The sequence below is a fragment of the Eriocheir sinensis genome, unplaced genomic scaffold (assembly GCF_024679095.1).
Source record: "Eriocheir sinensis breed Jianghai 21 unplaced genomic scaffold, ASM2467909v1 Scaffold376, whole genome shotgun sequence".
NCBI classification, from domain to species: domain Eukaryota; kingdom Metazoa; phylum Arthropoda; class Malacostraca; order Decapoda; family Varunidae; genus Eriocheir; species Eriocheir sinensis.
Window position 1 is genome coordinate 23,411 of NW_026111694.1, and position 72,089 is coordinate 95,499.

Genomic DNA, 72,089 nt, shown 5'->3' on the forward strand with positions numbered 1-72,089 from the left:
AGGTTCCTCGAGGCTGGGCGTTCTGTACCGTCTCCGCCAGTTCTTCTCCCCTGCACAGTTGCTGTCCATATACAGGGGCCTTGTCCGCCCTCGTATGGAGTATGCATCTCATGTGTGGGGGGGCTCCACTCACACAGCTCTTCTGGACAGAGTGGAGGCTAAGGCTCTTCGTCTCATCAGCTCCCCTCCTCATACTGATAGTCTTCTACCTCTTAAATTCCGCCGCAATGTTGCCTCTCTTTCTATCTTCTATCGATATTTCCACGCTGACTGCTCTTCTGAACTTTCTAACTGCATGCCTCCCCCCTTCCCGCGGCCCCGCTGCACTCGACTTTCTACTCATGCTCATCCCTATACTATCCAAACCACTTATGCAAGAGTTAACCAGCATCTTCACTCTTTCATCCCTCACGCTGGTAAACTCTGGAACAATCTTCCTTCATTTGTATTTCCTCCTGCCTACGACTTGAACTCTTTCAAGAGGAGGGTATCAGGACACCTCTCCTCCCGTATTTGATCTTCCTTTCGGCCACCTCTTTTGTTTCTTTTTTAGGAGCAGCGAGTAGCGGGCTTTTTTCTTATTATTGTTTGATTTTTTTGTGCCCTCTACATGTCTCCTTTGATTTAAAAAAAAAAATATATATATATATATATATATATATATATATATATATATATATATATATATATTATATATATATATATATATATATATATATATATATATATATATATATATATATATATATATATATATATATATATATATATATATATATATATATATATATATATATATATATATACATATATATATATATAAATATATATATAAAGACATATATATATATATATATATATATATATATATATATATATATCTATATATAGGTAGGAGACACCTACCGAACGGGCGCAAGCCCGAGGGCTGAAGCCCTCCAAAGACCCTTCCCATGTCCTCACTAACCGTTTCCCTATTGTCTCACCAAGACCGGAGAGTAGTTCAGCATGCTCTCTAAAGACAGATCCTCTCTTTATCCACACCACACTACATTCACACACCATATACACCTTTTCCCAAAATTAAAATTTCGAAATGGCGCACCTACTCCAAGCCTCGAAGTCCCCGCCTAGGCGGGGGGACCACAAATTCCCCCAGGGAGGACTCCCTTTCTGGCTGCCGACCCGAGAGGTGTCTTGATAACTCCTCGAACCTCTTTCTTCTCAATTTCTGCAACATTCGTGGTCTGTGCTCTAGTTTTCATTCTGTGGAACATCATATCTCCTCCTCTAAACCTCACCTTCTCTTCCTTACCGAAACACAGGTTTCTGAGGCCACTGACAGCAATTTACTCTGTTCCCTCCTAATATCTCTATCCTAAATTTCAATCCAAAGCTGGATGTTGCGCCTACGTGCGCAACGACATCACTTGCTCTCGTGCCCACGACCTTGACTCTTCTGAATTTTCCACCATCTGGCTAAGACTTCATTGTCATTCTATTACTAAATACATCTGTGCTGTTTATCTCTCACCTTACTCTACCAACTATGTAAAATTCTTTGACTATATGAACTCTAAAGTGGAGCACATCTTGACCCACTCTCCCTTCGCTGAAATCTCCATCCTAGGAGATTTCAATGTTCAACACCAGCTTTGGCTTTCATCCTCTTTCACTGACCGTCCTGGTGAACAAGCCTACAACTTTGCTATCCTCAACGACCTAGAGCAGTTGGTCCAGCACCCTACACGTATTCCCGACCGTATTGGAGACCGGCCCAACATTCTAGACCTCTTCCTTACCTCAAACCCTTCTGCTTATTCTGTCAAACTGTTCTCTCCGTTGGGCTCCTCCGATCACAATCTTATTTCTGCATCCTGTCCTATCGCTCCTGTACACCCTCTGGACCCACCGAAGAGGCGATGCTTCTGGCATTTTGCTTCACCTCGGTGGGACGACCTGAGGATGTACTTTTCCGATTTCCCGTGGAATGATTATTGCTTCCAGGATAGAGACCCCTCTGTGTGTGCTCAGCGCATCACAGAGGTGATTGTCTCTGGAATGGAGGCATACATTCCTCGTTCTTTCTCTACTCCTCACGCTAAAAAGCCTTGGTTTAATCACGCTTGTTCTCGTGCTGTCAATGATAGAGAGGTAGCTCACAAAAGGTACCAGAGCCTTCAAACTAATGCTACCTCTTTTGTTTCTTTTTTAGGAGCAGCGAGTAGCGGGCTTTTTTTTTATTATTGTTTTCTTTTTTTGTGTGCCCTTGAGCTGCCTCCTATGTTGTAAAAAAAATTAAAAAATATGTGCTTTCACCTGCTCTTCAATATAGATGTGCTTTCACCTGCTCCTCAATATAGATATGCTTTCACCTGCTCCCCAATATTGATGTGCTTTCACCTGCTCCTCAATATAGATGTGCTTTCACCTGTTCCTCAATATAGATGTGCTTTCACCTGCTCCTCAATATAGATGTGCTTTCACCTGTTCCTCAATATAGATATGCTTTCACCTGCTCCCCAATATCGATGTGCTTTCACCTGCTCCTCAACATCGAGGTGCTTTCATCTGCTCCTCAACATCAAGGGGCTTTCATCTGCTATTCAATATTTATGTGCTTTCACCTGCTCATCAATATCGAGGGATTTTCATCTGCTCTTCAATATCGAGGGGCTTTTACCTGCTTCTCAATATCGATATGCTTTCAACTGCTCATCAATATCGAGGTGCTCTCACCTGATCCTCAATATCGATGTGCTTTCATCTGCTCCTCAACATCGAGTTGCTATTATCTGCTCCTCAATATCGAAGGGCTTTCATCTGCTCCTCAATATCGATGTGCTTTCACATGCTCTTCAGTATCGAGGTGCTTTCATCTGCTCCTTAATATCGAGGTGTTTTTATCTGCTCCTCAATATCAAAGTGCTTTCACCCGCTCCCCAATATCGAGGTGCTTTCACCTGCTCCTCAATATCAAGGTGCTTGCACCCGCTCGCCAATATCGATGTGCTTTCACCTGCTCCTCAATATCAAGGTGCTTTCAACTGCTTATCAATATCAAGGTGCTTTCAACTGCTTATCAATATCAAGGTGCTTTCATCCGCTCCACAATATCGATGTGCTTTCACCTGCTCCTCAATTTCAAGTTGCTTTTATCTGCTCCTCCATATCAAGGTGCTTTCATCTGCTCATCAATATCAAGGTGCTTTCATCTGCTCCTCAATATCAAGGTGCTTTCTTCTGCTCCTCACTATCAAGGTGCTTTCATCTGCTCCTCAATATTGATGTGCTCTCATCTGCTCCGCAATATCGAGGTGTTTTCATCTGCTCGTCAATATCAAGGTGCTTTCATCTGCTCCACATTATCAAGGTGCTTTCTTCTGGTACTCAATATGAAAGTGCTTTCATCTGCTCTTCAATATGAATTTGCTTTCATCTGCTCCACATTATCAAGGTGCTTTCTTCTGGTACTCAATATGAAAGTGCTTTCATCTGCTCTTCAATATGAATTTGCTTTCATCTGCTTTTTTTTTTTTTTTTTACAACAAAGGTGGCAGCTCAAGGGCACACAAAAAAAGAAAACAATAATAAAAAAAAAGCCCGCTAATCGCTGCTCCTAAAAAAAAAAAAGAGGTGGCCGAAAACAAGATCATATACGGGAGGAGAGGTGTCCTGATACCCTCCTCTTGAAAGAGTTCAAGTCGTAGGCAGGAGGAAATACAGATGAAGAAAGATTGTTCCAGAGTTTACCAGCGTGAGGGATGAAAGAGTGAAGATGCTGGTTAACTCTTGCATAAGGGGTTTGGACAGTATAGGGATAAGCATGAGTAGAAAGTCGAGTGCCGCGGGGCCGCGGGAGGGGGGCAGGCATGCAGTTAGCAAGTTCAGAAGAGCAGTCACCGTGGAAATATCGATAGAAGATAGAAAGAGAGGCAACATTTCGGCGGAATTTAAGAGGAAGAAGACTATCAGTATGAGGAGGAGAGCTGATGAGACGAAGAGCCTTAGCCTCCACTCTGTCCAGAAGAGCTGTGTGAGTGGAGCCCCCCCACACATGAGATGCATACTCCATACGAGGGCGGACAAGGCCCCTGAATATGGACAGCAACTGTGCAGGGGAGAAGAACTGGCGGAGACGGTACAGAACGCCCAGCCTCGAGGAAGCTGATTTAGTAAGAGATGAGATATGAAGTTTCCAGTTGAGATTTTGAGTTAAGGATAGACCGAGGATGTTTAGTGTTGAGGAAGGTGATAGCTGGGTGTTGTCAAAGAATAGGGGATAGTTGTTTCGAAGATTGTGTCGAGTGGATAGGTGGAGAAACTGTGTTTTTGAGGCGTTGACGGACACCAGGTTCTTCTTGCCCCAATCGGAAATACTAGTAAGGTCTGAGGCTAGGCGTTCTGCAGCCTCCAGCCTTGAGTCGTTAAGTTCCTGTAGGGTGGGTCTTCTATTAAAAGAAGTTGAGTAATGCAGAGTGGAATCATCGGCGTAGGAATGGATAGGACAGTTCGTTTTGGAAAGAAGATCATCAATGAAAAACAGAAAAAGAGTGGGAGATAGGACAGAACCCTGTGGGACACCACTGTTAATAGAATTAGGGGAAGAACAGTGACCGTCTACCACGGCAGAAATAAAACGGTCAGAAAGGAAACTGGAGATAAAGGTACAGAGAGAAGGATAGAAACCGTAGGAGGGTAGTTTGGAAAGCAAAGATTTGTGCCAGACCCTATCAAAAGCTTTTGATATGTCCAGCGCAATAGCAAACGTTTCACCGAAACGGCTAAGAGAGGATGACCAAGAGTCAGTTAAGAAGGCTAGGAGATCACCAGTAGAACGCCCCTTGCGGAACCCATACTGGCGATCAGATAGAAGGTTAGAAGTGGAAAGGTGCTTTTGAATCTTCCGGTTAAGGATTGATTCAAAAGCTTTAGATAGACAAGAAAGTAAAGCTATAGGACGGTAGTTTGAGGGATTGGAGCGGTCACCCTTCTTAGGCACAGGCTGTATGAAGGCATACTTCCAGCAAGAAGGAAAGGTAGATGTTGACAGGCAGAGGCGAAAGAGTTTGACCAGGCAGGGTGACAGCACGGAGGCACAGTTTTTAAGGACAACAGGAGGCACTCCATCAGGTCCATAATCCTTCTGAGGATTGAGGCCAGAGAGGGCATAGAAAACATCATTTTGAAGAATCTTTATAACAGGCATAAAGGAGTCAGAGGGGGGATGAGTAGAAGGAATATGCCCAGAATCGTCCAGAGTGGAGTTTTTAGAAAAAGTTTGAGAGAAGAGTTCAGCCTTAGAGATAGATGAGACGGCAGTGTTGCCGTCAGGACTGAGGAGTGGAGGGAAAGATGAAGAAGTGAAGTAGGAGGAGATGTTTTTGGCTAGATGCCAGAAGTCACGGGAAGAGTTAGAGAAAGCAAGGTTTTGGCATTTTCTATTAATGAAAGAGTTTTTGGTTAGTCGAAGAATAGATTTGGCACGATTTCGGGCAGAAATGTAAAGTTCATAATTAGCATTAGTTTGAAGGCTCTGGTACCTTTTGTGAGCTACCTCTCTATCATTGACAGCACGAGAACAAGCGTGATTAAACCAAGGCTTTTTAGCGTGAGGAGTAGAGAAAGAACGAGGAATGTATGCCTCCATTCCAGAGACAATCACCTCTGTGATGCGCTGAGCACACACAGAGGGGTCTCTATCCTGGAAGCAATAATCATTCCACGGGAAATCGGAAAAGCACATCCTCAGGTCGTCCCACCGAGCTGAAGCAAAATGCCAGAAGCATCGCCTCTTCGGTGGGTCCAGAGGGTTTACAGGAGCGATAGGACAATATCGAGGTGCTTTCATTTGTTCCTCAATACCAAAGAGCTTTCACCTATTCCTCAATATAGATGTGCTTTCACCAGCTCCTCAATATCGATGTGCTTTCACCTGCTCCTCAATATCGATGTTATTTCACCAGTCCTCCAATATTTAGGTGCTTTCATCATCTCTTCAATATCGAGGTGCTTTCATCTGCTCTTCAACATCGAGGTGCTATTATCTGCTCCTTAATATCGAGGGGTTTCATCTGCTCCTTAATATCGATTTGCTTTCACCTGCTCCTCAATATCGATGTTATTTCACCAGTCCTCCAATATTTAGGTGCTTTCATCATCTCTTCAATATCGAGGTGCTTTCATCTGCTCTTCAACATCGAGGTGCTATTATCTGCTCCTCAACATCGAGGTGCTATTATCTGCTCCTCAATATCGAGGTGCTTTCATCTGCTCCTCAATATCGAGGTGCTTTCATCTGCTCCTCAATATCGAGGTGCAATCATTTGCTCCTCAATATCAAAATGCTTTCACCCGCTCCCCAATATCGAGGTGCTTTCACCTGATCCTCAATATCGATGTGCTTTCACCTGCTCCTCAATATCAAGGTGCTTTCAGCCGCTCGCAAATATCGATATGCTTTCACTTGCTCCTCAATATCAAGGTGCTTTCATCTGCTCCTCATTATCGAACTGCTTTCATTTGCTCCTTAATATCAAGGTGCTTTCATCTGCTCCTTAATATCAAGGTGCTTTCATTTGCTCCACAATATCAAGGTGCTTTCATTTGCTCCTTAATATCAAGGTGCTTTCATCTGCTCCTTAATATCAAGGTGCTTTCATTTGCTCCACAATATCAAGGTGCTTTCATTTGCTCCACAATATCAAGGTGCTTTCATTTGCTCCACAATATCAAGGTGCTTTCATTTGCTCCACAATATCAAGGTGCTTTCATTTGCTCAACAATATCAAGGTGCTTTCATTTGCTCCACAATATCAAGGTGCTTTCATTTGCTCCACAATATCAAGGTGCTTTCATTTGCTCCACAATATCAAGGTGCTTTCATTTGCTCCTCAATATCGAATTGCTTTCATCTCCTCAATATCGAGGTTCTTTCATCTGTTCTTCAATATCAAGGTTCTTTCATCTTCTCAATATCGATTTTCTTTCATTTGCTCCTCAATATCGAAGTGCTTTCGTCTGCTCCTCAATATCAAGGTTCTATTATCTGCTCCTCAATATCGAGGTGCTTTCATCTGCTCCTCAATATGGATGTGCTTTCATCTGCTTCACAATATTGAGGTGCTTTCATCTGCTCCTCATTATCGAGGTGCTTTCATCTGCTCCTCAATATCGAGGTGCTTTCATCTGCTCATCAATATCGAGGTGCTATCATCTGCTCCTCAATATCGATGTGCTTTCATCTACTCCTCAATATCAAGGTTCTTTCACTTGCTCCTCAATATCGAGGTGCTTTCATTTGACCTCAATATCAAGGTGCTTTCACCTGTTCCTCAATATAGATGTGCTTTCACCTGCTCCTCAATATAGATGTGCTTTCATCTGCTCCTCAATATAGATGTGCTTTCACCTGCTCCTCAATATAGATGTGCTTTCACCTGCTCCTCAATATAGATGTGCTTTCACCTGCTCCTCAGTATAGATGTGCTTTCACCTGCTCCCCAATATTGATGTGCTTTCACCTGCTCCTCAATATAGATGTGCTTTCACCTGCTCCTCAATATCTATGTGCTTTCACCTGCTCCTCAATATCTATGTGCTTTCACCTGATCCTCAATATCTATGTGCTTTCACCTGCTCCTCAATATCTATGTGCTTTCACCTGCTCCTCAATATCTATGTGCTTTCACCTGCTCCTCAATATAGATGTGCTTTCACCTGTTCCTCAATATAGATGTGCTTTCACCTGCTCCCCAATATAGATGTGCTTTCACCTGCTCCTCAATATAGATGTGCTTTCACCTGCTCCTCAATATAGATGTGCTTTCACCTGCTCCTCAATATAGATGTGCTTTCACCTGCTCCTCAATATAGATGTGCTTTCACCTGCTCCTCAATATAGATGTGCTTTCACCTGTTCCTCAATATAGATGTGCTTTCACCTGCTCCTCAATATAGATGTGCTTTCACCTGTTCCTCAATATAGATGTGCTTTCACCTGCTCCCCAATATCGATGTGCTTTCACCTGCTCCTCAACATCGAGCGGCTTTCATCTGCTATTCAATATTTATGTGCTTTCACCTGCTCATCAATATCGAGGGACTTTCATCTGCTCTTCAATATCGAGGGGCTTTTACCTGCTCCTCAATATCGAGGTGCTTTCACTTGCTCCTCAATATCGATGTGCTTTCATCTGCTCCTCAACATCGAGTTGCTATTATCTGCTCCTCAATATCGAAGGGCTTTCATCTGCTCCTCAATATCGATGTGCTTTCACATGCTCCTCAGTACCGAGGTGCTTTCATCTGCTCCTCAATATCGAGGTGCTTTTATCTGCTCCTCAATATCAAAGTGCTTTCACCCGCTCCCCAATATCGAGGTGCTTTCACCTGCTCCTCAATTTCGATGTGCTTTTACCTGCTCCTCATTATCAAGGTGCTTTCACCCGCTCGCCAATATCGATGTGCTTTCACCTGCTCCTTAATATCAAGGTGCTTTCAACTGCTTATCAATATCAAGGTGCTTTCATCTTCTTCAATATCGATGAGCTTTAATCTGCTCATCAATATCGATGTGGTATCATCTGCTCCTCAATATCGAGGTGCTTTCTTCTGCTCTTCAATATTGAGGTGCTTTCACCTGCTCCTCAATATCAAGGTGCTTTAATCTCCTCCTCAATAACAAGGTGCTTTCATCTGCTCCTCAATATCAAGGTGCTTTAATCTCCTCCTCAATAACAAGGTGCTTTCATCTGCTCCTCAATATCAAGGTGCTTTCACTTGCTCCTCAATATCGAAGTGCTTTCATTTGACCTCAATATGAAGGAGCTCTCACCTGTTCCTCAATATAGATATGCTTTCACCTGCTCCACAGTATCGATGTGCTTTCACCTGCTCCTCAATATCGATGTTCTTTCACCTGCTCCCCAATATTGATGTGCTTTCATCTGCTCCTCAACATCGAGGTGCTCTTATCTGCTCTTCAATATCGAATGGCTTTCATCTGCTCTTCAATATCGATGTGCTTTCACCTGCTCATCAATATCGAGATGCTTTCATCTGCTCCTCAATATCGAGGTGCTATCATTTGCTCTTCAATATCAAAGTGCTTTCACCCGATCTCCAATATCGAGGTGTTTTCACCTGCTCCTCAATATCGATGTGCTTTCACATTCTCCTCAATATCAAGGTGCTTTCACCCTCTCGCCAATATCGATGTGCTTTCATCTGCTCCTCAATATGAAGGTGCTTTCATCTGCTCCTCAATATCGAGTTGCTTTCATTTGCTCCTTAATATCAAGGTGCTTTTATTTGCTCCTCAATATCAAGATAGTTTCATCTGCTCCTCAATATCGATGTGCTTTCACCTGCTCCTCAATACCGAGCTGCTTTCATCTGCTCCTCTATATCAAGGTGCTTTCATCTGCTCCTCAATATGAAGGTGCTTTCATCTGCTCCTCAATATCGAGTTGCTTTTATCTGCTCCTCTATATCAAGGTGCTTTCATTTGCTCCTCAATATCAAGGTGCTTTCATCTGCTCCTCAATATCGAATTGTTCTCATCTGCTCCTCAATATCAAGGTGCTTTCATCCGCTCCACAATATCGATGTGCTTTCACCTGATTCTCAATTTCAGGGTGCTTTTATCTGCTCCTCCATATCAAGGTGCTTTCATCTGCTCATCAATATCAAGGTGCTTTCATCTGCTCCTCAATAACAAGGTGCTTTCACCTGCTCCTCAATATAGATGTGCTTTCACCTGCTCCTCAATATAGATGTGCTTTCACTTGCTCCTCAATATCGAGGTTCTTTCATTTGTTCCTCAATATCAAGGAGCTTTCACCTGTTCCTCAATATAGATGTGCTTTCACCTGCTCCTCAATATCGATGTGCTTTCACCTGCTCGTCAAAATCGATGTTATTTCACCTGCTCTCCAATATTTAGGTGCTTTCATCTTCTCTTCAATATCGATGTGCTTTCACCTGCTCGTCAATATCGATGTTATTTCACCTGCTCTCCAATATTTAGGTGCTTTCATCTTCTCTTCAATATCGATGTGCTTTCACCTGCTCGTCAATATCGATGTTATTTCACCTGCTCTCTAATATTTAGGTGCTTTCATCTTCTTTTCAATATCGATGTGCTTTCACCTGCTCGTCAAAATCGATGTTATTTCACCTGCTCTCTAATATTTAGGTGCTTTCATCTTCTTTTCAATATCGATGTGCTTTCACCTGCTCGTCAATATCGATGTTATTTCACCTGCTCTCCAATATTTAGGTGCTTTCATCTGCTCCTCAATATCGAAGAGCTTTCATCTGCTCCTCAATATCGAGGTGCTTTCATCTGCTCCTTAATATCAAGGTGCTTTCATTTGCTCCTTAATATCAAGGTGCTTTCATTTGCTCCTTAATATCAAGGTGCTTTCATTTGCTCCTTAATATCAAGGTGCTTTCATTTGCTCCTTATATTCAAGGTGCTTTCATCTGCTCCTTAATATCAAGGTGCTTTCATTTGCTCCTCAATATCAAGGTGCTTTCATTTGCTCCTCAATATCAAGGTGCTTTCATTTGCTCCTCAATATCAAGGTGCTTTCATTTGCTCCTCAATATCAAGGTGCTTTCATTTGCTCCACAATATCAAGGTGCTTTCATTTGCTCCTCAATATCAAGGTGCTTTCATTTGCTCCACAATATCAAGGTGCTTTCATTTGCTCCACAATATCAAGGTGCTTTCATTTGCTCCTCAATATCAAGGTGCTTTCATTTGCTCCACAATATCAAGGTGCTTTCATTTGCTCCACAATATCAAGGTGCTTTCATTTGCTCCACAATATCAAGGTGCTTTCATTTGCTCCACAATATCAAGGTGCTTTCATTTGCTCCACAATATCAAGGTGCTTGCATTTGCTCCACAATATCAAGGTGCTTTCATTTGCTCCTTAATATCGAATTGCTTTCATCTCCTCAATATCGAGGTTCTTTCATCTGTTCTTCAATATCAAGGTTCTTTCATCTTCTCCTCAATATCGATGTTCTTTCATTTGCTCCTCAATATCGAAGTCCTTTCGTCTGCTCCTCAATATCGAGGTCCTATTATCTGCTCCTCATTATCGAGGTGCTTTCATCTGCTCCTCAATATCGAGGTGCTTTCATCTGCTCATCAATATCGAGGTGCTATCATCTGCTCCTCAATATCGGTGTGCTTTCATCTGCTCCTCAATATAAAGGTGCTTTCATCTGCTCATCAATATCGAGGTGCTTTCATCTGCTCCTCAATATAATGGTGCTTTCATCTGCTCATCAATATCGATGTTCTTTCATTTGCTCCTCAATATCGAAGTCCTTTCGTCTGCTCCTCAATATCGAGGTCCTATTATCTGCTCCTCATTATCGAGGTGCTTTCATCTGCTCCTCAATATCAAGGTGCTTTCATCTGCTCATCAATATCGAGGTGCTATCATCTGCTCCTCAATATCGATGTGCTTTCATCTGCTCCTCAATATCGAGGTAATATCATCTGCTCCTCAATATCGAGGTGCTTTCATCTGTTCTCCAATATTGAGGTGCCTTCATCTGCTTCTCAATATCGAGGTGCTATCATGTGTTCCTCAATATCAAGGTGCTTTCATCTCCTCCTCAATAGAGAGGTGCTTTCATCTGCTCCTCAATATCAAGGTGCTTTCACTTGCTTATTAATATCAAGGTGCTTTCATCTGCTTCTCAATATCAAGGTGCTTTCATCAGCTCAACAATTTTGATATGGTTTCACCTGATCCTTAATTTGAAGGTGCTTTCATCTGCTCATGAATATCACTGTGCTTTCATCTGTTCTTCAATATGAAATTGCTTTCACCTGCTCCTCAATGTAGATGTGCTTTCACCTGCTCCTCATTATCGATGTGCTTTCACCTGCTCCTCAATATCGATGTGCTTTCATCTGCTCCTCAATATCGAGGTGCTTTTATCTGCTCCTGAATATCGAGGTGCTTTCATCTGCTCCTGAATATCGAGGTGCTTTTATCTGCTCCTGAATATCGAGGTGCTTTCATCTGCTCCTGAATATCGAGGTGCTTTCATCTGCTCCTGAATATCGAGGTGCTTTTATCTGCTCCTGAATATCGAGGTGCTTTCATCTGCTCCTCAATATCGAGGTGCTTTCATCTGCTCCTGAATATCGAGGTGCTTTTATCTGCTCCTGAATATCGAGGTGCTTTCATCTGCTCCTCAATATCGAGGTGCTTTCATCTGCTCCTCAATATCGAGGTGCTTTCATCTGCTCCCCAATATCGAGGTGCTTTCATCTGCTCCTCAATATCGAGGTGCTTTCATCTGCTCCTCAATATCGAGGTGCTTTTATCTGCTCCTGAATATCGAGGTGCTTTTATCTGCTCCCCAATATCGAGGTGCTTTCATCTGCTCCTCAATATCGAGGTGCTTTCATCTGCTCCTCAATATCGAGGTGCTTTCATCTGCTCCTCAATATCGAGGTGCTTTCATCTGCTCCTCAATATCAAGGTGCTTTCATCTGCTCATCATTATCGAGGTGCTATCATCTGCTCCCCAATATCGGTAAGCTTTCACCTGATTCCTCAATATCAAGGTGCTCTAATCTGCTCCTCAATATCGAGGTGCTTTTATCTGCTCCTCAATATCGAGGTGCTTTCATCTGCTCATCATTATCGAGGTGCTATCATCTGCTCCCCAATATCGATAAGCTTTCACCTGATTCCTCAATATCAAGGTGCTCTAATCTGCTCCTCAATATCGAGGTGCTTTCATCTGCTCCTCTATATGGAGCTGTTTACATCTTCTCTTTAATATCAAGGTGGTCTCACCTGCTCCTCTATATCGGGGTGCTATCATCTGCTTCTCAATATCTAGGTGCTTCCATCTGCTCCTCAATATAGAGTATTAGTGATGTAAGATACGTAAGCTAACCGCTAATCAGTGGACCCTGTCCTATGACCCTTAGTTCACCATCAGAACCTCTAAACAATAATTACCTCAGGTAACATTCTTAAAGTCGCGTTACCTATATTACTTGGGCAGGTGATGATCCTGTGTGCGATAATGGTGCCTTATAAGACTGGGTGAGTAAACTACTAATTTTACTCTGTGGTTTAAATGATCAACAATGAATTCTACTTTGAGGTATAATGAACCTACATAATTAATTAAAAGAGTGCCCATGAAAGTAGTAGTAGTAGTAGTAGTAGTAGTAGTAGTAGTAGTAGTAGCGTAGGGAGAGTACGTGCTGTGATTAGCTCCTTTGTTTTGTGTCATAAGTTAGGTCCTATAGCCGATACCGCCCTGTAATGTATACCTTCGTACGCGTGAACGTGCAGTGAACGTAACGAAATATAGTGCAATCTGGTGCCATTGACGATGCAGGTGTTAATTACGAATTACTGCTTTTTTGAGAGAGGCCGTGTGCTGGCCGGCAGTGTGAAAAACACTGGTGTAACGATAAATATTGGGTCAGTGGTTACGGAAGAAGGCCCACGTCCCCTCGGTGCTTGTGAGCGACGCTCGACTCTGTGGCGGACGGCCGGAAGGTGGGAGGGAAAGAGGGAGCGAGGGGGAAGGAGGGAAAGAGAGTGGAGAAGAGGGGGAGAGAGTGGTAGAGGAGGAGGGGAAGGGGGAGTGAGAGTAGAGAGGGGAGAGAGAGAGGGAGAGATAAGAGAGAGCAAGTTATAGTTTTTCCATGTACATCATCCAATAAATTTTCTCAGTATGTCAAATAGATTAAATGTCATTGATTTATAGGGGAATGGTGAGTTCTGGCAGGCGTGTCGGGATGGGCGGAGGTGGGTCAGTTTTCAAGACCGAGGGCAAACAGTAAACAGCCCCTAGCCCCCTCCATCCCCCTAAAGCTACCCACGCACATCCCCTCACTTCCCGGGTCCCTGGTAACCCCGCCCCGCTGCCCAGTAACTTCCCACCCCCGCCTGAGGGCCATAAAACACAGAGTATCTGACTCGGCGAACTGCTGGTAATATCACTACTACTACTACTACTCAACTTTAATGTGTAGGGTCAGGGGCATTAGTAAGATTGTAAAGTGTTGGCGAGGAGCAATGGTAGTGGAAAAATAAACAATCATTCTAATATTACCGTAAAGGCAGAGTAAGCATATGTAAGTGTATGTCTGTGTGTAGGTATATGGGGGGAGACAAGAGTCAAAGTGGGGTCTACTACTATTGATCTATTCATCACCATAAATAACATCTAAGATACACTAGCATGCATAATGGCACCGAAATGGAGCCCCCTCAATGTTGCATTTGTTCGTCTCGAAATCAAAACTGTGTTCAATGCTCGTGCGTAAGACGAGGCCAGCCCTGTGTGAACTGTAAGAGAGGTGGAGATTGTCGAAACCCAAACCCTCAACGGCAGGATGTGGAAAATGGTGAGCAACCAGAAGGGGTGCTGGGTGGACAGGCCAATGAAGGCGCTGGAGATGATCAGGTGGAGGGGGGTGCAGGTGGCGAGAGACATGGGCAAGGTGACCAGGGTGAGGACGCCTCGCGCGAGCTCCGCTTCTGGCAGAGTGGGTGCGAGACGCTTACAATCATGTGGTAACGTTTACTCCCAATAACGCATTTGAGGCCCCGAGATGTAACGCCACCAAAACCTTGATAGAGGAGAAAACCTACCTCATTAGAGCGTACAACAACTCCACGCAAATCGCCCCCTACGCTTTAAAGATTCTGGTCATACTACCGCACCTCATATGCCAACGGACTCACAAAAAGTCGAAACAATCTGAGGACGTGAAGGCGGTACAAAGAAGAATGGAGCTGTGGAGGAAAGGGGACGTCCGGAAGCTACTTGGCGAGGCTAAAACACTGCAGGAGAGACTAGGCAGACGTAACATTCGCAAGGAGGACAGTAACGACAGGGCTAGAAACTTTGCTGACAAGATGAGACAAGGCAAAGTGGCCATGGCAACTAGATCACTGTCAATAGAAGATGAGGCAGCGGGAGTCCTTCCCATGACGGAAGAGACACGCCAGATCCTTAAGGACAAGCATCCAGATGCTAGACCTGCACACCCAGAAATGAAGTTCCTTGGGGACTACACCCCGCCGCATCGAGTTGTCTTCGACCATATCAGCGGTGACGTGATCTGGAAGCACGCCCTTCACGCGCAGGGAGCGGCTGGACCATCAGACTTGGATGCCAAGGGGTGGAAACACCTTCTCAGTAAGAACATCTTTGGTAATCCAGCTGTGGATCTTCGCGACGCAATAGCCGACCTAGCAAGAAAATTGGCGTCAGAGAATTGCCAACACCTCGAGCCTTTGATGGCCTGCCGGCTCATTCCGCTGGATAAAAAACCAGGCTGTCGCCCCATCGTGATGGGGGAGGTGCTCAGGAGGATCATAGGCAAGGCTGTCATGGAGGTGGTGAAGGACGACGTGAGGAAGGCGGTGGGAAACCTCCAAGTGTGTGCGGGTCAGCAGGCTGGATGTGAAGCTGCCATTCACGCCGTCAGGAAAATGTTCGAAGACCCAGAATGCGAGGCGGTGCTGATGGTGGACGCTGCAAATGCGTTCAACAACATCAATAGGGAAACAGCACTGCACAACATCAAAATCAAGTGCCCTATATTCGCCCAATATATTGAAAATACATACAAGGAACCTGCCAGACTGTTCATCAGCAGTCATAATAACCAACGACTTGGAGACCCGGTGGCCATACAATCCTCAGAGGGCACCACCCAGGGGGACCCAGTGGCCATGGCAATGTTTGCCCTGGGAATGATGAAGCTGCAGGACATCATCCGCCATGAAAACACCAACGTCAAACAGGTGGCGCATGCGGATGACCTCACCGGGGTAGGAAAGTCTGCAGACCTCAGGAAATGGTGGGACCTCGTCAATGAACACGGCCCTAAAATAGGGTACCGTCCCAACGCCACGAAGTCTGTGGTGATTGTAAAACCAAAGGCATACGATCGGGCCAAAACAGCATTTCAGGGCAGTAACGTGAAACTGTCAGTTACTGGAGAAAGACACCTCGGGGCAGCCATTGGAACAGCTGAATACAGAACTGAATATGTGAAAGCAGCTGTAAAGCGCTGGGAGTCCGAACTGCAGAGGCTGAGCGAGATCGCCAAAACAGAACCGCAGGCAGCCTACGCAGCATTTACGTACGGTGTCAAGCATAAATGGAACTACCTCATGAGGACAGCTCCTGATGTTGCTCCGCAAATGGGAGATGCCCCAGTGACCAGGAGAGAAGATTGCTGGAGTTGCCGCCAAGAATGGGTGGGCTCGGCATCACCAACCCGCAAAATCTGGCTGAGTCTGAATTCGGGAACTCAATCCGAATCACAGCCTCCTTGACCGAATATATTACCAATCAAAATGAAAGGGGAGAAGACAGCCCTCAAGATATTAGGTCACTAAGGAATGAAATCTCCATAAACAGAGAAGGAAAACAGAGAGACACTCTGAGTGACCAAATGAGAGAACTCCCAAAAGACACAAGGAGGAGGACAGATATTGCACAGGAAGTGGGCGCTTCAAACTGGCTAACCACACTACCTATCACGGCAAAAGGCACCAACTTAAACAAAAAAGAATTTACTGATGCCCTTGCCTTCAGGTATGGCTGGCCAGTGGATGGGCTCCCAAACATGTGTAACTGTGGCTCACCCTTCAACCAAAATCATGCCATGACATGCAAGAGAGGAGGTTTCGTCTGCATGAGACATGATGATGTAAGAGACGTAACAGCTCAGATGCTGAAAGAAGTCTGCCACGACGTGACTGTGGAACCCATGCTGCTCCCTCTGCAAGGCGAACACCTCGCCAGACGCACCGCTAATGTATCGAACGAAGCACGAGTGGATGTTAGCGCCAGAGGGTTTTGGACTCGTGGAAAAAGGGCATATTTTGACATAAGGATCTTTGATCCCATGGCCCATTGCCACAGAGACCTGACCCTTGATGCAGCCCACAGAAGAAACGAACAAGAGAAGAACAGAGCATATGAAGAAAGAATACAGAATGTGGACCAGGGCTCCTTCACCCCGGTAGTATTCACGACGGCAGGAGGGATGGGACCAAGGGCGCAGAGCTTCTACGCTAGACTCGCCGAGACACTGGCGGATAAGAAACAGCAGCCAAGAAGCAGTGTGGTCGCCTGGATGAGATGCAGGCTGTCCTTCTCCCTCCTGAGGTCAGCCTTGGTCTGCCTGAGAGGAACCAGGTTACCTGCACCCAAAACCATCCGCATTGCCGACCTGGACTTTGAGGCGACGGTGATTGATAGTCGTATCAACCACAAGCTCTGTTAGCTTAAAAATAAAATGTTTAGTAAAGTTTGTAATATTAAATAAAGATGGTTGTCGGCCAGTCATTGGCGGGGTAGGGCCAATGAATTGCTTTGTGAAAGGATATGAGAGAATATACCGCTCACAACGCAACTCTAATAGATGGAGGCCCGTAGTAGTAGAAAAAAAAGTAGTAGTAGTAGTAGTAGTAGTAGTAGTAGTAGTAGTAGTAGTAGTAGTAGTAGTAGTAGTAATACTATTAGTAGTAATAGTTGTAGTAGTAGTAGTAGTAGTAGTAGTAGTAGTAGTAGTAGTAGTACTATTAGTAGTAATAGTTGTAGTAGTAGTAGTAGTAGTAGTAGTAGTAGTAGCAATAGCGGTGTTAGTAGTAATACTTGTTATCGTAGAAATAGTTGTTGCTGATATTACTGTTGTAGTATAGGTATTATCATTTCCTGCTGTTTTTGTTGTCATCGTCATATTTACACATGGACAAAACTTTAATAATGTCATCAGCTTAACTACAAGGGACGGAAAATAAATAGCTTGATGCTTTCATTGTATTACATTTCGGTATATTTTCATTAATTATCTCCACTTGCTCTTCTTAAAATTTAGCTCCCTTATTCTCCATTCGTACGTAGTGACTCTCTCTCTCTCTCTCTCTCTCTCTCTCTCTCTCTCTCTCTCTCTCTCTCTCTCTCTCTCTCTCTCTCTCTCTCAGTCAGTCACTCAGTTAGTCAGATAGCCAGTCAGTTAGATAGTTAACCATTCACTCATTCATTCAGTCAGTGTGTTAGCCATTCATCCATTCATTCATTCATGCTCAGTCAGTCATTTAGTCAGTCAGTCAGTCATTTAGTCAGTCAATCAGTCAATCATTTTTTTTACGTAGCCACAGAGTCAGTCAGTCAGTCAGTCAGCCAGCTAAATCAGTCAGTCATTTATGCATTAGTTAATCTGGCAGTCAGACAGTTACGTAGGTAGATAGACAGCTAGTCAGTCAGTCAGTCAGTAAGGCATTTAATCAGTCAGGCAGTCAATCATTTTTTTTTTACGTAGCCACAGTCAGTCAGCCAAATCAGTCAGTCATTTATGCATTAGTTAGTCTGGCAGTGAGACAGTTACGCAGGTAGTCAGACAGCTAGTCAGTCAGTGAGTCAGTCAGTTAGTCATTTAGTCAGTCAGGCATTCAGTCAGTTATTTTCGTAGCCACACAGCCAGCGAGTCAGTCGGTCAGTCAGTCACTTACATCAGCATGGTCAGCTAGTCGAGATAAGTCAGTCAGTCAGTCAAGGCATTCAATCAGCCATTCTTAAACTAAGTCAGTCACTCTAGCAGGGAGCGCCATCAAATCCCGGAGTCTGCCTTACAAAAATCCCGTTTTCTATCGTGTGCCGGGGCGGGGCTAAGGCCAGCGTGACCTTGAGGGCGGCGCAGGGATGAATGATGGGCCTTTAAACTCTGCCCAGCAAGCGGGACCCGAGCCAGTCGCGGCGCCCTGAATCACGCGTCACCGGCTACTTCGGGGGTCATGTTGGTAAACCTTTCGGCGTCCAGGCACACACACTGGGCAAGGCTGTCGTGGAGTGTTGGGCGCGTCCAGGGGTAGTTTACGGCCCTGGCGGTAGTCTGACGAAGCCTCTGTGATGGGACCTTGAAAATACTCCGGAAAACTCATTACAGGTGTTCAGGTCTCTGCAGCTTCAGCAGCTACCTGCGAATTCGCATCAGCAATAGGTGGGGAAGCACCTTGCCTGGCACACTGAGCAGTGTAATACCACGGTAGTTGTTGCAGTCCTGGCGGTCCCCTTTCCCTTTCCAGATAGGGACGATCAGTCAGGAGGAATGGTACCGGACTGCCTTACGGCAGTCAAGACCGCATGCAACCCATGGATCATGGCCTCACCTCCAACTTTGAGCAGCTCCGCGCTGATGTTACAGGCACCAGGTCCCTTCCCACCCCTCAACTTGGCCACAGCCTCCCTGATCTCACCCAGAGAGGGTGAGCTTTCGTCAACTGGTGTGTCAGCATTCACCACTTGCAACCCAATATATATATATATATATATATATATATATATATATATATATATATATATATATATATATATATATATATATATATATATATATATATATATATATATATATATATATATATATATATATATATATATATATATATATATATATATATATATATATATATATATATATATATATATATATATATATATATATATATATATATATATATATATATATATATATATATATATATATATATATATATATATATATATATATATACATATATAATTCGCTCCCAGATTTATTAGCAAAATATGTTTAAGAGAGCCATAGAAAACTGGTTAATAGAGGCAATAATTTTTAGCACTTTTTCAAAAAATCTCTTAGTATTAGCGCACGCTCTCGATAAGCTAATACCAGATATTCCAACAACAGTGTGTGTGTGTGTGTGTGTGTGTGTTCGTGCATGCGCCAGCCGTCCAGATCTAGACTCCCTCTTTTTCCGCCCTAACTCCAAGCTAAACCGAACTGAACAAAAGTATCCGTCGAAAACCGAGGTCTAGCCCTAAATCGCCACACACATACGGCATGGTGAGACAGAGAAATGGCTCACCCACACACCACCCCCCTCCTCGTGCTGACGAGGGAGCGCATCGACACGCTGGTGGCCGAGCACAAGCAGATGCTGGGGCGCGGCGCCTCGTGCACGGTGTACCTGGTGGAGGTCGGCGGCGCCCTGTGCTGCCTCAAGGTGGCTAGGGAGCAGCGCCTCGCCGCCCTTGTGCGAGAAGCGAATTAACACTAATAAAAGCCCACCGTGGTTTAATAGCGAAATTAAACAATCAGTCAATGAGAGAAAATTGTTTTACAGGTTAAAGAAAGAACAAAGCACGCCCGAAAACATTAGACTTTATAATGATGCCAGGCGACGAGTAAAAAGACTAGTAGGTCAGGCAAAGCGTAGATATGAAGAAAATATTGCAGCCAACTGTAAAAATAATCCGAAATCTTTCTTCAGTTACATAAACAACAGAAAGGCGATCAAAAGTGGTATTGGACCTTTAACAAACAGCGACGGTGCACTAGTGACTGACAGCCAACACATTGTAAACCTCTTAAACAATTACTTTTCCTCGGTGTTTAATACTAACAGTCTTCCTCTCGCTACCACCAACACCAGTACTATTGTAAATCTCGAGCATGCATAGCCTAATTTTGAAATAACAACCGATGAGGTCCTTAAAGCTCTCTATTCACTTAAAACAAATAAAAGTCCCGGACCCAACAAAGTATATCCTATACTGCTTAAAGAAACAAAGAGCGAAATACTCTCCTCCCTCACTACCGTATTCAATATGTCCTTGCGACAAGGCATCGTCCCTTCGGATTGGAAAAAGGCTAACGTGACACCGATTTTTAAGAAAGGAGACAAAAAAATACCAGGTAACTACCGACCCATTAGTCTAACTTCAATTGTAGGTAAGCTACTCGAGAGCATAATTAGAGACAAAATTGTGAGTTACCTCGAAAGCCACTCATTAACTGGGGATTCACAACATGGCTTCCGTAACAAAAGATCCTGCCTGTCAAACCTACTGACCTTTTATAACGATCTCTTCTCAATTTATGACGTAACCAAATCAGTGGACGTAGTCTATCCTGATTTCCAGAAAGTGTTTGATAAAGTCCCACATCATAAAGTACTTTATAAATTAAAGCAAACAGGCATTGACGGTCAAGTAGACCAATGGATCGCGAATTGGTTGAACAACAGACAACAAAGAGTTGTGATTGACGGATTTAACTCAGAGTGGGCGCCGGTCACTAGTGGCAGACGACACAAAGATTGGTAACTCGGTTCTCACTGACGAAGACAGGCAAAGCCTCCAAGAGGTCCAGTGTAACACGATTGACTCCTTTAAAAAGAAGCTCGACCGTCACTTCCTTGAACTTAATATTAACTAGAGTAGAAAAGCAACGTTTTGGAGCCATCTGATTAATGTAAAATCACTTAGGTTTAAGGACAGACCACCTAGTCTGGACCATGGGGTCTGTGTGGTCTGATTTTCTATGTAAATCTATGTAAATCTCTCTCTCTCTCTCTCTCTCCCCCACTGAAGTTACCTGGTATTTTGTTTTAGTCCCTTCACTCCCAGCAGTCCTCATTTCCATCCGCTAGTGTCCATGGATATTTTTTTTTCCATGCATGCCAGAATGTTTGTTAGTTATGCCCCTCCCACCTCATTACCACGTCTTTCATTTGTGGTCCTTCCTATTGTGTTGGTCTAATGTTTGGGTATACAGGTTCATATCCATTTGACATTCACCTTCTCCGTAAGTTGACTGGCTATAGGGTGCCAAAACAGTGTCTATTAATCATGCACTCTTCGCCTGATTGCCACGTCTTTCATTGGTAGTCCTTCCTATTGTGTTATTCTACTCTTTGGCGATATGTAACTTGACTGGCTGAAGGTTCGCAAAAATGTATTATGAACTAAGCATTTCACACCTATGTCTTTCACTTCTAGTTCTTTCCATTATGTTATTCTACTCTTTGGCGATGCAGGTTCATATCCATTTGACATTCTTCTCTCTGCGCTGACCGGCTGAAGGGCAAACACATACGCATTCCCAGCCTTCAGTTTTTGGTCTATTTATATTCCTTCCTTCCGTGCCCTGTTGATGTTTGCCAGTGTAGGCTCATAACTTTATATCCACTTGACATTCTCTCCTCCGCTCGTTGACTGTCTAAGGGTTAAGCTAAACACACACATTCCTGTCCTTCAACGTAACTCCGCGGGTCGTTCTATCCACCACGCTGCCCTTCCCTTCCCTCCCTACTTCCTCCTTATTTTCTTTTCCCTTCTCCTCACTTCATTTGCCTCAGCCTCCTTTGTACGTTGACTGACTAAAGAAAGATTAAGTTTAAACCAGTATTCCTATCCTTCAGTTTTTTACTCCTATATTCCTTCCTTTTGTGTTCTACTGATGGTCGTTAATACAAGCTCATACCCATTTGACACACACACACACACACACACACACACACACACATATATATATATAGATATATATATATAGATATATATATATATATATATATATATATATATATAGATATATATATATATATATATATATATATATATATATATATATCTAGTTTCCTTCGTAGGTTGGCAGGTTGAAAGGTCCCCCAACCACCCCTCTCATAACTAAGTCGTTCATGTACACTCCTTCCTTTTCTGCTTTATTCTGCTTTCTGTGTGGCGGCGTACGTTCATATCCATTTGACATTCTCTTATCTGTCCGTTGAGACTAAAGGTTAAGCTAAACACACACATCAGCATTCCTGTCCTTCAGCGTGACTCCTCCTCGGGTCATTCTATCCAACACGTTGCCCCCATTCACCGCTCCTGCCTCGCCCACTCATGCCTCACCACCACCACCCACGGTTCCTCATCCTCGACCTTTCCTCCCTCACGCCACCCGTACACCCACCCCCACCCTCTAACCGTCCCCTCCCCGCCCAGACTCACACTCACACCCTTAATCATCCAATAGTCTCAGACCGGCGAGGTTTGTTCTATTAACACGCATAGTCTCTCTCTCTCTCTCTCTCTCTCTCTCTCTCTCTCTCTCTCTCTCTCTCTCTCTCTCTCTCTCTCTCTCTCTCTCTCTCTCTCTCTCTCTCTCTCTCTCTCTCTCTCTCTCTCTCTCTCTCTCTCTCTCTCTCTCTCTCTCTCTCTCTCTCTCTCTCTCTCTCTCTCTCTCTCTCTCTCTCTCTCTCTCCTTCCTCTCAGTAATTTTATCAGCAATTCCTCCTCTTCTTCCTCCTCCTCCTTAAGTCATTCCCGCATTCCCTCCCTTCTTTACATGCCTTTCCCTTTCTCTCTTCCTCTTTCCCCCCTCCTTCTCTCTTTTTCAGTAATTATATAAGTAATTTCTCCTCTTCTTCCTCCTCCTCTCTCTCTTTTCCGTCGGATTGGAAACTAGCAAATGTCACACCAATTTTCAAAAAGGGGGACAAGTCTCATCCAGGAAACTATCGACCAATTAGCCTGACATCTATTGTTTGTAAGTTAATGGAGACTATCATTCGCAACAATATGGTGAAATTCCTCGAAGAAAATAAGATAATAAATAATTCGCAACATGGCTTCCGTAGTAAGCGTTCGTGTTTGACTAACTTACTTGATTTTTTTCATTATATTTTTTAGGTGTTCGATGAAAGCAGATCAGTAGATATCATATATCTGGATTTTCAAAAGGCATTTGATAAGGTCCCCCACCAGCGATTGCTCAGCAAACTATTGGCGCACGGTATCTCGGGTAACATTCACAATTGGCTTGTTGACTGGCTCTCTGAGCGGAAACAGAGAGTAGTTCTAAACGGTGTTACATCTAACTGGCTCGATGTCAGAAGCGGCGTACCTCAAGGATCAGTGCTTGGCCCCATGCTCTTCTTAATTTATGTTAATGATATCGATGATGGGCTCACTTGCAAAGTATCAAAATTTGCTGATGACACAAAAATTGCTAGTAAAGTAACTGCGACACTCGACGAAGAAGCTTTACAATCAGATATAGATCGACTTGCACGTTGGGCCAATCAATGGCAAATGAAATTTAACGTTGACAAATGTAAAGTGTTGCACATCGGAAAAAATAACAATCGCGTTCGGTACGTAATGAATGGCCAACAACTTTCTGCAGTAAGTAAAGAAAAGGATCTTAGAATCACTATATCAAGCGATTTAAAGCCCGGTCAGCATTGTTCAGAGGTAGTTAAAACCGCAAACAAATTGGTTGGCTTCATATGAAGAGTCTTTAATTAATAATAAATCTGAAAAAGTAATATTAAAACTGTATAATTCATTGGTTCGACCCCATCTAGAGTACGGTGTACAGTTTTGGTCCCTTTATTGCAGAAAAGACATAGAAAAGTTGGAACGGGTTCAACGAAGAGTAACAAAGATAATTCCTAGGTTGAAAAATTTATCATATGAACAAAGGCTTAAAGAAGTAAATTTATTCAGCCTATCAAAACGAAGAATGCGAGGCGATCTAATATAAGTGTTTAAAATGTTTAAAGGATTCAGTGATATTGATGCGGAAGATTACTTTACAATTGATCGATCAAATAGAACAAGAAGAAATCACAATTTGAAGATAAGTGGTAAAAGATTCTCGTCGCACGAAGCTAAACACTTCTTCAATCGAGTTGTTAATGTTTGGAACTCTCTACCCTGTGATGTCGTTGATAGCACAACAGTTACGGCCTTCAAGAATAGATTAGACAAGTATTTTGAATCCAACCAGCAACTAAGATATTACTCATTGTCGTAATAACGTTACGTTCTTTCGAATACTGGTGTCCTTGTCCGCTTTTATCGCCCGGTTAGTGGTAGCAGTAATGGTAGTTCTTTCCTCTTTCCTACATATATTCCATGCAGTTTTTCCATGCTGCACGGTTGTTTTTTCTTTCCTGCCAGCTTTGGCTGGAGGGATGGGGGGGTGGGGAGGAGCCTTCGCCTTTGCCGTCCTTCATCTTCCACCTTTGATCAGATGGTTAGTGTAGTTTGTCACAAACAGCCTCGTAAGGACCAGCAGGTCTGCTGTTGTTTACTCTTCCTTTGTGTTCCTTTGTGTTCCTCCTTAAAGTCATTCTCGCATTCCCTCCCTTCTTTACATGCCCCTTCCTCTCTCTCTCCCTCTTTCCCTTCCTTCTCTCTCTTTCCCCCTCCTCCCTCTCTCTCTCAGTAAATCTATCAGCCATTCATTCTCTGCTTATTCATCTTCTTTCAGTTGCTATTATATTTTTTTTTAATATTCCCTCCCTTTTGTACAAGTCCCTCCCTCTCTCTCTCTCTCTTTCCCCTTCCCTCTATCTATCTGTTTCTCCTCTTTTTCATCTCCCTCCCTTCCTTCCCTCTTTCCTCTACTTCCCCTTCCTCATTCTCCATCCCTCCATCCTTCCCTTCCCCTCCTTTCTTCCTCGTCCTTTTCCATACCAATCCCCTTCAACCTTCCTTTCCTTCTCCTTCCTTTCTCTTTCCTTACCTACTCTTCCCTCCTTCCTACCCTGTCCCGTCTCCCTTTTACCCCTTCCAAATCCCTTCCCCTTCCGTCTCCCGCGTCCCTTTCCCTCCCCGTCCATTCCTCTAACTCTTTCCCTTCCCTTCCCTTCCCTAATATTGTCAGCCATTTCTCATCCTCCTACAGTCCTTGCGTTCCCTTCCTTTCCCAACAAGCGTGTCATCGTGCCCATATCCGCGCTCTCTGATTCCATCCCCTCACTCGTTGAAATGCAAATCACATCTTTTCTAGTCGTGGTGTAACAAGTCTTTCGCCCACTTCCTAGTCCGCTGTTTTCATTTTCTCTCCCCTCTGTTGAGCACCTCGAGGGAACACGCGGCCTGCAAGTGTGTTCTGCCTTTCCCTTATTCCTCTTCCCTTCTTCCTCTTCTTCTTCCCCTTTCCTTCTACTTCTTCCTCCTTCCCATCCCTTCTTTTCCCTCCTTCCCTGCATGTCTCTTCCCTTTCCTTCTCACCTCCCTTCTTTCCCCTTACTCCTTCCTCCTTTCCATCCCTTCTTTTCCCTCCTTCCCTGTCTCTTCCCTTCTTTCCTCGTTCCTTCCTTTCTCTCCTTCCCATCCATTCCTTTCCCTCCTTCCCTGTCTCTTCCCTTCTTTCCTCGTTCCTTCCTTTCTCTCCTTCCCATCCATTCTTTTCCCTCCTTCCCTGTCTCTTCCCTTTCCTTTCCCCTCCCTTCTTTCCTCGTTCCTTCCTTTCTCTCCTTCCCATCCATTCTTTTCCCTCCTTCCCTGTCTCTTCCCTTCTTTCCTCGTTCCTTCCTTTCTCTCCTTCCCATCCATTCTTTTCCCTCCTTCCCTGTCTCTTCCCTTTCCTTTCCCCTCCCTTCTTTCCTCGTTCCTTCCTTTCTCTCCTTCCCATCACAAAAAAAATCTTCACATACATCAGATCGAAAAAGAAAGTAGAATCCAATATCGGTCCCCTAACATATGAGACTGGATCTGTAACTCAGGACAGTAAACAGATGGCCAGAATCCTTAACGGTAACTTTGCATCCGTATTCACAGTCGAGGACATCGAAACCTTTCCCGAGAGCTCTGACCCGCCGAGTGTGATCACGCCCCTGGAAATTGACACAATATGCGACCAAGAAGTTAAAAAGTATTTGGACAAACTCGACACGAACAAGTCAACGGGACCCGACGGTTTGTCACCACGGTTATCAAAAGAGCTTAAACAATAAATACTTCAGCCACTCACTAACATATTCAACCAGTCTGTTCAACTGAACAAGGTCTCGGAAGACTGGAAGATGGCAGACGTAAGACCGACTTTCAAAAAAGGAGGCAAAAGCGTTGCATTAAACTACAGACCCATAAGTTTGTCATCAGTGGCAGGAAAAATACTCGAAAAGATTATTAGAAACAAACTTGTCAAGTTTTTAGAAGAAATGGACTCTGCGGGACACAGCACGCGGAGAACTGACATCAGGAGGACAGCCAACGCAACAGTGACGACCCAGAACATGTACAAGTCAGGGCGGGCAGAGGGCGAGCAGGTGGAGAGATTACATTAGATCATTGGCCGGAGCAGGATGGAGTACACTAACATCAAACAGAGAAAGGTAGAGGAACAGACAACTGGGAAAGGCCTTTTTAATAGACTACTAATAACTTACGATGGTGAATATTAGAGTATTGCAGTCACTTAAGGTAGAGCATTTGCCGGAGCAGGATGGCGTAATCTAACATCAATCAGAGAAAGGTGAAGGAATAGAGATGGACCATTGAGAAAGACCTCTGTTCTGCCATAGACTGACGATATGAAGTTTACAGTGTCAATCCCTAAAGTTAAAGCATTTGCCAGAGCAGGATGAAGAGGTCTAACACCTAACATAGAAAGGTGGAGGACGCTGGGAAAGGCCTTTGTTTTGTATTGGACTAACAAGGCCTTAAGATGAAGATTAGATGAAGTTTGAGTATTTGCCAAACCACGATGGAGTATAATAACAGGGAAGGGTGGAGGACGTTGGGAAAGGCCTCTATGCTGCAGTGGACTAGTAATGGGTGAAGATTATGAAGGTCAGAGTGGGGTTAGGTTAAGTTAGGTGGGGTTAGGAGAGGTGGAGGACGTTGGGAAAGGGCTCTATGCTGCAGTGGACTAGTAATGGGTGAAGATTATGAAGATCAGATTGAACAGTGACGTTAGGTGTGTCAGGTTCACGGGAGCTGCCTTGTATACGCCCACCGGCCTCCTGCAGACTCCTTGGTTAGTATTGGCAGACACTTCCGCCTCTCACACCAACTATTTCCAAAGGCCAAAAAGGGGATCAATTGGGTTCTCATGAGAGTGTTTTCAGGTTCATGGTACAGAAGAAGAATCAAACTACTACTAGGACCATTAAAATACTCCTGGAAATACCGAAAACTCATACGAAGACCGTGTCAAATATGTGAGCTCGGGCGCCGAAATGGGTTAAGATTCGTTTTAGGTCCGTGCCAGTATCTCATTACCTACTTTATGAAACATCAGTATCTCTTCATATATCTTTTCTACAAACCTTCAACAGTCACGGAAACGCTTTGGAAATCCAATTCAAGGACTTTTTTTTACTCCTGAAAATAGGGGATAATGTTTACGAAAGCGCGTCGCCTCCTCTGGCGGCGGCCGCGGCGACGCTGCAGCCGGTGTTGCGAGAAATACCTCCTCGCTGAAATAAGTCACATATACATGTGGGGGAGTCAAGGGGGGGGGCTGGTTAGAAGGGGCGGTCGAGGGGGCGCAGACCCCACGTTAGTAGGTCGTAAAGTTCGGTTGGAGTAGTTTAACTATGTTCCCCGACCCTAAACCCTCTGCGAGCTATTTCACGGCTGCGGCGACTGCAGCGTCGCCGCGGCCGTCGCCAGAGAAGGCGACGCACTTTCGTAAACATACAGCATGTTTGTAAGTGGAGGAAGAAAAGGAGGAAGAGGAGGAAGCAGCGGAAGAGGTGGAGGAAGACTTTAATCCAGACCCAATAATTTGTAGATAAAACTTTCTTCTCATAAGGATTGGACCCCATTTTGCTTCCCCATCTCTTTCATAACATTTACCCGTTCAGTCATTTTTCCGACACACTCATAGAATAAGTTCCGCACAATGGCAATATAAATAAATAAAAAGCTGCATGCCGAACTTTCATCATCAAATGAAACTCCTATGATGTGAAAAATCAATGAAAGAAAAGAAAAAAGAGAAAACGCATTTGATGGCAGCTATTTTTTTCGTTTGTTTGTGTTAGGAGAAGTGGTGCACAGACTCTTTTGTGTGTTATTGTTTTACCTTTGAGCTGCTTCCTATGATGCGAAAACAAACAGATAAATGGGAGAGAAAAAAATGAGAAAAGCACATGATGGTGAGTGCTTTCTGATTGTGGGAGAAGTGGTTTAGTTGTTTGGGGTGTTATTGTGTTACCCTTGAGCTGCCTCCCGTGATGCGAGAATAATTAGATAAATGGGAGAGAAAAAAAGAGAAAAAGCACTTGATGGAAGCTATTTTTTTCGTTTGTTTGTGTTAGGAGAAGTGGTGCACAGACTTTTTTGTGTGGCATTGTTTTACCTTTGAGCTGCTTCTTATGATGCGAAAATAAACAGATAAATGGGAGAGAAAAAAATAGAAAAAGCATATTATGGTGAGTGTTTTCTGATAGTGGGAGAAGTGGTTATGTTTTTGTGTGTGTGCTGTGTGTTAATGTTTGCCTGCCATGATGCGAAAATAAATATATAAATGAGAGAGAGAAAAAAAAAGAAAAAAACACATGATGGTGAGTGTTTTCTGATTGTGGGAGAAGTGGTTGGTGTTTTTTTAGTGAGTGTGTTTTGTTTTGTCTTTGAGCCGCCTCCTGTGATGCCAATAAATGAACAAATAATGAACAGTGCATATCCTTAACCCAACAAGAGGACACTCGACTTATACATGACAACTCCTCGGCCGGTATTCTCAGACGCTTCTGTCTCTCATACCAACTTTTTTCACAGGGGTCAAAGGAGATCAGTCGGATTCTCATGAGTGTTTTTTTTAGGTCCATAGTACAGATAGGAGGTCAGACTACCACCAGGGTCATTAAACTACCCCTGGCAATACCAACAACGCCTACGAAAGCTGTGTGTGTGTGTGTGTGTGTGTGTGTGTGTGTGTGTGTGTGTGTGTGTGAGAGAGAGAGAGAGAGAGAGAGAGAGAGAGAGAGAGAGAGAAATATAAAAATAAATTCATAGATGGAGAGCAAGGATGAAAGAAAGTTAGAAATAGAATGAAGTAGAGAAGAGAAAAATAAAGAGACAGACGACTTAAGAGAATTGGGCCCCGATGCGAATGTTAGGAAACTCTAGCGGGCCGTCCTCGTGAGAGTCAGCACTCTCACTGGTGTTTTCTCTTCGCAGGTGTGTGGGTGCAATGTATACCTGAATGATGTTAATTGATGAACAGATTCCTACCAAGTAAAATCAATCAATCAATCAATCAGAGAAGGAAAATATAATAAAAAAGAAAAAATGGAATGAGAAAGAAAAGGGAAACGGATGCTGCGTCGCAAGCCGTCGCGAGGACTCCTTTGGATGCTTGTGCGCGTTTCCCAGGCCCGTCGGTCTTCCATCCCTGAACCGATAAACGCGGTGACCGGCGCCTTCACAGTAATTATCATTAATTTTATAATCCAGTCTGGTAGTTTTAAGAAGCGAGTTCTTGCATCCTCGCCTCGGCGGTAGTGTGGAGCGCCAGCGAGCCCAAGGTCTCCCTGGCGAGCATGGCAGGACTGGAGGGCTCCAGGCAGGGCTCCTCGGCGTCCCTCGGGGCCCCGACGGAGGTGCCGGAGATCTTCCGGCTACAAACCCGGGCAGGTGAAGCTCGTTAGCCGTGGTAGGCAGTCTGCCTAGGAGAGCAAACTCCGAACAATAAACCCGGGCAGGTGGAGCTCGTTAGCCGTGGTAGGCAATCTGCCTAGGAGAGCAAACTCTAAACAAACCCGGGCAGGTGAGGCTCGTTAGCCGTGGGAGGCAATTCACCTAGGAGAGCAAACTCTATACAAACCCGGGCAGGTGGAGGTCGTTAGCCGTGGGAGGCAATTCACCTAGGAGAGCAAACTCCGAACAATAAACCCGGGCAGGTGGAGGTCGTTAGCCGTGGGAGGCAATTCACCTAGGAGAGCAAACTCTAAACAAACCCGGGCAGGTGGAGGTCGTTAGCCGTGGGAGGCAATTCACCTAGGAGAGCAAACTCCGAACAATAAACCCGGGCAGGTGGAGGTCGTTAGCCGTGGTAGGCAATTCACCTAGGAGAGCAAACTCTAAACAAACCCGGGCAGGTGGAGGTCGTTAGCCGTGGGAGGCAACTCACCTAGGAGAGCAAACTCTAAACAAACCCGGGCAGGTGAGGCTCGTTAGCCGTGGTAGGCAGTTCACCTAGGAGAGCAAACTCTAAACAAACCCGGGCAGGTGGAGGTCGTTAGCCGTGGGAGGCAATTCACCTAGGAGAGCAAACTCTAAACAAACCCGGGCAGGTGGAGGTCGTTAGCCGTGGTAGGCAGTTCACCTAGGAGAGCAAACTCTAAACAAACCCGGGCAGGTGGAGGTCGTTAGCCGTGGAGGTAATTCACCTGGGAGAGCAAACTCTAAACAAACCCGGGCAGGTGGAGGTCGTTAGCCGTGGGAGGCAATTCACCTAGGAGAGCAAACTCTAAACAAACCCGGGCAGGTGAGGCTCGTTAGCCGTGGTAGGCAGTTCACCTAGGAGAGCAAACTCTAAACAAACCCGGGCAGGTGGGGCTCGTTAGCCGTGGTAGGCAGTTCACCTAGGAGAGCAAACTCTAAACAAACCCGGGCAGGTGAGGTTCGTTAGCCGTGGTAGGCAGTTCACCTAGGAGAGCAAACTCCGAACAACAAACCCGGGCAGGTGGAGGTCGTCAGCCGTGGTAGGCAGTTCACCTAGGAGAGCAAACTCCGAACAATAAACCCGGCCAGGTGGAGGTCGTCAGCCGTGGTAGGCAGTTCACCTAGGAGCTCATACTACGATAAAAAAACCCGGGCAGGTGGAGGTCGTCAGCCGTGGTAGGCAGTTCACCTAGGAGAGCAAACTCCGAACAATAAACCCGGGCAGGTGGAGGTCGTCAGCCGTGGTAGGCAGTTCACCTAGGAGAGCAAACTCCGAACAATAAACCCGGCCAGGTGGAGGTCGTCAGCCGTGGTAGGCAGTTCACCTAGGAGAGCAAACTCCGAACAATAAACCCGGGCAGGTGGAGGTCGTCAGCCGTGGTAGGCAGTTCACCTAGGAGAGCAAACTCCGAACAATAAACCCGGCCAGGAGCAGCTCGTTAGCCGTGGTAGGCAGTTCACCTAGGAGAGCAAACTCCGAACAATAAACCCGGGCAGGTGGAGGTCGTCAGCCGTGGTAGGCAATCTGCCTAGGAGAGCAAACTCCGAACAATAAACCCGGGCAGGTGGAGGTCGTCAGCCGTGGTAGGCAATCTGCCTAGGAGAGCAAACTCCGAACAATAAACCCGGCCAGGTGGAGGTCGTCAGCCGTGGTAGGCAATCTGCCTAGGAGAGCAAACTCCGAACAATAAACCCGGGCAGGTGGAGGTCGTCAGCCGTGGTAGGCAATCTGCCTAGGAGAGCAAACTCCGAACAATAAACCCGGCCAGGTGGAGGTCGTCAGCCGTGGTAGGCAGTCTGCCTAGGAGAGCAAACTCCGAACAATAAACCCGGCCAGGTGGAGGTCATCAGCCGTGGTAGGCAATCTGCCTAGGAGAGCAAACTCCGAACAATAAACCCGGGCAGGTGGAGGTCGTTAGCCGTGGTAGGCAGTCTGCCTAGGAGAGCAAACTCTAAACAAACCCGGGCTTGTGGTGCTCGTTATACTGTCGTAGACAATCCACGCGATGGGAACACCAAAGAAAAGGAAAATAAAAAGGAACACCAGAAAAATGGAAAATACAGAAACGAAACATCAAGAAAAGAAACAAAAAGATCATCCACCTTTAGGCCCTAACATCGCCAAAATTATGGATGGGTCTCTTCTGGGGAGAAAGCGGCTCATCCAGACCAAAGAACATCAACCAAAGGATGATATGAATAAATGAAATAAAAAAAACATAAAGAAAAACACATCAAGGAAAGAAAAATATAACAAACATCATCCACCTTCCGGCCCTGACTAACATCACCAAAATTATGGGTGGGTCTCTTCTGGGGAGAAAGCGGCTCACCCAGACCAAAGAACATCAACAAGGGATGATATAGAAAAGAACACCAAAAAAAATGGAAAAAGAACAGAAAAACATCGAAAAAGAAAAGCAACAGAAATAAATGAACAACATCAAGAAAAGAGAAATACAAAGAAGCATCATCCACCTTTCGGTCCCAAACAACATCACCAAAATTATGGATGGGTCTCTTCTGGGAGGAAAGCGGCTCATCCAGACCAAGGAACATCAACAAAAGGATGATAGGAAAAAAGAACATCAAAAAGCATCAATAAGAAGTAAAAGAAAAGAACAGGAAAACATCGAAAAAGAAAACTAAAGCAATAAAAAGAACGAAAAACACGACATCAAGAAAATGAAATAAAACAAACATCATCCACCTTTTGGCCCTAACAACATCTCCAAAATTATGGGTGGGTCTCTTCTGGGAGGAAAGTGGCTCACCCAGACCAACGAACATCAACAAAAGGATGATAGGAAAAAAGAACACCAAAAAAGAACACCAAAAAAGAACATCAAAAAAGAAAACCAACACCGAGAAAACACAAAGGAAAAAAGAAAGAAAAAGAAAAGAAAAAGAAAACAAATAGAAAAAAGAAAAGAAAGAAAGAAAAGGAAAAAGAAAAAAAAATAACAAAAAAAAATAATATAAATAAATAAATACAGAATATAGTAAAATTAACTAACTGACTCTAACTGCTTAACTAACTATCAAACTATCTATTTAACTAACCTACCTAACTGACGGTAATACAGCTGTTTGACTACCCATTAACAAACAAACAACAAACCACTTAACGATCTAACATGGATAGTGAGGTAAGGTGGGATTAGGCTTACAGGAGCTGCTTTGTATAAACCAACCGGCCTCTCGCAGACTCCTGACGTTCTTATGTTCTTTTACGTTTAAGAATATGGCCCTTAAACCCCATTCACACCTGTACTAATACCTGACTGGTTGGGTGACTCTTCTACCTCTGCCTGCCTCCCCTACACCTAACCTAACCTAACCTTCATGTATATCCCCTTCACACCCGTACTAATACCTGGCTGGTTGGGTGACTTTTTCTACATCTGCCTGCCTCTTCCTGTTACTGTCTCCGCTATCAGCACACAATCTTCCCTCAACCATAAAACCCACACCTAACCTAACCTAACCTTCCTAACCTAACCTTACTGTATACCCCTTCATACCTGTGCTAATACATGGCTGGCTTACTTCCCTACATTCAACCACTAACACCTCACCCCCCCCCCCCACACACGCATAAAACTATCAAACCCTCATTTAAAACAATATATGAAGCACTCACAAGAAAAAACACCAGGACGCAACACTGTATAAGGCAAAGATGATGGTGGGAAGAGGGGTGAAGGGGGGGTGGGAGGTCACACGATAACCTACGCATTACCCCGGCGCGCTCCTCCGTCCCCTTGGCCCGTGACCCCGCGCAGGTAACAGCAGACCCCCTCAGCCGGCGACACAGGACCGATTGTGACACGCAGCTTACCTTTCCCAGGCATACCCATTTCACTGACCCACGCGTGAGGAGGAGGAGGAGGATAAAATAGCAAGGGAAAAAGACGACGAGGTAGAGGTCAAGAAAGGGGAGCTAGCGAGAGGGAGAAAAAGGAGGAGGAGGAACACAAAGAAACACAAAGGAAGAACAAACAACAGCAGAACTGCTGGTCCTTACGAGGCTGTTTGTGACAAGCTACACTAACTATCTAATCAAAGGTGGAAGATGAAGGAAGGCAAAGGTGAAGGCTCCTCCCCACCCCCCCATCTCTCCAGCCAAAGCTGGCAGGAAAGGAAAAAGAACCATGCAGCATGGAAAAACTGCATGGAATTTATGTAGGAAAGAGGAAAGAACTACCATTGCTGCTACCACTAACCGGGCGATTAAAGCGGACAAAGACACCAGTATTCGAAAAAACTTAACGTTATTACGACAATGAGTAATATCTTAGTTGCTGGTTGGATTCAAAATACTTGTCTAATCTATTCTTGAAGGCCGTAACTGTTGTGCTATCAACGACATCACAGGGTAGAGAGTTCCAAACATTAACAACTCGATTGAAGAAGTGTTTAGCTTCGTGCGACGATAATCTTTTACCACTTATCTTCAAATTGTGATTTCTTCTTGTTCTATTTGTGTGGGGTGGGTACGTGTGTTTGTGTTTGTGGGAAGTGCGTGTGTTTGTGTGTGGGGGGGGGTACGTGCGTGTGTGTGTGGGGGGTACGTGTGTTTGTGTGTGGGGGGGTACGTGTCATTGTGTGTGTGGGGGGGGGTACGTGTGTTTTTGTGTGTGTGGGGGGGGGTACGTGTGTGTGTGTGTGTGTGTGTGTGTGTGTGTGTGTGTGTGTGTGTGTGTGTGTGTGTGTGTCTAAGCCATCTATTCATATTTATCTATCTGCACATTACGTCGATATCTGAATCTATCCGTTAATGATATTTAAGAGGCAGGAATTGGTTGTTTTTTTGGGTGTCATCACTGAAAATTATTATCCAAGCTTATGACGATTACAAAATGTACAAATTGCAAATATTAACCTCGCCCTGATCCTCTTGTTTCAATCACATACAGAAGAAGAGCTAAGTTATTAAGCAATAGAAACTCCACAAGTAAACGCAAGAAAGTGTAAATACTGATCTCTTCCTGATGCTCCAATTTCTAACATGTACAGAGAAATCTTAGGTCGGCACTGTCAGACCCCTCCACACCTCACATCAACAATTTCCAAATGCCAAAAAGAAGACAAATCAGGTTCTAATGAGTTTTTTTTAAAGTTCTTTGGTACAAAGGAAGGGCCAAACTACCACCAGGGTTATTAAGCTACCCAAGGAAATGCCCAAAGCTCCTAGGAAAACCGTGTCAAATATGTGTGCTTGCGCCGATATGTTTAAGAGTATGTTTGTCAAGGCCAGGAGGTTCAGATGGTTATAGGACTGATTGAAGCCAGGAGAACGGCGGCAACTACTTCAATCGAGTCCAAGTATGATTATACCTTCACCAGGTTTCTAAGGAATATGATCAAAACAACCAAAAGTGGAAGTGTAAACATGTTGAGGTACAAAGTCCAATACACCTCCCGTACTCTCCAGTAGACCGCGACAGGACCCAGGGAAAGCGGCAGCCCGACCCGGCAATTGTGAGTGGTGCCTCGTGGGAAGAGACGCCCGTTGCGGTGATGTAGAGACGCACACTGCCTCGTAGACGTCACTCGATGGAGGAGGACGGGCTCAGCAGAATGTCAGCTGCCTGAGTGCCCGTAGATGATGACGCCGGGGTAGACGGGGAGCCAAGGACGAACAAACGGTGTCAGCTCGGCGAGGAGACGAAACTGGGTAGGTGGGACGGAGGCGCAAGCAGGCCGTGCCCAGTGGACTGCGGGGCTCCAAGGTTGAGAGGGAAGATAGGGGACGCAGGTCCAGGATCGCTCTTGGGTCAGTTCCGCTCTGCCTCAGCTCTCGGGCAACCACACCACCTTGGCTCGCTTCGACGCTGCGTGAAGTCAGGGCGCCGACCGTGAAGCTGAATGAGACTGCATCGCCACCAGGAGCAGCTTCGGGTCGGCGAACAAAGCAGGCTGGGTGAAGCAGGCTGGGTGTAGCGGCAAGCTGGGAATAATCGAAAGAGCATCAACCCTTATACTGGTGTGTGTGTGTGTGTGTGTGTGTGTGTGTGTGTGTGTGTGTGTGTGTACATGTGTGTGTGTGTTAGTGGTAGTTCAGCCCTCACATAAGCCCCCTTACAAAAATCTACCGTAGGTAGATTAAACTGAACTAACACGATACAACAAGAAATAAGCAACCAGAAATGACAAAGAGGAACGGCTAACGTTCACCTCCTAAGGAGCGACTCAGAAAGTCTGCGCCCACGTTGTCTCGGCCGGCAAGATGAACCAACTGGAACGGGTAGTTCTGCAGCTGAAGGGCCCACCTCAACAGTCTGTCGTTGGAGCACTTGGACTTGTGGAGATATACCAGAGGTTTATGATCTGTTTCTAAAATGAACTCTTTACCTCTGAGGTAGAAGTCAAACTTGGAGATCCCGAACAAAATGGCAAGGGCTTCTCGTTCGATGGGGGCGTATCTCCTTTCCCGGTCAAGCAGCTTCCGACTGGCATACCAGACTGGATGGGGGTGTCCTTGTAGTACTGCAGCAGCACAGCTCCCAACCCGAAGTTCGAGGCGTCTGTCCTAAGAACAAAAGGCAAGGCGGGGTTAGGTAATCGTAGGACTGGCTGCGATGGCAAGGCGTCCTTCAGTTGTTCGAACCGTGATAACAGGTCTTCAGTCCACGGCAGCGGCTCACGTTGGGGTTTCCGGGGAAGGTCGGAGAGGTCCCGCGAGCTCGGCAGCCATGGGGATGAAACAGCGGTAGAACGAAGCCATCCCCAGGAAGCTGCGAAGACTTTTCTTGGTAGTAGGAGGGCTGATCTGCTTCAGGGCCTCAGTCTTGTCCCGCATGGGGCGAAGGTGCACCACGTCAATCACAAACCCCAAGTACTGGATAGAAGGGAAGCCAAACCGACACTTGGATGGTTTCGCCGTCAGCCGGTGATGACGAAGCCGCTCAAGGACAGATGTTAGAGCTGTTAGGTGACTGGGCCAATCTGACGAGTAAATGAAGACGTTATCAAAATAAAAGGAGATGTTAGGCAGATCCGCGAGAACAGTCCTCATGAGGCGGATGTAGGTGGAGCAGGCGGTGACGAGACCGAAGGGAAGTCGACAGAACTCCATCAATCCTTGGTGGGTGGAAAAAGCAGTGAGAGGCTTGGCACGGTCGGTCAAGGGGATCTGGTAGTAGGCCTTGCACAAGTCAAGCTCCGAAAAGTAGGTAGCTCCTGCAAACTTGTGCAAGTCCCCTTCGACGGAACAGGTGGGCTCAGCATCAAAAACAGTAACGGAGTTAAGTTGCCTGAAGTCTATGGCCATTCGGTAGCTCCCGTCAGACTTGCGTACCATTACCACGGGAGAGCAGTGTAGAGAGGACGACGGCTGGATGATGCCTAGTTGGAGGAGGTTGTTAACTTCCTTCTCAAAGTAAGGACGGAGGTGGATCGGCACAGGGTAGTTCTTCGTGAGGACTCTGTTGGTGGTGGTTAAAATTATGTCATGTTGCAGGGTGTTGGTGCAACCTGGAGTCTCTGAAAATACGTCCTTAAAGGTGGAAAGTACGTCTTCTAACGATGAGCGCTGGTTCCACTCCAGGGACTTGTTGATGTCCAGCGCCGGGTTGAGGGCGGAATCAGGAACGGAACAGACCAAAGGACAGGGAACAAGGTCGTCAGGGTCCTCTGCTTCCAAAGGTCCTGTGGGTGAACAGTCATCATCCGGCGCTGAAGTATCGTCCTTGACATACGCGAAGTTTACTTGAGCGCGGCGATGGTACCTTTTTAGGAGGTTGGCGTGGTACAGCTTAGGCCCCCTCGGGTCATCAACCAGGTAGTCCACTTTGTTTCGTCGTTCCAACACTTTGAATGGGCCACGCCAGGAAACGAGGAACTTCTTGGTAGAGTCAGGAAGAAGAACTAGGACCTCGTCGCCAGGTTTGAATTGTCTATCTTGGGATCGCAGGTCAAAATAAGACTTGTACTTTGCAGTACTTACGTCAGCCTCCCGGGCGGCGAGCTGAGCACATTCGGTCAGTTTCTCCCTGAGCTCGATGACGTATTGCAGACTCGTCCGTTCTTCCTCCTGCAGGTCACGGTCTTCCCATAAGTCCTTCAGGACAGTCAAGGGCCCTAGCACAGTGCGCCCGTAGAGGAGATCGAGGGCCGACAAGCCGGTGCTGTCGCTGGGCATTTCCCTGAGGGCAAACAAAGTCGGAATAAGGTAGCGATGCCACTCTAGGCTTCTCGCTGCAAACCTTCCGTAGAGCAGCTTTGAGGGGCCCATGCAGCCTCTCCACTCGACCATTACCACTCGGATGAAACGGTGTGGTGAACTGGGGCCTCACACCAAGTAGCTTGTGAAGCTCGGCAATTAGCTGAGAAGTGAATTGAGTACCTCTGTCGCTCAGGATTTCCCGGGGAATTCCGACCCTGGAAAATGAAGACAGAAGAGCCTCAGCAACAGAAACAGAGTCCACATCCTTGAGTGGAATGGCTTCAGGGAACCCTGTGGCAAAGTCAATCAGGATGAGAATATACCAGTGTCCTTCTGCAGACGGCGGAGAGAGAGGGCCCACCACATCCACAGCAACTCTGGAGAATGGTTCCGTGACGACAGGCAATGGTTGGAGGGGGACGGGTTTAACCTGGCCCTTATAAGACTTACGCTGGCATATGTCGTAGGACCGACAGTAGTCACGGATATCGGCCCACATGCCAGGCCAGAAGAAGTTATCGCTCACCTTCGATTCCGTCTTCCGATGAGAGAAGTGACCGGCGAGGGGACTCTCGTGGGCCACTTGTAGCACGATTTGACGGCAGTCAGAAGGGAGCACCAACGTCCGAGTCCCGACCTTGCCGGGCCGGCTAGAAGCGACACAGTCTCTATACAGGAGTCCATTCGTCCAGGAGAACTTGTAGGACGCTCCATTCCGGGCTACATCGGGCAGTCCGGCAGTAGCCTTGGCGCGCACTACGCCGAGGGAGGGGCAGGTCTCCTGTAAACGAGCAAAGTCGGCGGGCGTTACCTTGAGTGGTTGTAAGTCGGAGAGAACAGGCGGATGCAGGCGTCTCACACGCGCAGAAGCAACACGAGTCTGAACAACACAGGCTAATTCAGACTCGGAAGGAGAGGAGACGACCTGAAGCGAAGTAGAGGAATCTTGCGTAACAGGCGTTGTACGGAGAGGAGGACGAGCATCTTGTTCCTGAGGAGTGGAGATTGAGGCAGGCGTGGTTAAATCAGATGTACAGACAGGGTCGTCAGGCTTACGGGCCCCGGGAATGTCACCAATCATAGCGGTTGCAAACTTGATAGGTGCACGGATGGCATCAGCCCAGCCTTCATAGTAGGGACACTTTAGGTAGCACCGAACGACGGGGAAGGTGTCTGGCCGACCTAGGTAGTCGTAAACGGTTACCTTCTTACAGTTACGTTCCAACATCTGGCAAGGCCTCCTCGGAAACGATGAGGCTGGAACAACCGGCGTCACGGATGATTGTAGAAGTCCAGGCGCCGTTGATGGTCCCCGCAACACAGTAGTTGGAAACTTTCCTGTCCTCCCAACAGAAGCCTATGTTAACTGAAGAGGACGGCGCGTCCTTGAAGGCGCGAGGATTCTTAGGGCACCTGGGGCGGATATGGCCTACCTCCCCGCATTGATGGCACTTCAGGGTGAAGGCAGGAACTTTGGCGGCAGGAGAACCGGAGTCGAAGGAAGCTTTATCTTTCTTGTGTGTCTTCTTGCTGGCAGATGACGACTGGGGAGACCTGGGATATGAGTGGCGCGCCGATGACCAGTCGTCGGCTAACTGTACGGCGGCCGCCAGCGGCCGCACTCCACGTTCCTTAATAAACGTCCGAAGGTCAGGGAGAAGAGAGGAGATGAACTGATCTAGCAACATAAAGTCCTTTAAAGAAGCGTAGGTGAAGTCAATATTGGAAGCCTCTAACCACTGTTCAAACGAGCGGCCAAGTTGAATGCTGAACTGCTCGTAAGTTTCACCTGGCTGAATCTTGCCTGACCTGAAGTCCACTCTAAAGCCGTCGGGAGTCTTGCAAAAGCTCTTCAGCAGGGACTTCTTCAGAAGATGGTAGTCAGCAACAATCTCAGGAGAAAGCGAAGTGTAAATCCTAGCAGCTTTACCAGACAAACGGGCTCCCAATCTTACAGCATAAGCATATTTGTCAACCTTCAGAAGCCCAGCTGTCCTTTCGAATCTGGTAAGGTAAGAAGCAAAGTCATCTCCATCCTTGTAAACAAGGACGGTCAGCACACTCACCGTCAAAACGAGGAGCAGACTTACTCGAAGCGGCGATCCGAGCCAGCTCCAGTTCCTTCTCGGCCTCAAGCTTCGCTAACTCGAACTTTCGCTCTTCTTCCCTCTGCATTTCTTCAATTTCTTCTTTCCTCTTTCGTTCTTCAATTTCTTCTTTCCTCTTCCGTTCTTCAATTTCTTCTTTCCTCTTACGTTCTTCAATTTCTTCTTTCCTCTTCCGTTCTTCAATTTCTTCTTTCCTCTTCCGTTCTTCAATTTCTTCTTTCCTCTTCCGTTCTTCAATTTCTTCTTTCCTCTTCCGTTCTTCAATTTCTTCTTTCCTCTTCCGTTCTTCAATTTCTTCTTGCCTCTTCCGTTCTTCAATTTCTTCTTTCCTCTTCCGTTCTTCAATTTCTTCTTGCCTCTTTCGTTCTTCAATTTCTTCTTTCCTCTTTCGTTCTTCAATTTCTTCTTTCCTCTTTCGTTCTTCAATTTCTTCTTGCCTCTTCCGTTCTTCAATCTCTTCTTTCCTCTTTCGTTCTTCAATTTCTTCTTTCCTCTTCCGTTCTTCAATTTCTTCTTTCCTCTTTCGTTCTTCAATTTCTTCTTTCCTCTTCCGTTCTTCAATTTCTTCTTTCCTCTTTCGTTCTTCAATTTCTTCTTTCCTCTTTCGTTCTTCAATTTCTTCTTTCCTCTTTCGTTCTTCAATTTCTTCTTTCCTCTTCCGTTCTTCAATTTCTTCTTTCCTCTTTCGTTCTTCAATTTCTTCTTTCCTCTTTCGTTCTTCAATTTCTTCTTTCCTCTTCCGTTCTTCAATTTCTTCTTTCCTCTTTCGTTCTTCAATTTCTTCTTTCCTCTTTCGTTCTTCAATTTCTTCTTTCCTCTTTCGTTCTTCAATTTCTTCTTTCCTCTTTCGTTCTTCAATTTCTTCTTGCCTCTTACGTTCTTCAATTTCTTCTTGCCTCTTCCGTTCTTCAATTTCTTCTTGCCTCTTCCGTTCTTCAATTTCTTCTTTCCTCTTCCGTTCTTCAATTTCTTCTTTCCTCTTCCGTTCTTCCATTTCTTCTTTCCTCTTTCGTTCTTCAATTTCTTCTTTCCTCTTCCGTTCTTCCATTTCATCTTTCCTTTCTTTTCCTTCAATTTCTTCTTTCCTCTTCCGTTCTTCAATTTCTTCTTTCCTCTTCCGTTCTTCCATTTCTCCTTGCCTCTTTCGTTCTTCAATTTCTTCTTTCCTCTTCCGTTCTTCCATTTCTCCTTGCCTCTTTCGTTCTTCAATTTCTTCTTTCCTCTTCCGTTCTTCAATTTCTTCTTTCCTCTTCCGTTCTTCCATTTCTCCTTGCCTCTTTCGTTCTTCAATTTCTTCTTTCCTCTTCCGTTCTTCCATTTCTTCTTGCCTCTTTCGTTCTTCAATTTCTTCTTTCCTCTTCCGTTCTTCCATTTCTTCTTGCCTCTTTCGTTCCTTAATTTATTCTTTCCTCTTCCGTTCTTCCCTTTCTAAGGCGCGTTTTTCCCTTTGTACGGCCTGTTGTTCCAACACATAGCGGCCGACTTCAGCTCCCGAGAGGCCCAGTACCAGCGTACGCCCGTACCGAAGGTAAACGAGGATCAAGCCTCTACCTGTAGCCCCTGAAACTACACCTCACCCATCGTGAGTAGTGGGGGGGATTCTGGAGCTGCCCTGTGTAGGAAACTCGGCCTCTTGCAGTCTCCCTGTGTTCTTATGCTTTTATGTTACAATAGAGTATACGAGGCAGCTGACAATAATGAGAGTTACGATGTAGTTTATCTTGATTTTAGTAAGGCCTTCGATAAATTATCGCACCAGAGACTGTTAAATAAAGTCAGGGCTCATGGAATAGAAAAGGAGGTTTATGATTGGATTAGGGCGTGGATTTACGACAGAAAACAGAGGGTTACCATTAACGGTAAAAAAAAATCCGAATGGGGTAATATCACCAGTGGGGTTCCGTTTTAGGCCCACTTTTATTCATTATCTACATCAATGACACAGACAATGGGATAACTAGTGACATAGGTAAATTTGCGGATGACACCAAAATAGGACGCACTATTAGGACAGGGGAGGATGTTAGAGCACTGCAGGAGGATCTCAACAAACTGTCAGCTTGGTCAGAGAAATGGCAGATGAATTTTAACGTCACCAAGTGTAGCGTACTTAGTGTAGGAACACGCAACCCATTACACGGGTATAGTTTAGACTCCACAGCGATAGGCAGATCAGAGTGTGAAAGGGATTTGGGAGTGTTAGTGAACTCTGACCTAAAACTAAGGAAGCAATGTTTTAATGCGAGGAATTGGGCTAACAGGGTATTAGGCTTCATTAACAGGACGGTAACCAACAGAAGTGCAGAGGTCATCCTCAGACTCTATTTAGCTTTAGTTAGGCCACACTTAGATTATGCTGTCCAATTTTGGTGCCCACACTACAGAATGGACATCAACTTGCTAGAATCAGTTCAGAGGAGAATGACCAAGATGATTCAGGAGCTGAGGAACCTTCCATATCAAGATAGGCTGAAACATTTAAACTTACATTTACTAGAAAGACGAAGAGTGCGGGGAGATCTGATAGAAGTATTCAAATGGGTCAAGGGTTACAACAAAGGCGATATAAGTAAAGTACTGAGAATTAGCCAGCAGGATAGAACACACAGTAATGGATTTAAATTAGAAAAGTATAGATTTAGGAGAGATATAGGCAAGCATTGGTTTAGTAATAGGGTGGTGGGGGAATGGAATAGACTCAGCAATCACATAGTGCAGGGACGATAGCTTGTTTTAAGAGTAGACTGGATAGCTACATGGACGAGGATGACAGGTGGCAGTGAGGTGTGGGTGCAGTAAGGAGACAGGGTACTGGAGCGTACGCCCGTACCGAAGGTAAACAAGGATCAAGCCTCTACCTGTAACCCCTGAAACTACACCTCACCCATTGTGAGTAGCGGGGGGGATTCTGGAGCTGCCCTGTATTGGCCACTCGGCTCTTGCAGTCTCCCAGTGTTCTTATGTTCTTATGTTCTCTCGGAACGTTCTCTCCTTCCTCCCATTTGTATAACATGATAATATTTTGACGTAGGGAGGGGATTTTTTTCTTGTTTTTATTTTTTTCTCTTATTGTTCTTGGTCTTCCTTGTGTTCTTCTTCTTCTTCTTCTTCTTCTTCTTCTTCTTCTTCTTCTTCTTCTTTTTCTTCTTTTGTTTCTTCACTTTTTCTCTTCATATTTTTATTTCATCTATTCATTCAGTATTATAATTGTTACTTTTTAATTTTCTTATTATTCTTATTACTTGTTATTTTCTGCTTATACGCATTCATTTTTTTTTTGTCTTGAAGCGAAAAACAACGAATAAATAACAAAGAGTGGTGATTGACGGATTTCACTCGGAGTGGGCACCGGTCACTAGTGGTGTCCCTCAGGGCTCGGTTCTTGGCCCAGTGCTCTTCATTATTTACATCCATCAACGATGTGGATGTTGGACTCAATAATCGCTTTAGTAAATTTGCAGACGACACAAAGATTGGTAGCTTGGTTCTCACTGACGAAGACAGGCAAAGCCTCCAAGAGGATTTGCACAAAATTTCAGCTTGGTCGGATATATGGGAGATGCTATTTAACGTAGAAAAGTGCCAGGTCATTAAAGTTGTAACAAGAAATAAGAAGCTCGATTACGAAATGCGCGGCGTTAAACTCACAAGCGTTCAATGCGTTAAGGACCTGGGGGTCAAAATCGCGTCAAACCTCAAATTCTCACATCAATGCATCGATGCAGCAAATAAAGCGAACAGAATGTTGGGCTTCATTAAAAGAAACTTTTTATTCAAGAATAAAGATGTAATACTTCCGCTTTACAATTGTTTAGTCAGACCCCACTTAGAATATGCGGTACAGTTTTGGTCTCCCCACCATGCAAAGGACATTGCTAAATTAGAAGGTGTTCAGCGTCGGGTAACAAAAATGATCCCTTCCTTGCGCAACAAATCCTACGAAGAAAGCTTTCTACCCTTAACATGATCTCTCTTGAGAAACGTCGCCTCCGAGGAAAACTGATCAAATGTTTTAAAACATTTAATGGTTTCACGAATGTAGACATAACAAAATTGTTTATGATCGACGACACTTTGCGAACAAGGAACAATGGCATAAAACTCAAATGTAGACAAGTAGGAGCTGGAGTAGGTAGGAAGACACCTACCGAACGGGCGCAAGCCACTCCCGGTGAGGTATATATGGGAGGTGAGAAGGGAGCTGAAGCCCTCCAAAGACCCTTCCCATGTCCTCACTAACCGTTTCCCTATTGTCTCACCAACACCGGAGAGTAGTTCAGCATGCTCTCTAAAGACAGATCCTCTCTTTATCCACACCACACTACATTCACATAACATATACACCTTTTTCCAAAATTCAAAATTCAAAATGGCTCAATTAAGCAATGCCTCGGAGTCCCCGCCTGGGACCACAAATTCCCCAGGAGGACGACTCCCTTCTGGCTGCCGACCTGAGAGGTGTCTTGATAACTCCTCAGAACCTCTTTCTTCTCAATTTCTGCAACATTCGCGGTCTTCGCTCTAATTTTCATTCAGTGGAACATCATCTCCTCCTCTAAACCTCACCTTCTCTTCCTTACTGAAACACAGGTTTCTGAGGCTATTGACAGCAATCTCTACTCTGTTCCTCCTACTATCTCTATCCTAAATTTCAATCCAAAGCTGGATGTTGCGCTACGTGCGCAACGACATCACTTGCTCTCGTGCCCACGACCTTGACTCTTCTGAATTTTCACCATCTGTTAAGACTTCACTGTCATTCTATTACTAAATACATCTGTGCTGTTTATCTCTCACCTAACTCTACCAACTGTAAAATTCTTTGACTATTTGAATTCTAAGAATGAGCACATCTTGACCCACTTCCTTCGCTGAAATCTCCATCCTAGGAGATTTCAATATTTCCTACCAGCTTTGGCTTTCATCCTCTTTCACTGACCATCCTGGTGAACAAGCCTACAACTGCTATCCTCAACGACCTGGAGCAGTTGGTCCAGCACCCTACACGTATTCCTGACCGTCTTGGAGATCGGCCCAACATTCTAGACCTCTTCCTTACCTCAAACCCTTCTGCTTATTCTGTCAAACTGTTCTCTCAGTTGGGCTCCTCCGATCACAATCTTATTTCTGCATCCTGTCCTATCGCTCCTGTACATCCTCTGGACCCACCGAAGAGGCGATGCTTCTGGCATTTGCTTCAGCTCGGTGGGACGACCTGAGGATGTACTTTTTCCCGTGGAATGATTATTGCTTCCAGGATAGGGCCCTCTGTGTGTGCTCAGCGCATCACAGGTGATTATCTGGAATGGAGGCATACATTCTCGTTCTTCTCTCCTCACGCTAAAAAGCCTTGGTTTAATCACGCTTGTTCTCGTGCTGTCAGCTATTATGATAGAGAGGTAGCTCACAAAAGATACCATATCCTTCAAACTAATGCTAATTATGAACTTTACATTTCTGCCCGAAATCGTGCCAAATCTATTCTCCGACTAACCAAAAATTCTTTCATTAATAGAAAATGTCAAAACCTTGCTTTCTCTAACTCTTCCGTGACTTCTGGCATCTAGCCAAAAACATCTCCTCCAACTTCACTTCTTCATCTCCCTCACTCCTCAGTCCTGACAACACTGCCGTCTCATCTATCTCTAAGGCTAGACTCTCTTCTCTCAAACTTTTTCTAAAAACTCCACTCTGGACGATTCTGGGCATATTCCTCCTACTCCTTCCCCCCCTCTGGCTCCTTTATGCCTGTTATAAAAATTCTTCCAAAATGATGTTTTCTATGCCCTCTGGCCTCAATCCTCAGAAGGCTTATGGACCTGATGGAGTGCCTCCTATTGTCCTTAAAACTGTGCCTCCGTGCTGTCACCCTGCCTGGTCAAACTCTTTCGCCTCTGCCTGTCAACATCTACCTTTCCTTCTTGCTGGAAGTATGCCTTCACAACCTGTACCTAGAAGGTGACCGCTCCAATCCCTCAAACTACCGTCCTATTGCTTTACTTTCTTGTCTATTCAAAGCTTTTTGAATCAATCCTTAACCGTATCAGATTCAAAAGTGCCACTTTCCACTTCTGACCTTCTATCTGATCGCCAGTAATATGGGTTCCGCGAAGGGCGTTCTACTGGTGATCTCCTAGCCTTCTTAACTGACTCTTGGTCATCCTCTCTTAGCCGTTTCGGTGAAACTTTTTGCTATTGCGCTGGACATCACAAAGCTTTTGATAAGGGTCTGGCACAAATCTTTGCTTTCAAACTACCCCTCCTATTGGTTTCTATCCTCTCTCTGGGTACCTTTATCTCCAGTTTCCTTTCTGACCAGCCGTTCTATTTCTATTTCACCGTGGTAGACGGTCACTGTTCTTCCCCTAAATCTATTAACAGTGGTGTCCCACAGGGTTCTATCCTATCTCCACTCTTTTCTGTTGTTCATTGATGATCTTCTCTCAAAACAGGTAACCGTCCTATCCATTCCTCCCTACGCCGATGATTCACCTCTGCATTATTCAACTTCTTTTAATAGAAGACCCACCCTTCAGAACTTAACGACTCAAGGCTGGAGGCTGCAGAACGCTTAGCCTCAGACCTTACTATTATTTCCGATTGGGGCAAAAGAAGAACCTGGTGTCCTTCAACGCCTCAAAAACACAGTTCTCCACCTATCCACTCGACACAATCTTCCAAACAACTATCCCTATTCTTTGACAACACCCAGCTATCACCTTCCTCAACACTAAACATCCTCGGTCTATCCTTAACTCAAAATCTCTGAAATTCATATCTCATCTCTTACTAAATCAGCTTCCTCGAGGCTGGGCGTTCTTTAACGTAGACAAGTGCCAGGTCCTTCAAGTTGAAACAAGAAATAGAAGTTCGATTACGAAATGCGCGGCGTTAAACTCAAAAGCATTCAGTGCGTTTAGAAACAGGGGGTCAAAATCGCGTCAAACATCAAAGTCTCTCAGCAATGCATCGATGCAGCAAATAAAACGAACAGAATGTTGGGCTTCATTAAAAGTAAATTTTTATTCAAGAATAAATATGTAATACTTCCGCTCTACAACAGTTTAGTCAGACCCCACTTGGAATATGCGGTACAGCTTTGGTCTCCCCACCATGCAAAGGACATTGCTAAATTAGAAGGTGCTCAGCGTCGGGAAACAAAAATGATCCCTTCCTTACGCAACAAATCCTACGAAGAAAGGCTTTCTACCCTTAACATGTTCTCTCTTGAGAAACGTCGCCTCCGAGGAAAACTGATCGAATGTTTTAAAACTTTTAATGGTTTTACGAATGTAGACATAACAAAATTGTTTATGATCGATGACACTTTGCGGACGAAGAACAATGGCACAAAACTCAAATGTAGACAAGTAAATTCAGACTGCACCAATTTTTTCTTCAGCAACGTTGTAGTGCGAGAATGGAATAAACTCCCACCGTCAGTGGTCCAGTGTAACACGATTGACTCCTTTAAAAACAAGCTCGACCGTCACTTCCTTGAACTTAATATTAACTAGAGTAGAAAAGCAACGTTTTGGAGCCATCTGAATAATGTAGAATCACTTAGGTTTAAGTTCAGAGCACCTAGTCTGGACCATGGGGTCTGTGTGGCCTGATTTTCTGCGTAATTCTCTCTCTCTCTCTCTCTCTCTCTCTCTCTCTCTCTCTCTCTCTCTCTCTCTCTCTCTCTCTCTCTCTCTCTCTCTCTCTCTCTCTCTCTCTCTCTCTCTCTCTCTCTCTCTCTCTCTCTCTCTCTCTCTCTCTCTCTCTCTCTCTCTCTCTCTCTCTCTCTCTCTCTCTCTCTCTCTTTACATCTAAGGATACGGCTCAAGGGTAACAAAAAGATTAAAAAAGCCCGCTACTCGCCGCTCCCACAAAAGTAAAAAGTAAAGAGTAGCCAAAAGCGAGGTCAATTTCGGTTGGAGAGGTGTCTTGATACACTCATTTTGAAAAAGGTCAATAGACAGGAGGAAATACAGACAAAGGAAAGCTGTTCTAGAGTTTACCAGTAAAGGGGATGAAAGAATGGAGATGCTGCTTAACTCTTGCATAAGGGGTTTGGACAGTATAGGGATGAACATGAGTAGAAAAACGTGTGCAGCGGGACCGCGCGAGGGGGAGAGGCATGCAGTTAGCAAGTTCAGAAGAGCAGTGAGCATGAAAATATCGATAGAAGATAGAAAGAGAGGCAATATGGCGGCGGAATTTAAGAGGTAGAAGGCTGTCAGTAAGAGGAGGAGAGCTGATGAGACGAGGAGCCTAAAACTCCACTCTGTCCAGAAGAGTTGTGTGAGTGGAGCCCCCCCACACGTGAGATGCATACTCCATACGAGGGCGGACAAGGCCCCTGTACGTATATGGAAAGCAACTCGTTATCTTCTTCTTCCGTTTTATTCCGCAATTTTTAAATTAGTATTAGTATTATGTATTTAACTAGTTTACCTAGTTGTGAAATACAGAAAAGAGCCGTACTAGGCTCAGCTGTCCTGTCTCCATAGCGCTTATTATCCAGTTTAGCTTTAAATTCATGAATAATTTTTGCACACACTGTCTCCTCGTCATGTCCGTTCCATGTTGTTATGCTTCTGTATGGAAAACTGTATTTCTTGACGTCTCTCCTACAGTTGCTCTTCTTCAATTTCCTACCTTCTTTTCACACTCCTATCACGTACCACTAGGTCTTCCGTCCAATTTCTCCAATCCCTATTGTCTCCGATATTAGGTCCCCTCTCCTTCTCCAGTGTTGTTAATCCCACTTTCTCCAGTCTTTCTTCATAAGTAGGTTCTCTCACAGTTTCCGGTAGTTTGGTCGCTGCTCTCTGTATTCTTTCCAACTTTCTAATGTATTTCTTCAATCTAGGTGACCACACTAACGCTGCATATCCCAGTCTTGGACGTATCATCGATGCTATTAGTTTCTTCACCATTTATTCGTCTAGATGTGTAAATGCTGCTTTCATGTTTCTAAAAAGATTGTATGTTTCCCCAGTTATCCGATTTATATTATTTCCAATGGATAACTTTTCTGTTATTGTCACTCCTAGATCTTTTTCCTGTTTTTTCATGATTCTTTCATTACTCAGTAGTTCCCCGATATCCGTCTGCTGCTCTTACCAAACTCCATCACGCTACACTTCTCTCTGTATTGAATGTCATTTCCCATTTGCGTGACCATTCGCTTATTCTATCGAGATCTTGGCTCAGGGCTACACAGTCTTCTTCATTAGCCACCCTCCTCATTATTTTAGCATCATCAGCAAACATATTCATATAGCTTGCCACCCCTTCTGTTATGTCAATTATATATATTGCAAAACTAATCGGAGCCAACACCGATCCTTGGGGGACTCCACTAGTCACTTCCGTCCAGCTTGATTTATTGTTCCTGATTACTGTTCTCATTTCTCTTTTCGCTAAAAAGTCTATAATCCAACCCTTATATTATATTGCATCATCCTGTAGGTTTCTCCAAATAACTTGTTTATGTGCTTTGCAGGGGAGTAGGTCTTGCATCGTTACTCCCAATTTTTTTTTCTTCATGTACTAACCTTAAGTTTTCTTCTCCCATCGTGTATGTTTTCCTTGATCTTTTTATACTTTAACCCATATCCATAACATGCCATTTGTTTGCATTAAACTCCATCTCCCATAACTGGTTCCTTCTATACACTATGTCCAGGTCTTTTTGCAGTTCTTCACAGTATTCCTCCATCTTCACTTTCCTTATTAATTTTGCATCATCTGCAAAACGGCTCATATAACTTTTTATACCCATTGGCATATCATTTATATATATTATTAAGAACATTATTGGTGTTTGTGTCATTTCAGGTAAAATATATGTATTAAGTATATAAAAAAAATTAGTCCTGTTAGGCTTGTGTGGGTCATGTCTTGTGTTTGTGGAGGTCATCTTAGGTCCCAAGGGTGAGGTGATTTTTTTTTTTTTTTTTTTTTACGTCTTGGCCTATTGCGCCGGTAGGCTTCTTCTCGGTGGATCCTGATGGTCGGTCCAAGACTTCTTCCAGGTGGGTCCTGATCATGGAGGTATTAAGGTCCTGACCTAATGGTCGGCCCAGCCCGTTCTGGCGCAGACGAGTGTTTATAGTGGCGCCATCTTGCATTGGCTCATGCTGCCCTCCCGAAGCTCATATTTAAATCTAGAATCCAGAGTCCGGATTGATAGGTAGTCTTCTGGACAGCATATGGGTAGTTTTAAGCCACTCGGCGGCGGCTGAAAAATCCCAGCTTGGTGGCACCAGTCGGGGATTGAACTCACGTCCTCCTGAACGCGGGGCCGTCTTGCTATCTGTTCAGCCACCGCCTACAGTGCCTGTTCCAGAGCCTCAAGAGAAGTGCCGGCAGCCTGGAAGGGGTTTGGGGGCCCCTTATTCAGAGTGCTTTACAGTGTATGTGTGTGTGTGTGTGTGTGTGTGTGTGTGTGTGTGTGTGTGTGTAATTCATCACGGCCTGATCATAAGTTACATTAGAACATAAGCACGTTGGAGTCTGCAAGAGGACGGTAGGCCTATACAAGGCAGCTCCTTTGACCCTAAGCTCCCGTGTATCTAACCCCACCTAGTATCGCTGTCCATGAATTTATCTAATCTATTTTTGAATGTGACAATTGTATGGGCACTCACCACATGACTGCTAAGCCTATTCCACTCATCCACAACCCTGTTGGTAAACCAATTTTTTGCCAATGTCCCTGTTGAATTTGAATTTATCCAGTTTAAACCCATTACTTCGTGTCCTACTCGGTTCTCTTACCAACAGAACCTTATGAATATCTCCCTTATTAAAGCCCTTCATCCATTTATAAACCTCGATCATGTCTCCACGCACCATTCGCCTTTCTAGAGAATGCAAGTTTAACTGTTGGAGTCTTTCCTCGTATGGCAAGTTTCTCAACCCCTAAGTCATCTTAGTCATCCTCCTCTGCACTGATTCTAACATTTTGATATCCATTCTATAGCAAGGTGACCAAAACTGAAGCGCATAGTCAAGATGAGGTCTAACTAATGCTAAATATAGTTTGAGGAAGACTTCGGCGCTTTTGTTGCTTACGCTCCTTGAAATAAATCCCAGTACCCTATTTGCTCGATTTCTAGCTTGAATGCATTTTGCCCTTGGACGGAGATCAGAGCTCACTAAGACCCCTAAATCTCTCTCGCACCCAGACCTGCTTATGAGAGCGTCATTTAAGCAATAGTAGTGAGAGGGGTTGTTCCTATCTACACTCAGAATACTGCACTTCCCTACTTTGATCTCCATCTGCCATTTATCCGCCCAGTCATACAATCTGTTTGGTTCATCCTGGAGAATACTAGCGTCCTGATCCGACTCAATTACTCTACCGGTCTTGGTATCATCTGCAAACTTAATGACATCACTACTAATTCCTGTATCTAAATCATTAATATAAATAATAAACAAGAGTGGACCTAATACCGAACCTTGTGGGACCCCACTCGTAACACATCCCCAGTCAGATCTTTTACCATTGATTTGCACTCTTTGCTTCCTATTGCTAAGCCACGCCTTGACCCAGTTCAAAACCTTACCCTCTACACCGTGAGCCTGTAATTTAAGCAACAGTCGTTGGTGAGGAACTTTGTCAAACGCTTTACTAAAATCAAGATAGATTACATCATAATTTTCATCTCTGTCTACCGCCTCAAATACCTTACTGTAGAAGGACAAGAGATTAGTGAGGCATGACCTACTTCTCGTGAACCCATGCTGCGACATGAATTAAGCTGTGTTTCTCTAGATGCTCCCGAATGTTCCTGGCTATTATGGACTCTAGCATCTTGCCTATAACCGATGCTGGACTCGCTATCGCCAGCAGGTACACTCACGACGTGAGCAGGTTCTCATTATTGTCAACCTCTGGGTACTTCCAGGAATTCACACACCACACACCCCATCCGCCTTCCTCAAGGGGGGACAGTAACCACTCCTACGCAGCGGAAAGAATCCGGCCTGAGCGAGGCTCGAACCGCCGCCTGTTTGGCCGTGAAGACTTGCAGCGCAGCGCACTACCGAATGAGCTACCAGGCAGTATATATGTGTGTGTGTGTGTGTGTGTGTGTGTGTGTGTGTGTGTGTGTGTGTGTGTGTGTGTTTATATATATATATATATACATATATATACGTATATACATATATATATATGTATATATATATATATATATATATATATATATATATAGATATATATTTTTTTTTTAATTTTTTTTTTTTTACGTCGCGGCCTATAGCGCCGGTAGGCTTTTTCCCGGTGGGGCCTGATGGTCGGCCCAAAGCTTCTTCCCGGTGGGTCCTGATGATCGGCCCAGCCCGTTCTGGTGCAGGCGAGTGTTTATAGTGGCGCCATCCTGCATTGGCTCATGCTGCCCTCCCGGAGCTCATCTTTAATCCTAGAATCTGGAGTCCGGGTTGATAGGTGGTCTTCTGGACAGCATGTGGGTAGTTTTAAGCCACTCGGCGGCGGCTGAAAAATCCCAGCTTGGTGGCACCGGGCGGGGACTGAACTCGCGTCCTCCTGAACGCGGTGGTGTTACTCTGTCGATTCAGCCACCGCTATATATATATATATATATATAGAGAGAGAGAGAGAGAGAGAGAGAGAGAGAGAGAGAGAGAGACACTCGCCTGCAGCAGAACGGGCTGGGCCGACCATCAGGCCCCACCAGGAAGATGCCTACCAGCGCAACAGGCAACGACGTAAAAAAAAAAAAAAAAAAAAAAAAAATAAATATAAATATAAATATATATAAAAATATATATATAAATAAATATATATATATATATATATATATATATATATATATATGAAATACCAGGCTAGGAAAAGATCACGATTTCCCTTATAATGATAAAAAAAATTATGCTTTTTAATATTTGTCCTGTCTGTTTACAAATTCCATCATTTCGTAGTTATTTACTTGTATTTCGTAGCTTTTGGAAATGCGTATCATCACTTTCTTTGCTGATATCCAGCCAGCCATCTTGTTTCTTTCTTTACTTATCAAGTCCTTCCTTGCTCTCCAGGAATCAGCATCACCAGACCTTGCGAGCAGCAGCAGCCCAGTGCCAACACCACGCCACTGGACCCCAGGCTGCCCAGCCCACTGCCAGTGCCGGGGATCTTCAGACCCGTCTCCAGCCTTTGGGTTTGGAGGGCGGAGGGCTGCATTGGCGGTGGCGGCTATAGTAATGTGTCAACAGTATTTTTTTTCTGCCTCTAGGTGTGGTAGTCTTTCTTGGTGGTGGGTCCCGTCGGTCAGCCCCAGCCCTCTATGTTGCAGGCAAGGGTTTATAGTGGCGCCATCTTGCCTGGCTCACCATTTGATCCCCTCTTTTAGAGAGAGAATCTAGAGTCTGGGTTGACAGGCGTCCACCAGGACAGCATGTGGGTAGTGTTGGGCCAGTCGGCGGTGACTGAAAAATACTGTCTGTGGTGGCGGGCGGGACGCAAACTCCCATCCTGCTGCCTCCTGGACACAGCGCCGGCACTGGTGGTCACTTTTTGTGTTATCTATTATTACTGTTATTATTATTATTATTATTATTATTATTATTATTATTATTATTATTATTATTATTATTATTATTATTATTATCATCTTTTTTTATGTCCTAGCCTATAGCAGGGGCAGGCTTTCGTCAGTGGCCTGGTGGTGAGCCCGCGGTGTTTTCAGTGGCAGTGTTGTAATTCCTAGGGCTGGATAGAGATTCCCAAATATTTTCTGCATTGGCCTAAAAATGCCCCGAAGAGTGCTGGGCTTTCAAAAATTTCCTCCACCTGAGGATGCCTTCTAGACCCCCAAAATATCTGCCAAAATTACAGTCCTGAGTGGTGGTGGTGGTGTTGAAAGTGTTAATGACAGTGATGAGAAGCATTGTTAGGGGTGCTGGTGTGTGGTGATGAAGTGGTGGTGATGTCAGTCTGTGGTGGTGTTGAAAATTAGCCTCTTTTAAATGGTGATGAATGATGAGTGGTGAACGGTGTAGCTGTACTGAAAATAAATAGCATGTGTGGTGTTCATTGTACTGGTGGTGATGAAAATTGGAGTTGATAGCCTTTGTGGTGGTGGTGATACCAGTGGTGATGAAATATAGGCCTTTCTAGAGGTTATGTGTTGATGGTGGAGGTCCTGGTGTTGGTGGTGATGAAAATTGGTGTTGATAGCCGTGATGATCTGTATACCTAATGGTGTTGGAAATATGCATCTTTAGTGGTGTGGCAGTGTTGAAGGCAGTGGCGATGAAAAATTGGTGTCTAGTGGTGTTGTGTGGTGGAGGTGAAACATGCCTCAACTCCAAATGCAAGACTTAACACCATTTTCGTCCATTCCAAAAATTCATGTACTATATAATTATGTTTCAGTTCATTTTTATTTTTATTTCTTTTTATTATTTCAACAGTAAATTAGAAAGCTCAAGGCAATGGAAAATAATGAAGAAAGAGAGACTGGAGAAAAGATGGGAGAGAAAAAAGATAGCTGAATCTATCTGTCCCACTCTACTCTGCAAGGTTTACAACAGGGAACATAGTCTTTCATTACACCCAGTCCTTCAGCTCTTAGGGACAGCTCCAGAGTCCAGTCGGGGGCTTCGTGGTACAGTGGTTAGCACACTCGGGGAGCCCGGGTTCAATTCCCGGGCGGAGTGGAAAAATGTGGGCGGCTTTTCCGATACCCTACGCCCCTGTCCACCCAACAGTGAATGGGCACTAGATATGAATCGGGGGTTGTGTACCATCTCCTGGAATCTGTTCCCTTCTCCAATAATTCCTTCCCTCCTGTCTCTCTCTGGCATATGACCACAGATGTTGGGCCGACTAAACGAAACTTTCCAACTTTCCAGAGTCCAGTCTTAACAGATAAAGTCCCCTAAGTCTTGTTCATGTTTTTTTAGTGCTAGTAAGTGCCTGCTTACAGTGCCAAAGTGACCCTTTCTGTCCCTTCCTTTCCTAGCTTATGGGAAGGTTGGAGAGAGAGAGAGAGAGAGAGAGAGAGAGAGAGAGAGAGAGAGAGAGAGAAGGGGGGGGAGGGTTCATTATCATAGCTATTATCATTATTATTATTATTATTATTATTATTATTATTATTATTATTATTATTATTATTATTAAGGGAGTCTAGTGGGTCAATATTACCATTTCCTTCTATTGATAAAATTTGTATTTGTATTGCAGATTTGAGTCAACAGGAAGAAGAAGAAGAAGAAGAAGAAGAAGAGGGGGAGGAAGTGATAATAAGAGGAATAATAAAAGAAGAACAAGAATTAGAACAGTAGTAATAGTATTTGCCTCTACACATTCTCTCTCTCTCTCTCTCTCTCTCTCTCTCTCTCTCTCTCTCTCTCTCTCTCTCTCTCTCTCTCTCTCTCTCTCTATATATATATATATATATATATATATATATATATATATATATATATATAGAGAGAGAGAGAGAGATTTCTGCTGCGTATTTCCATCTATATTTTCCCATGATCTATTTCTGTTCCGTATTTCCATCTATATTTTCCCATGATCTATTTCTGTACCGTATTTCCATCTATATTTTCCCATGATCTATTTCTGTACCGTATTTCCATCCATATCTCATCTAATTAGTTCTGTTATCTAAGTCAACCGCATCATTATTATCAAATGTTCATCTCCCTCCACTCGATTTTCTCTCATTTTCCTCCTCTCATTTCTTCTTTTCATTCTATTTTTCTTTTCCCTCTCCTCTCCTCTCCTCCTCCCCGTCTTTTCTCTTCCCTCGTGATTCTTTCTCTTCATTTCCTTCTTCCTTTTTCCCCTCTTCCTTCTCTTTCATTTTCTTGTACTAATTCTTCTCTTCCTTCTACTCCTCATGCCTTAATTCTTCTTTCTATTCATACCCTCACTTATTCCTCCTCCTCTTATCTCCTCCACCTCCTCCTTTGTTCCCATGGGTACACGGACGCCCTTCCCGGAGATGCCTCTTCCTGACTATGTAGGTGTGCCCTTCTCAACCCCAACACAGCTTTTCGTTGCCTTTCTTTTTATTATTATCTCTCTCTCACACACACACACACACACACACACACACACACACACACACACACACACACACACACACACACACACACACACACACACACACACACACACACACACACACACACACACACACAGATACACACACACACACACACACACACACACACACACACACACACACACACACACACACACACACACACACAGTACAAACACACACACACACACACACACACACACACACACACACACACACACACACACACACACACACACACACACACACACACACACACACACACACACACACACACACACACACACACACACACACATACACACACACACACACACACACACACACACACACACACACACACACACACACACACACACACACACACACACACACACACACACACACACACACACACACACACACACACACACACACACACACACACACACACACACACACACAGCCGGATTTAGAGCTGTGGGGGCTCAAACTGATAGTCTGCTACCTCTTAAATTCTGCCGCCATGTTGCTCTCTTTCTATCTTCTATCGATATTTTCGCGCTGACTGCTCTTCTGAACTTGCTAACTGCCTGCCTCCCCTCCTCCCGCGGCCCCGCTGCACTCGGCTGTCCACTCTAGCCCATCCAATACTGTCCAAAGTATTACCTTTTTATTATCTTTATCTTTATTACTTTTCTACTCTTTTCTTCCACTCTTCTTCACTCTTCTTTTTACGTCCATTGCAGTTCTAATGTTCTCTCTTTTTCCATCTCCTTCCTTTCTCTCTTTCTTTTCTCTTTTTTTTTATTTTTGTTATTTACTCTCCACTTTTCCTCCTCGTTGTGCTCTCTCTCTCTCTCTCTCTCTCTCTCTCTCTCTCTCTCTCTCTCTCTCTCTCTCTCTCTCTCTGTGTGTCACCTCGGCAACTCATCTCGCTCATTAAGTCATCTCTGTAATTAGGGTAAACTTGCTACCTTGCCTCCTCCTCCTCCTCCTCATCTTCTTCCTCCTCTTTCTCCTCCTCCTCCTCCATCTCCCCCTCCTCTTCTTTTCATTTTACTTCTTTTCCTTTCATCCTTACATTTATCTTTCCTCTCTGCTCCTATTCATCCTCTTTCCTTTGCAGATTCTCTTCCTCTTCTTCGTATCTTCATCCATTCCCTCTCCCCTCATCCTTCCTATTCCCTTAGTGTCCTCACGTCATCCTTCCCCTCTGCCTTTTAAGACAACCTAACCTTTCCTATCTCCAGCTGATCCTACCGGGCTTTCCTCCCTCTCCCCTCTTCCTCCTCCTCCTCCTCCTTCTCCTCGTTATGTACTCCTTACCCCTTTCATATCCACATCCTCATCCTGATCTACCCATAACCCCTTCACTGCCCTAAATCCTCCATTTCTCCTTTCAACCTGACAAGCTTCACTTCCCCTTCTCCTACTTCCTCTCTAAGACCAAGACGAGGAGGAGATGAAGGGGGCCGGGACATAGGGGGCAGCAGCAGCGTCTTGAGTCCTTCCTGTTCACAATTATCCGAGGAAATGTGTGTGTGTGTGTGTGTGTGTGTGTGTGTGTGTGTGTGTGTCGGCGTCGGAGGAGCACACGCAAGCAAGCGAAAAGACAAGCAAGTGAGTGGATGTGGCAATGAGAAAGTGAGTAACACATTGATTGAGAGAGAGAGAGAGAGAGAGAGAGAGAGAGAGAGAGAGAGAGAGAGAGAGAGAGAGAGAGAGAGAGAGAGAGAGAGAGAAACGTTCTACATTGTGCGGCATCACCATCATTCTGTGTGTGTTGTCACGGCCCCCGCGGTCAACCAGCTCTAGACTCGGGGGGGTGTAATGTCAACTCCATGGTCCCCAAAACGGCTTACTCGAATCCGAGGTGATGTGTTGAATCGAGCCCTATGTGTAAATACCAGAGAGAGGAATGGCCCACCCAATCACCGGAACCAAGAGCCTCGGGGGTCGCTTTGCTCAGCCAGGGTGGCGAGTGGCACCCCTGATCGCCTCGTGGTACCGGAAGGAGCGGGAGCAGTAAAAAATATAAGCTCCCCAAAACGCCGTCGGCAGTCAGAGGTGAGGCGCTAAAGACGGGAAACAGAGCGGTGTCGTGCTCTGTCTGAGTTCCCGGCACTAAGGGTGGCGGTCCCTTCAGGAAAAGGCGCTTCACGCCTTCAGCAGCATGAGCGGGGCCTCGAAGCGTCGGCCGCCATGAAGGAGTTTCCAGCGTGCCCTCCCGGCATGGTAAAAAGAAGAGCCCCAAAAATAGAAAAGCAATGTATAAAAAAAAAAAAGGTTAAACATTTAGAAAAAATCAACTCACAACCAAACACGAAACATAAAAAATCCAAAAAAATGTAAAACACTAAAAAGAGACAAAAATAATCGACTCAGCACCAAGACAAAGAAAGAGTAATAAAAAAAAGTAAAAGAAAATATATATAAAAAAAATACCAGAGAAAAAAAATGAAAAAATAAAAAGAAAAATAAACTCGACCAGAGCAAAAAAGAAAAAAAGATAAAAGAAAAAAATACAAACCAACTCGACCAGAGCAAAAAAAAAAAATTAACAACTCGTCCAGAGCAAAAAAAAAAAAGCTAAAACAAAAAAATACAAACCAACTCGACCAGAGCAAAAAAAAAGAAAAAAAATACAAACCAACTCGACCAGAGCAAAAAAGAAAAAAAAATAGATAAAACAAAAAAATACAAACCAACTCGACCAGAGCAAAAAAAAAAAAAATAGATAAAACAAAAAAATACAAACCAACTCGACCAGAGCAAAAAAAAAAAAATAGATAAAACAAAAAAATACAAACCAACTCGACCAGAGCAAAAAAAAAAAGAAAAAAAATACAAACCAACTCGACCAGAGCAAAAAAAAAAAATAGATAAAACAAAAAAATACAAACCAACTCGACCAGAGCAAAAAAAAAAGAAAAAAAATACAAACCAACTCGACCAGAGCAAAAAAAAAATAGATAAACAAAAAAATACAAACCAACTCGACCAGAGCAAAAAAAAAATAGATAAAACAAAAAAATACAAACCAACTCGACCAGAGAAAAAAAAAGATAAAACAAAAAAATACAAACCAACTCGACCAGAGCAAAAAAAATAAAAATAAATAAAAAAATACAAACCAACTCGACCAGAGCCAAAAAAAAAAGATAAAACTAAATAATACAAACCAACTCGACCAGAGCATAAAAAAAAAACGAAGAAGACGGAAAAGACGACGAACAAGATAAAGAAGAAGAAGACAAAGAAAAAGAAAACGAAGAAGAAGATGAAGAAGAAGACGACGAAGAAGAAGACGGAAAAGACGACGAAGAAGACGAAGAAAAAGACGACGAAGAAGAAAACGAAGAAAAAGAAGAAGACGAAGAAGACGAAAAAGAAGACGAAAACGGAAAAGACGACGAAGAAGACGACGACGAAGAAAACGAAGAACACGACGAAGAAAACGAAGAAGACGACGAAGAAGACGAAGACGAAAAAGACGACGAAGAAGACGACGACAAAGAAGACTAAGAAGACGACGAAGAAGACGACGAAAAAGACGACGAAGAAGAAGACGAAGAAGATGAGGAAGACGAAGAAGACGAAGAAGAAGACGACGAAGAAGAAGACGACGAAGAAGATGAAGACGAAAAAAACGACGAAGAAGAAGACGACGAAGAAGAAGACGAAGAAGAAGTAGACGAAGAAGAAGAAGACGAAAAAGACGACGAAGAAGAAGACGAAGAAGAAGAAGACGAAGAAGTAGTCGAAGAAGAAGACGACGAAGAACACGACGAAGAAGACGAAGAAGACTACGAAAAAGAAGACGAGGAAGAAGACGACGAAGAGGAGGACGAAGAAGGAGACGAAGAAGAGGACGAAGAAGAAGACGACGAAAAAGAAGATGAAGAAGAAGACGAAGAAGAAGACGACGAAGACGAAGGAGCAGCAGCCACGACGAGCGAGGGAGCAGCAGCCACGACGAGGGAGGGAGGGAACAGTAGCCACGACGAGGGAGGGAGCAGCAGCCACAACGAGGGAGGGAGCAGCAACCACGACGACGGAGGGAGCAGCAGCCACGACGAGTGACGGAGCAGCAGCCACGACAAGGGAGGGAGCAGCAGCCACGACGAGTGAGGGAGCAGCAGCCACGACAAGGGAGGGAGCAGCAGCCACGACGACGGAGGGAACAGCAAAAACGACGAGGGAGGGAGCAGCAGCCACGACGAGTGAGGGAGCAGCAGCCACGACGAGTGACGGAGCAGCAACCACGACAAGGGATGGAGCATCAGCAACGACGAGTGAGGGAGCAGCAGCCACGACAAGGGAGGGAGCAGCAGCCACGACGACGGAGGGAACAGCAAAAACGACGAGGGAGGGAGCAGCAGCCACGACGACGGAGGGAACAGCAAAAACGACGAGGGAGGGAGCAGCAGCCACGACGAGTGAGGGAGCAGCAGCCACGACGAGTGAGGGAGCAGCAGCCACGACAAGGGAGGGAGCAGCAGCCACGACGACGGAGGGAACAGCAAAAACGACGAGGGAGGGAGCAACAGCCACGACGAGTGAGGGAGCAGCAGCCACGACAGTGGAGGGAGCAGCAGCCACGACGGCGGAGGGAGCAGCAGCCACGACGACGGAAGGAGCAGCAGCCACGACGACGGAGGGAGCAGCAGCCACGACGACGGAAGGAGCAGCAGCCACGACGAGGGAGGGAGCAGCAGCCACGACGACGGAGGGAGCAGCAGCCACGACGACGGAGGGAGCAGCAGCCACGACGACGGACGGAGCAGCAGCCACGACGACGGAGGGAGCAGCAGCCACGACGACGGAGGGAGCAGCAGCCACGACGACGGAGGGAGCAGCAGCCACGACGACGGAAGGAGCAGCAGCCACGACGTCGGAGGGAGCAGCAGCCACGACGACGAGGGAGGGAGCAGCAGCCACGACGACGGAGGGAGGGAGCAGCAGCCACGACGAGGGAGGAAGCAGCAGCCACGACGAGGGAGGGAGCAGCAGCCACAACGACGGAGGGAGGGAGCAGCAGCCACGACGACGGAGCGAACAGCAGCCACGACGACGAAGGTAGCAGCAGCCACGACGAGGGAGGGAGCAGCAGCCACGACGAGGGAGGGAGCAGCAGCCACGACGAGGGAGGGAGCAGCAGCCACGACGACGGAGGGAGGGAGCAGCAGCCACGACGACGGAGCGAACAGCAGCCACGACGACGAAGGTAGCAGCAGCCACGACGAGGGAGGGAGCAGCAGCCACGACGAGGGAGGGAGCAGCAGCCACGACGAGGGAGGTACAAGCAGCCACGACGCCGGAGGGAACAGCAGCCACGACGACGGAGGTACCATCAGCCATGACTATGAAGGGACCAGCAGCCACGACGACGGAGGGAGCAGCAGCCACGACGAGGGATGGAGCAGCAGCCACGACGACGGAGGGAGCAGCAGCCACGACGAAGGAGGGAGCAGCAGCCACGACGACGGAGGGAGCAGCAGCCACGACGACGGAGGAGCAGCAGCCACGACGACGGAGGGAGCAGCCACGACGACGGAGGGAGCAGCAGCCGACGACGGAGGAGCAGCAGCCACGACGACGGAGGGAGCAGCAGCCACGACGACGGAGGAGCAGCAGCCACGACGATGCTAGGAGCAGCAGCCACGACGAGGGAGGGAGCAGCAGCCACGACGACGGAGGAAGCAGCAGCCACGACGAGGGAGGGAGCAGCAGCCACGACGACGGAGGAAGCAGCAGCCACGACGACGGAGGGAGCAGCAGCCACGACGACGGAGGGAGCAGCAGCCACGACGAGGAAGGGAGCAGCAGCCACGACGAGGGATGGAGCAGCAGCCACGACGACGGAGGGAGCAGCAGCCACGACGAGGGAGGGAGCAGCAGCCACGACGACGGAGGGAGCAGCAGCCACGACGACGGAGGGAGCAGCAGCCACGACGAGGGAGGAAGCAGCCGACACGACGAGGGGGGAGCAGCAGCCACGACGACGGAGGAGCAGCAGCCACGACGACGGAGAGAGCAGCAGCCACGACGACGGAGGCAGCAGCAGCCACGACGACGGAGGGAGCAGCAGCCACGACGACGGAGGGAGCAGCAGCCACGACGACGGAGGAAGCAGCAGACACGACGAGGGAGGGAGCAGCAGCCACGACGACGGAGGAAGCAGCAGCCACGACGAGGGATTGAGCAGCAGCCACGACGAGGAGGAGCAGCCACGACGACGGAGGAGCAGCAGCCACGACGACGGAGGGAGCAGCAGCCACGACGAGGAGGAGCAGCAGCCACGACGGCGGAAGCAGCAGCCACGACGAGGGAGGGAGCAGCAGCCACGACGACGGAGGGAGCAGCAGCCACGACGAGGGAGGAAGCAGCAGCCACGACGAGGGAGGGAGCAGCAGCCACGACGAGGGAGGGAGCAGCAGCCACGACGACGAGGGAGCAGCAGCCACGACGAGGAGGACAGCAGCCACGACGACGGAGGGAGCAGCAGCCACGACGACGGAGGGAGCAGCCACGACGACGGAGGGAGCAGCAGCCACGACGACGGAGGGAGCAGCAGCCACGACGACGGAGGGCGCAGCAGCCACGACGAGGGCGGGAGCAGCAGGCACGACGACGGAGGAGCAGCAGCCACGACGAGGGAGGAGCAGCAGCCACGACGAGGAGGGAGCAGCAGCCACGACGACGGAGGAGCAGCAGCCACGACGAGGGAGGAGCAGCAGCCACGACGATGGAGGGAGCAGCAGCCACGACGAGGGAGGGAGCAGCAGCCACGACGACGGAGGGAGCATCAGCCACGACGAGGGAGGGAGCACCAGCCACGACGACGGAGGGAGCAGCAGCCACGACGACGGAGGGAGCAGCAGCCACGACGGAGGGAGCAGCAACGACGAGGGAGGGAGCATCAGCCACAACGACGGAGGGAGCAGCAGCCACGACGAGGGAGGGAGCAGCAGCCACGACGAGGGAGGGAGCAGCAGCCACGACGAGGGAGGGAGCAGCAGCCACGACGGAGGGGCAGCAGCCACGACGAGGGAGGTAGCAGCAGCCACGACGAGGGAGGGAGCAGCAGCCACGACGATGGAGGGAGCAGCAGCCACGACGATGGAGGGAGCAGCAGCCACGACGACGGAGGGAGCAGCAGCCACGACGATGGAGGGAGCAACAGCCACGACGATGGAGGGAGCAACAGCCACAACGACGGAGGGAGCAGCAGCCACGACGAGGGAGGGAACAGCAGCCACGACGAGGGAGGGAACAGCAGCCACAACGAGGGAGGGAACAGCAGCCACAACGAGGGAGGGAACAGCAGCCACGACGAGGGAGGGAGCAGCAGCCACGACGATGGAGGGAGCAGCAGCCACGACGACGGAGGGAGCAGCAGCCACGACGACGGAGGGAGCAGCAGCCACGACGAGGGAGGGAGCAGCAACCACGACGAGGGAGGGAGCAGCAGCCACGAAGAGATATGGAGCAGCAGCCACGACGAGGGAGAGAGCAGCAACCACGAGGAGGGAAGGAGCAGCAGCCACGACGACGGAGGGAGCAGCAGCCACGACGACGGAGGGAGCAGCAGCCACGACGACGGAGGGAGCAGCAGCCACGACGAGGGAGGGATATGTCGTGTGATATGTTTTATTTTCATATAATGTCGTGTGATATGTTTTATTTTCATATAATGTCGTGTGATATGTTTTCTTTTCATATAATGTCGTGTGATATGTTTTCTTTTCATATAATGTCGTGTTATATGTTTTCTTTTCATATAATGTCGTGTGATATGTTTTCCTTTCATATAATGTCGTGTGATATGTTTTCTTTTCATATAATGTCGTGTGATATGTTTTCTTTTCATATAATGTCGTGTGATATGTTTTCTTTTCATATAATGTCGTGTGATATGTTTTATTTTCATATTATGTCGTGTGATATGTTTTCTTTTCATATAATGTCGTGTTATATGTTTTCTTTTCATATAATGTCGTGTGATATGTTTTCCTTTCATATAATGTCGTGTGATATGTTTTCCTTTCATATAATGTCGTGTGATATGTTTTCTTTTCATATAATGTCGTGTGATATGTTTTCTTTTCATGTAATGTCGTGTGATATGTTTTATTTTCATATTATGTCGTGTGATATGTTTTCTTTTCATATAATGTCGTGTGATATGTTTTCTTTTCATGTAATGTCGTGTGATATGTTTTCTTTCCATATAATGTCGTGTGATATGTTTTCTTTCCATATAATGTCGTGTGATATGTTTTCTTTTCATGTAATGTCGTGTGATATGTTTTTTTTCCATATAATGTCGTGTGATATGTTTTCTTTTCATGTAATGTCGTGTGATATGTTTTCTTTCCATATAATGTCGTGTGATATGTTTTCTTTTCATGTAATGTCGTGTGATATGTTTTCTTTTCATGTAATGTCGTGTGATATGTTTTCTTTTCATATAATGTCGTGTGATATGTTTCATTTCCATATAATGTCGTGTGATATGTTTTCTTTCCATATAATGTCGTTTGATATATTTCATTTCCTTATAATGTCGTGTGATATGTTTTCTTTTCATGTAATGTCGTGTGATATGTTTCCTTTCCATATAATGTCGTGTGATATGTTTTCTTTTCATATAATGTCGTGTGATATGTTTTCTTTTCATATAATGTCGTGTGATATGTTTTATTTTCATATAATGTCGTGTTATATGTTTTTTTTTCATATAATGTCGTGTGATATGTTTTTTTTTTCCATATAATGTCGTGTGATATGTTTCATTTCCATATAATGTCGTGTGATATGTTTTCTTTTCATGTAATGTCGTGTGATATGTTTCATTTCCATATAATGTCGTGTGATATATTTCATTTCCATATAATGTCGTGTGATTTGTTTTTTTTTCATATAATGTCGTGTGATATGTTTTCTTTCCATATAATGTCGTGTGATATGTTTTCTTTTCATATAATGTCGTGTGATATGTTTTCTTTTCATATAATGTCGTGTGATATGTTTTCTTTTCATGTAATGTCGTGTGATATGTTTCATTTCCATATAATGTCGTGTGATATATTTCATTTCCATATAATGTCGTGTGATATGTTGTGTTTTCATGTAATGTCGTGGGATATGTTTCCTTTCCATATAATGTCGTGTGATATGTTTTCTTTTCATATAATGTCGTGTGATATCTTTTCTTTTCATATAATGTCGTGTGATATGTTTTATTTTCATATAATGTCGTGTTATATGTTTTATTTTCATATAATGTCGTGTGATATGTTTCATTTCCATATAATGTCGTGTGATATGTTTTCTTTTCATGTAATGTCGTGTGATATGTTTTCTTTTCATATAATGTCGTGTGATATCTTTTCTTTTCATATAATGTCGTGTGATATGTTTTATTTTCATATAATGTTTGTTTCATATAATGTTTTTCATATAATGTTTTTTTTTCATATAATGTCGTGTGATATGTTTTTTTTTTATATAATGTCGTGTGATGTTTTCTTTACATGTAATGTCGTGTGATATGTTTTCTTTCCATATAATGTCGTGTGATATGTTTTCTTTTCATATAATGTCGTGTGATATGTTTTCTTTTCATATAATGTCGTGTGATATGTTTTCTTTTCATATAATGTCGTGTGATATGTTTTCTTTCCATATAATGTCGTGTGATATGTTTTCTATTCATGTAATGTCGTGTGATATGTTTTCTTTACATTTAATGTCGTGTGATATGTTTTCTTTCCACATAATGTCGTGTGATATGTTTCATTTCCATATAATGTCGTTTGATGTGTTTTCTTTCCACATAATGTCGTGTGAAATGTTTCATTTTCATATAATGTCGTGTGATATGTTTTCTTTCCACATAATGTCGTGTGATATGTTTTATTTCCATATAATGTCGTGTGATATGTTTTCTTTCCATATAATGTCGTGTGATATGTTTTCTTTTCATGTAATGTCGTGTGATATGTTTTCTTTTCATGTAATGTCGTGTGATATGTTTTCTTTCCACATAATGTCGTGTGATATGTTTTCTTTCCATATAATGTCGTGTGATATGTTTTCTTTACATGTAATGTCGTGTGATGTTTTTTTTCCATGTAATGTCGTGTGATATGTTTTTTTTTCATATAATGTCGTGTGATATGTTTTCTTTCCATATAATGTCGTGTGATATGTTTTCTTTTCATATAATGTCGTGTGATATGTTTTCTTTTCATTTAATGTCGTGTGATATGTTTTCTTTTCATTTAATGTCGTGTGATATGTTTTCTTTCCATATAATGTCGTGTGATATGTTTTCTTTTCATGTAATGTCGTGTGATATGTTTCATTTCCATATAATGTCGTGTGATATGTTTTCTTTTCATGTAATGTCGTGTGATATGTTTTCTTTTCATATAATGTCGTGTGATATGTTTTCTTTTCATGTAATGTCGTGTGATATGTTTTCTTTTCATGTAATGTCGTGTGATATGTTTTCTTTACATATAATGTCGTGTGATATGTTTTCTTTTCATATAATGTCGTGTGATATGTTTTATTTTCATGTAATGTCGTGTGATATGTTTCATTTCCATATAATGTCGTGTGATATGTAATCTTATCATGTAATGTCGTGTGATATGTTTTCTTTTCATGTAATGTCGTGTGATATGTTTTCTTTCCATATAATGTCGTGTGATATGTTTCCTTTCAATGTAATGTCGTGTGATATGTTTCATTTCCATATAATGTCGTGTGATATGTTTTCTTTTCATGTAATGTCGTGTGATATGTTTTCTTTTCATATAATGTCGTGTGATATGTTTCATTTCCATATAATGTCGTGTGATATGTTTTCTTTCCATGTAATGTCGTGTGATATGTTTCATTTCCATATAATGTCGTGTGATATGTTTTCTTTTTATATAATGTCGTGTGATATGTTTTCTTTCCATGTAATGTCGTGTGATATGTTTTCTTTCCATGTAATGTCGTGTGATATGTTTTCTTTTCATATAATGTCGTGTGATATGTTTTCTTTCCATGTAATGTCGTGTGATATGTTTTCTTTCCATGTAATGTCGTGTGATATGTTTTCTTTCCATGTAATGTCGTGTGATATGTTTTCTTTTCATATAATGTCGTATGATATGTTTTCTTTCCATATAATGTCGTGTGATATGTTTTCTTTTCATGTAATGTCGTGTGATATGTTTTCTTTTCATGTAATGTCGTGTGATATGTTTTCTTTTCATGTAATGTCGTGTGATATGTTTTCTTTTCATGTAATGTCGTGTGATATGTTTTCTTTTCATGTAATGTCGTGTGATATGTTTTCTTTTCATGTAATGTCGTGTGATATGTTTTCTTTCCATGTAATGTCGTGTGATATGTTTTCTTTTCATGTAATGTCGTGTGATATGTTTTCTTTTCATGTAATGTCGTGTGATATGTTTCATTTCCATATAATGTCGTGTGATATGTTTTCTTTTCATGTAATGTCGTGTGATATGTTTCATTTCCATATAATGTCGTGTGATATGTTTTCTTTTCATGTAATGTCATGTGATATGTTTTCTTTTCATATAATGTCGTGTGATATGTTTCATTTCCATATAATGTCGTGTGATATGTTTTTTTTTTTTTTTAATGTAATGTCGTGTGATATGTTTTCTTTCCATATAATGTCGTGTGATATGTTTTCTTTTCATATAATGTCGTGTGATATGTTTCATTTCCATATAATGTCGTGTGATATGTTTTCTTTTCATGTAATGTCGTGTGATATGTTTTCTTTTCATGTAATGTCGTGTGATATGTTTTCTTTTCATGTAATGTCGTGATATGTTTTCTTTTCATATAATGTCGTGTGATATGTTTTCTTTTCATGTAATGTCGTGTGATATGTTTTATTTTCATATAATGTCGTGTGATATGTTTCATTTCCATGTAATGTCGTGTGATATGTTTTCTTTTCATATAATGTCGTGTGATATGTTTTCTTTTCATATAATGTCGTGTGATATGTTTTCTTTTCATGTAATGTCGTGTGATGTTTTCTTTCCATATAATGTCGTGTGATATGTTTTCTTTTCATATAATGTCGTGTGATATGTTTTCTTTCCATGTAATGTCGTGTGATATGTTTTCTTTTCATATAATGTCGTGTGATATGTTTTCTTTCTATGTAATGTCGTGTGATATGTTTTCTTTTCATGTAATGTCGTGTGATATGTTTCATTTCCATATAATGTCGTGTGATATGTTTTCTTTTCATATAATGTCGTGTGATGTTTTCTTTTCATGTAATGTCGTGTGATATGTTTTCTTTTCATATAATGCCGTGTGATATGTTTTCTTTTCATGTAATGTCGTGTGATATGTTTTCTTTTCATGTAATGTCGTTTGATATGTTTTCTTTTCATGTAATGTCGTGTGATATGTTCTCTTTCCATGAAATGTCGTGTGCTATGTTTTTTTTTTTCATGTAATGTCGTGTGATATGTTTTCTTTCCATGTAATGTCGTGTGATATGTTTTCTTTTCATATAATGTCGTGTGATATGTTTCTTTTTCATGTAATGCCGCTCGATATGTTTCATTTCCACGTAATGTCGTGCTATAACTCTTTGGGAGCAGCTGCCACGACTAGGTGAGGGAGCAGCAGCCACGACGACAGAGGGCAGAAGCCACGACGAGGGAGCAGCAGCCACGACGATGAAGGAGCAGAAGCCACGACGAGGGCGGGAGCTGCAGCCACGAAGACGGAGGGAGCAGCAGCCACGACGAGAGAGGGAGCAGCAGCCACGACGAGAGAGGGAGCAGCAGCCACGACGACGGAGGGAGCAGCAGCCACGACGAGAGAGGGAGCAGCAGCCACGACGAGAGAGGGAGCAGCAGCCACGACGAGGGAGGGAGCAGCAGCCACGACGAGAGAGCAGCAGCCACGGGAGGAGCAGCAGCCACGACGAGGAGAGCAGCAGCCACGACGACGGAGGAGCAGCAGCCACGACGACGGAGGAGCAACAGCCACGACGAGGAGAGAAAAGCAGCACGACGAGGAGCAAACACGACAGGGAGGGAGCAGCAGCCACGACGGAAGAGGAGCAGCATGGACGAGGAAAAGCCGCAAAAGAAACTGAAGAAACGATGATTCAAACACACACCAAAAAAATAAAACGAAAAAATAAATACACCGAGGAAACGATGTTGTTAAAAATATCGGGAATTAAGAAGTGATAGAAACACAACAAAAAAAAAAGGAATAAAACATCAAGGCAAGCGTTAAGGCCTTTGGTGTTGTGTGTTGCGTAGGGTTGCTGACTTCTCTAGGGTGAAGAAGACTCATCCTGAGCAGCATACTGCACCGAAATAACGCGATATAGCTAGCCTTCACAACACAAGGAAACGGAAAGTAAAGAAAAATAACACCGAAGAATGGAGACCAAAGAAGAATACACATTTAAAAAACGACATTTAAAAAAAATACACCGAAGAAACGATACAAAGAAAAATACACCGAAGAAACGATACAAAGAAAAATACACCGAAGAAACGATACAAAGAACATTATACTGATGAGACGACGATGCAAAGAAATATACACTAAAAGAACGATACATAGAAAAAATTACCTAACAAACGATACTCCAGAAAAATGCACTAAAGAAACTATACAGAATACAATACACCGAAGACACGATACAAAGTAAAATACACCGAAGAAACGATACTAAGAAAAATTCAACGAAGAAACGATACAAAGTACAATGCACCGATGAAACGATACAAAGTACAATACACCGAAGAAACGATACAAAGAAAAATACACCAAAGAAACGATACATAGTAAAATACACCGAAGAAACGATACAAAGTACAATACACCGAAGAAACGATACAAAGAAAAAATCACCGAAGAAACGGTACAAAGTACAATACACCGAAGAAACGATACAAAGTACAATACACCGAAGAAACGATACAAAGTACAATACACCGAAGAAACGATACAAAGTACAATACACCGAAGAAACGATACAAAGTACAATACACCGAAGAAACGATACAAAGTACAATACACCGAAGAAACGATACAAAGAAAAATACATAAAGAAAACGATACACAAAAATTCATCGAAGAAAAGATACAAAAAATAAATGCACTGATGAAACGCTATAACGTAAAATATACCGATGAAACGACGATACAAGAAAAATAGACCGAAAAAACGATATTGTTAAAAGGTATCGTTAATTAAGAAGTGATATAAACACATAAAGAATAGGACAAAAATCATGGCAAGCGTTAATGCCTTTGGTGTTGTATGTTGGGTAGGGTTGCTGACTTCTCTGGGGTGAAGGAGACTCATCCTGAGCAGCATACAGCATCAAGATAAGGCGGTATAGCAAGCCTACACAACACAGGGAAACGGGAAATTAAGAAAAAATACACCTAAGAAACGATACGACAGAAAAATATACCAAAGAAACGACACAAAGAACAACTCACCGAAGAAATGGTAAAAAGAAAAAAATACCCCTAAGAAACGACGATACAAAGAAAATAACACGAAAGAAACGGTCTAAGAAATATCTGCCGATGAAGCAACGATATAAAACAACGATATAAACCCATCAAGAAATGGAAAAATAATCAAGGCAGGTGTTAAGGCCTTTGGTGTTGTATGTTGGGTAGGGTTGCTGACTTCTCTGGGGTGGAGACTCATCCTGAGCAGCATACAGCACCGAGATAAGGCGATATAGCTAGCCTTCACAACACAAGGAAACGGAAAGTAAAGAAAAATAACACCGAAGAAAGGATAGCAAAGAAAATACACCGAAGAAAAAATACTACAGAGAAATACATCTAAGAAACGATACAGAGAAATATACACCGAGGAAACGGGACAAAGAACAACACACTGAAGAAACGGTATAAAGAAAAATATACCGATGAAACGACGATAAAAAGAAAAATACATCAAATGAACGATCCAGAGAAAAATTTACCTAAGAAACGATAATACATAAAAATAAAGAAAAATACATCGAAGAAACGATACAAAGAAAAATACACCGAAGAAACGATACAAAGAAAAATACGTCGAAGAAACGATACAAAGAAAAATACATCGAAGAAACGATACAAAGAAAAATACATCGAAGAAACGATACAAAGAAAAATACGTCGAAGAAACGATACAAAGTAAAATACACCGAAGAAACGATACAAAGAAAAATACACCGAAAAAACTATACAAAGAAAAATATGTCGAAGAAACGATACAAAGAAAAATACACCCAAGAAATGACGATACAACGATATTGTTATAAATAATCGGGATTTAAGAAGTGATAGAAACACATCAAGAAAGGCCCCCCCCCAAAAAAAAAATAAGGCAAGCGTTAAGGCTTTTGGTGTTGTATGTTGGGTAGGGTTGCTGACTTCTGTGGGGTG

The 72,089-nt window shown here is 44.5% G+C and overlaps 1 protein-coding gene and 2 long non-coding RNA genes across 14 annotated transcripts; 1 reads left to right on the plus strand and 2 right to left on the minus strand.

The window, feature by feature from the left end:
- Positions 1-30,308: 30,308 nt before the first annotated feature.
- Positions 30,309-32,560, plus strand: LOC126991967 (uncharacterized). 10 transcript variants are annotated; one of them, XR_007745990.1, is made up of 6 exons: positions 30,309-30,432; positions 30,501-30,633; positions 30,829-30,893; positions 31,023-31,353; positions 31,422-31,557; positions 31,762-31,897. It is a non-coding gene; the product is annotated as an uncharacterized LOC126991967 (long non-coding RNA). The 10 variants fall into 10 exon arrangements; XR_007745984.1 differs by lacking the exon at positions 30,829-30,893 and adding an exon at positions 32,170-32,560 and having other exon boundaries at positions 30,402-30,500; positions 30,566-30,698; positions 31,762-32,101; XR_007745994.1 differs by lacking the exon at positions 30,829-30,893 and adding an exon at positions 32,170-32,560 and having other exon boundaries at positions 30,402-30,500; positions 30,566-30,698; positions 31,762-32,033.
- On the minus strand, positions 30,340-31,844 carry LOC126991968 (uncharacterized). Of its 3 annotated transcripts, none has more exons than XR_007745997.1 (4): positions 31,726-31,844; positions 31,055-31,385; positions 30,731-30,925; positions 30,340-30,464 (listed from the first exon to the last, which is right to left on the minus strand). It is a non-coding gene; the product is annotated as an uncharacterized LOC126991968 (long non-coding RNA). The 3 variants fall into 3 exon arrangements; XR_007745996.1 differs by having other exon boundaries at positions 30,449-30,532; XR_007745995.1 differs by having other exon boundaries at positions 30,459-30,597.
- Positions 32,561-36,433: 3,873 nt separating the features above from the next.
- Positions 36,434-39,515, minus strand: LOC126991970 (uncharacterized). Its single transcript, XM_050850630.1, has 3 exons — positions 38,475-39,515; positions 36,915-38,329; positions 36,434-36,719 (listed from the first exon to the last, which is right to left on the minus strand). The coding sequence occupies exons 1-3, from the start codon at positions 39,513-39,515 to the stop codon at positions 36,434-36,436; spliced, it is 2,742 nt and encodes a 913-aa protein (XP_050706587.1).
- Between the last annotated feature and the right edge of the window lie 32,574 nt (positions 39,516-72,089).

Excerpts from the sequence above, each read along its gene's own strand:
- LOC126991970 (XM_050850630.1), bottom strand. The coding sequence starts at position 39,515 with ATGATTGGTGACATTCCCGGGGCCCGTAAGCCTGACGACCCTGTCTGT. Across the intron at positions 38,330-38,474 it reads TCAAAGCTGCTCTACGGAAG|GACTTATGGGAAGACCGTGA; the intron begins GTTTGCAGCGAG and ends ACTGTCCTGAAG. Across the intron at positions 36,720-36,914 it reads CCTTCCCCGGAAACCCCAAC|TCGGAAGCTGCTTGACCGGG; the intron begins GTGAGCCGCTGC and ends CTGGTATGCCAG.